This window comes from Falco rusticolus, chromosome Z (assembly GCF_015220075.1).
Source record: "Falco rusticolus isolate bFalRus1 chromosome Z, bFalRus1.pri, whole genome shotgun sequence".
Taxonomy (NCBI): domain Eukaryota; kingdom Metazoa; phylum Chordata; class Aves; order Falconiformes; family Falconidae; genus Falco; species Falco rusticolus.
In genome coordinates, this window is record NC_051210.1 from 28,040,462 (window position 1) to 28,112,550 (window position 72,089).

The 72,089-nt window shown below is 39.8% G+C and overlaps 1 protein-coding gene across 1 annotated transcript; it reads left to right on the forward strand.

Moving 5' to 3' along the window:
- Positions 1-1,869: 1,869 nt before the first annotated feature.
- Positions 1,870-60,431, forward strand: ST8SIA4 (ST8 alpha-N-acetyl-neuraminide alpha-2,8-sialyltransferase 4). The gene is made up of 5 exons (XM_037373548.1): positions 1,870-2,325; positions 6,848-6,979; positions 16,668-16,925; positions 29,647-29,940; positions 55,634-60,431. Exons 1-5 carry the CDS (start codon positions 2,213-2,215, stop codon positions 55,914-55,916), a joined length of 1,080 nt encoding a protein of 359 aa, XP_037229445.1. The 5' UTR covers positions 1,870-2,212; the 3' UTR covers positions 55,917-60,431.
- Positions 60,432-72,089: the final 11,658 nt, after the last annotated feature.

Consider the following 72,089-nt stretch of genomic DNA (forward strand, 5'->3'; position numbering starts at 1 on the left):
ACAGAGAGAAAAATGCACTTCTGGGCAAGGTGCCTCCCATGAGGTAGTCCCTGTGAAGCAGCAGGGGAGTTGGGTTTTAAGTTTCAGTGGGAAGGAAGCGCGGCACGAAGTGGGGAAGAAGATGAAGGCACACTGCTTTCTGAACATGCACATGACCTGGCACGAAACCAAAAGCTGCTGTGGCTAACTGATACTGCAAGCTGCCGTTGGTAGTTGTGGGTAGAACCCAGTAAAACCACCACTGAAGGTGGGTGAATTAGGGACCCTCTGCACACATTTTCAGTATCTGTTGCTGATGACCCCATCTAACTATAAAAATAATCTAATATACAAAAGTAGTATAATGTATTAAAAAAGAGTACTACAGATGTTCAACAGGTCTAACAAGAAGAGTGAAGGAATCCTAACTTTGAAACTGAACAAGTGATGCATTTTTTACAATGGTAATTAATAGGGTTTTGCATTGAACCCACCTTTGTTCTAGAAGAGACTGTCTGACATGAACGTACCAAGTGAAATCTGAAGTTCACGCTCACAGATGGAACAGGGTTTCCTCCTGTTCCTGCTGCTGCTGTTTAGAGGTCACTTTCTAAGACTAGGTTATCAGAGCCACAGCAGAGAAGAGCACAGAAATCACAGCTTGAGCTGGCGTGTCTGGAAGGAAACTGCGGTTTCCATTCCATTGAGGCTGAATTAAATCTTTCCTATTAAACAAAATTGAGTTTTAGGACATAACTGTTACCAGCCCTGATATTCTCCAGGATTTCTCTAACCTTTCTTCACTTTTAATGCCTATGAGGGAATACTTTCTCAGGAGAGAAGTACGGTAAGTATGAAGCTTATCTGCAAATTTGCCTGCACCTTGCCGTGAAAGCTCTGTACCACGCGGCTGTGGAGCCTGCCTACCAGAGCAAACAGACGCAGGGAAGGTTCTGTCACCCACACTGCATTTGTCACACACACCCTAGTCCCCGTGGGAGCAGAGCGCTGCCGGGAGCCCGAGCTGCTCCGCACCTGCGAACCGACGGGCTGCGGGCGGGTCGCGGTCACGCGGGGTCAGGGTCGCCCGGGACCTCCTGGTCACTCCGGAGGGGACAAAGCAACACTGCGCGAAGCGGGTACGGCACTGTGCGTTACACGTTGTAAAGTTTCTGTTTTGCTTTGGGCTTCGGAGTTCTCTTTGTGCATTTCGGAGAAATGGTCGCAGCAGAAGCAGGCAAGTACCGACCATGCTGTGACCGTGTCGACTGACGGAAGAGGCGGCGTGGCGCGGCGGGGGGCCACGGGGGGGTGGGGCCACCCCCCCAGCCGTGGGGGCAGCGGCCCTGCCCCCCTCCTTCCCCCCGCCAGCATTCTCCCGCAGCAGGTCTCCCGACGGTGCTCTGAGGCTGGGGGAAACCTGCCGTGCCCCTTCCAAGTTCCAACCGCCCACCGACGGGGCGGGGGGGATAATAAAAAAGACCCCGAATTAACCAAATCAACCAAATTAACCAAATCCTTCTCTTCCCAGGAAGGGAGCGCGCCGTTTCCCTTCAGTGGCAGCGCGCTCGCGGGCTTTCCCCCAGACTTTGTGACACCCGGCAGGCGCCGGGGTACAGCGCGCCCCCGGGGGAGAAGGCGCCCCCCCCGAACACAGAGGGGCAGAGGGGGCGCCCCCAGCCTGGGCCCGGCGAGTGCCGCTCGCGCGCTGCGCGCCCCCACGCCGCCGGCTCTGCGCGCTGCCGGCGGTCGCGGCCCGGCGCCAGGTGCCGCCCCCGCGCGGCGCCCATTGGCCGCGCGCCGCCCGCCACCGCCCCGCCGCGAGGAGGGAGGTGCCAGCGTCGCCCCTGGGCCGTCGGCACCGCCACGATCGCAACGGGGCTGCAGCGGGGCCGGGGCCGGAGCGGAGCAGCGGCGGCAGGAGCGCGGCGCGGCGCGGCTGGGCTCGGCGGGCGCGCAGCGGCGGCGCCACGGACTTGCTCCCCCGGCCGAGGGGCAGGGCCGCCGCCTGCGAACCGAGCGGGCAGGGGCGGACAGGGTGAAAGACGGACAAACTCAACGACAAACAACCCCCGGCGTCTGCACCCGCCTGACTTTTTTTTTTTTTTTTTAATTATTTCGAAAGAAGAAATTTACAGTGTTTTTGGCAATTTGTGCCGCGTGTGGAGTTGTTTTCTGCACACCCCTGACAAACAAAGGAAAAGGGGGAGGGGGACCGCGTTTCGCAGAAGACATGCGTTCCGTCAGGAAGAGGTGGACTGTGTGCACGATCAGTCTCCTCCTCATCTTTTACAAGACGAAAGAAATAGCGCGGACGGAGGAGCGCCAGGAGGCACCTCTCGCCGGGTAATTGCGGGGAGGCGCGCCGGGAGGGCTTCTCGGGGTGGGGGGGGGCGGGGAGCGGCGGGGCGGTGTCGCTGCTCGAGGTCTTCTCCGCAGCCCCACCCGGGTCTTCGAGCCCCCCAGGCCGTGACCCCGCTCCCCTGCGGTGCTATCGCGGCTTGGCGCTCTCGGTGCTCGGCGGGGGGAGGGGTACCGCTGCGGGACGGGTTACGCGCGGGTTTCGGCTGGCGAAGCTCCGCGGCTGCGGGCGTGGGGCGAGGGGGACGGGGGCGGGCGGGGGGGTGCCCGGGGACTGGGTCGCGGCCGGTGCTGCTACCCCCCAGCGCCGGCAGCGGGGCGGGCGGGGGAGGTTGGGCCGCCCGCGGGCGGCGGGATGGTGCGTGCTGCAGCCGGTTTCCTTCTTTAGGAGCCCGGGGGAGGCCGGCCCGCCCGGGGTGCGCTGCCGCTGGCAGCTCCAGAGAGCCCTGCCTCCGTCCTCGAAGTTTGCCCGAGAGCTGCCCTTAACTTCGGTGCGCCTCGGGGATCCGAGAGTGTGCAGGGCATCCCCCTTCGCTCCAAGGCTCCTCCGCTGGGAACTCTTGTCCCTCGGCTGCGACCTCCCGTTACGTATTTTCCCGCTCCTGCCGGTCTTCGGTTGGAAATAAAAGGCAGAAAGCCCCTTGCCCTTCTTCTGTTTGCACCTTAGCTTTCTCTTTCTTGCACATTGTGTTTGTATACGTGCATGCCTGTATGCCTTATTTTTCTCCCAACTTGCAACTATCCCGTGAAGGTGTTGGGTTTTCAGCCAAGCCTATTTCTCCTTGGAGGAGTGTAATGTTTTGTTTTCACAGGAGGGATGCATAAATTCCGTGGTGGCGTAGTGAAATCAGCAGAGTCTGGGAGAGGGCTCAAACTTTCTGTGCTTGTGCAGATTGACTGGGGGCAGAGGCGTTCACAGCAGTTTCTCGTCCTGTGGTGTAAGCCCTTGCCTTAATTTGAGGAGGAGGCATAAGGAGGCCGTAAGTGCCTGGAGGAAGCTGGGGCAGTTACAACCTACTTAGACCGCAGTCCCCAGAGTTCAAGGCAGAAGGGGCATCCCCTCTTCCCCTGGCAGCTGGGTGCCGCTGGGCAGCGGTGGCCTCTCTCCTGCCTGTCTGCATGTTTAATGATGTGGTGTTTGTTTCCCTTGGTATTAAAGATTTTCCCAACTTGCTGGTAACTCTCCCTCTTGTTCAACCCTGGTGTAAGCCCAGTTTCTGCGAAGATGCTGTATGAGATGTACAGAAGTTTGCAATTTTTGGGTTGGAGGTGTGCAAAAATAAATGTGAAAACAGATGTGTGAGGGAGAGTCAGCATTAAGGATACCCATGTTTCTTATGTACTCCTTCCTGTCAGACTAGAGGTAGTTTCTAAAATGATTCGGAAGTTAGTCACTAGGTAGAGTCCATATATATTTGCAAAAAGAAAGCCCCCTCCAGCTTACGATACATTGTTTGACACTGTTTCAGAGGTGTTAAAATAAACTGATGATTTAATACTACATGAAGGAAAATAAGTGTATTTAGTAATAAATACTTATGTCCTTAATAACACTGTAAAATACAGCTGTGATGTATTTCTGCCAGGTCATTTAGTGATATCTCTACTTCTTTGGTATCAGTGAGACCTCTTGTGCAATATGGTGCTACTCACTTTGGCTGAGGATATTGGAATATTTTCTTTTTCCTGCCTGTCATCTCGTCCATTACTGTGTGAAGCAGTAATGAAAAAAAACAATGTGTACTACTAGTATCTGCTGTCACTATTCATGTTATGCTTGCCTTTCTCCTGGGCTCATGCCATTTGGTTATTTTTGACTGGCCATGTGAGCAAGCAAAGTCAGTTTTCCGTGGTTTACTTCCAGCAGTACCAGTAATATAGAACTGTGAACTTGCAAAGTGGCCCATTTTATGGCTGTTAGTGACACCGCAGGTAAATACCAGGCGTTCCAAAATGGAGTGTGTGCAGTTCTAAAGTATGTGATAAACCTTACATAGGCTGTGTTCTTATAACAAAGTTTGCTAGGACAGTAATTGCAAAAGCATGACCTTCTTTAGCTAGAGAGTAATGTCCTTTTAAAGGTTAAGCAAGTAATGAAACACACATGTGAAATGCAGTGTTTCTTAAACAGTGTTACTTTCTACTGATATGGAATATGCGTGAAGACAGTTATTTATACTTAATGAATTGTCTTCAGGAGAAGAGATGGTCTTACTAGCACCGCCTTGGTGACCAAACAGAGGAAGGTAATTCAGAGTGAGGCTTGACATTGTCAGCTACAAGTTGCTGTCACACTGTGGCAGTTGTTTCATTTACCTTGGATAGGATTTTCAGTGATTCTAGAAGATACAAAGTAGCCCATATCTATTTCACAGTTGGTTGCACAATGAAGAATTTTCTGGAGTAAATTTAGCTTTTTATGTCTTAGTTTATTTGATGTTACTTTAAGTGAAAATTAAATAAAACAATACCAATAAAGGGAAGAGGAGCATGTAAGTGAGCACGTCTGTGTTCATAACAGAACTTTAACACAAAGTGCCAAGGACTGTCTTTTTGCTCATGAGGACATGATTTAACATGTAGTGTTCCATCTCTGTACCTCGCTGCAGATGTAAATTGTGACCATGGAAGACAAGGACAATTCAAATGCTGCAGTGCTTTAGGTGTTGGCAACATATTTTGTTGCCAGGTTTTGTCAGCTGTGTCACTGTTAAATTGTCTACTGGATAATGTTTAACCTAGCATAAACTGGAGACATCTCTGAAGTACTTTTAGGCTGAGTACTTTACCTGGATGTATTTTGGTAATTTTCCTTTAGATGCATACACTCTATGCATCTAGAAAAGGTTTGCAGGAAAATGTGTAATACATAAATCTACAACCATCATGGAAAATTTGTAAGAATAAAACATTTTAAGATAGCAAAAAATATTAACTATATTCTGGTTATTGGATTTAGGGACTTAATGCAGCAAGCATCCTCCCGTGCCCTCACCTTAGTGTGATTTGGATAATTTGCATACAGGCGGTGCTCGATTGCTTGAGGTTGTAAGTTTTTCGGTAGGTGGCAGCCTTAGCTATTAGTCAGTGTGGAGTCGGTGCTGCAGTGTGTTGGGTGAGAAGGGATGAGGGAGGGAGAGCGTTGTTAGTAACGGTGGATTGTTTTTGATGAAGTGTATAATACTGGTGTATTAGTTACAGGGGCTTTTGCAATCATAGAGCTTTTTGCAAGTGACTACAGTTGCCAGTTTTGTTAATTTAGTGTAATCGGTGTCCCATTGCAGGTTAGTTTGAGTTTAGTCTGCTATATGATTTACCAAATAATAATACTTACCATACATATATATATACACACACATGTACACAGCACTAAGGTTGCTGGAGCTCTTGCTAAGGGCTGGGATACAATTGTTTTAAGAGCTTGCAGCCACAGGAAAACAAGCGAGTCCCTAGAACGCTTACAGTCTCACATCTTTTCCATTTTGTTGGTCGAATGACTAGTGGTCAAAAGTTCTGTTTGCAAGCTAAGTAAAGCTGTTGCTATTGGCAGTACTTCAGAGCATGCTTATTTAACAGATAAAGAGATTTCTATTTGTATGTACTCCTGGATACAAGACATGCAGCATGGTAGAATGTTACTATATCAACAATGTTGAAATAGTTATGATTAACAGCTATGTTTGAACGCAGCTGAACGTTTCTTTGGCACCTAAATGGAACATTATGGAAGATAATAAGAACATACAGAGATGAAACTAGATTTTAGACCTATCACCTTAAGTTGTGCTTGCAGTGTTATAGCTTCTCTGTCACATTTGTGTGACCCTGTTGGGTAATATCATTGTGACTGGTAACATTATGATACCTCATGAGATGTTCATTGGTCATCATTCACAGCATACTATATTTTTCTGTTTTTTAATGCTACCTTACCAAAACTTATGACTATGGTAAGATTGACAAGAAGGATAAGACAACTCGGGTTGTTCTGATATGTGCATACACAAGTTTCAGGAAGTCCTGAGCAAATTTCGTGTTCTGCGTGCTGTTAAAATATAGAATTCCTTTCATGAAAGTCCTGTGGTATCAATAGGAGGCAAAGGGAGTCTGTTGGGCCATTATGGTAGAACATGAGCAATTGCTGGGTGAGGGCTAGAAAGTTAACCCTTAATTCTTAGTTTAGTACTGGAAATTTGGAACATAGAAATGCAGAAACTGCCTTACAAACATACTGGACTTTGAACCAGGTTCAGAATTTGCAGTTTATTATAATTTTTTGTATGGTTGTTTCATTAGAAATATAAACATATTTAAGCTTTTAAATGGTGTATTCAAGTATCACATATAGGTGTGCCATAGATTCCTCACGGGTACAGTTTATTTGCTTTGGCAAGCAGAGACGTTTGCTTCTTTTTCTTTACAATAAAAGGATATATCACTGGTACTTGTGATTTAAATTACTTACGTAGCCTTGATATAATTGTGTGTTTTCTATATTGCATTGCAGAGATGGTGAACTGAGTTTGAGTAGATCAATGATCAATAGCTCTGATAAGATAATTCGAAAGGGTGGCTCCTCAATCTTCCAGCATGCTGTAGAAGGTTGGAAAATCAATACTTCTTTGGTACTGGAAATAAGGTAAGTGTCTTAAATAAAAAGCATTTAATTTCATATTACCTACAATTATTTTCATTTTGTGTTGCCTATAATTCCTCTGGTCTGGAAAAGATTAATTTGATTTACAGTTGCAGGTGGGTGTTTTATAACTGTACGTATTTAGGGTTCAGTGTTAAATGCAACTAAATTACATTAGACTCCAAAGTCAAATCATCCTTCATCAGAATAAATAAAATACTTTCATCTGGCTGTGTCAGTCAGACCCAAGCAGTCAGTGTCTACAGTATGCAAGTCTACATTTGAGCTGGTTGCCTAGAACTCTCTTGCAGTCAGTGGTAAGAAACTGGCAGTTTTAGAACATGATTTTCTCTTGTCCTAAAGGTCTGAAATAGAACAGGTGGAAGTACCCTGAACATACCAATTTTTCTCCTTTAACTACAAAGGGAGCTCAGGCAGACAGCTTAGATGTAGGAGTCGAGAGCTAGGATGTCAGGTGCTGCATATCCAACCCTCTCTGTGGCTGGTCCAAGTCGCAAGGTCAGACACTGACAATACCCTTATCTTACGCAGTTTTCTTTCCTGAAGTCAGAGGGGCCAAAAAGAACCTTAGGCTCATGTTGAGGGGGAAAACACAGCAGTAGAGTTAAAATGAGTGATAGTTCTAATGTGTTTTAGTAGTTACTGTGGGTCTACTCGCCTTGGGGCCTGAGAGAGGAGGAAGTAGAATCTTCTTAGTGTGTTGTAATGTCATCGTATCTTCCCTGTCTTGATCAGGAGGGTGGCCAGTGGGAGATGTGTGTGGACTGTGGGCTGGCAGTGTGGAGGGCTTAGGAGTGTCACATTCTGTGAAAAATGATAGAAAATAACTGGTTTTAGGAGCGATTGCATAGCAGAGCAGACTATTTTCTGAATTTTAAGATTTTGAATAAGGATTTGATTTAAATCAAATGTGGTTTCTATGTCATTTCCCTTTCTACTTTTTTCCTTTTATTAAAGGACAGCTTACAAAACCCTGGAACAGGCAATGTTTCCATGTATGAAAGCATGTCCTCTCTGAATGAGGAACCTTAGGGTTGTTTTTTTTAAATGACTGCTGGGTTATATCCCCAATTCTAAAATATGCAGAAGGTACGAGTAGCTCAGAAATGGTACAGAGCTGTAGTAAAGGATTGGTCTTCTGGAAGTCTTGTGCTATGATGGCTGTAGCACAGCCCTGCTGCAAAAGCCAAGCAACAGTGTCAGGGATGGAAAGCGTGGCAGGGTTTGGGCAGGCAGCAAATTAATACTCTGAAGCCTCTATCTGTATCTCAGCTGCCTGGCAAACGCTCTGTGGAGTCCCCACTTCCTGACTGCCTGGACTAAGGGACCCTTGGGCACTTGGCTGCTCCCCAGGTGCCTGGGTTTCCTGCTGGCGAAGACCTGGTGATCACCCTAAAATGCAGCTGAGGTGCACTTCTGGAATGGAGTTTCTTCCAGGACCAGCTATTCACATGCAGTCTGTTTGACCAGTATGGTTCTTCCGTAAAGGCTAAGTTCTGCTCCAAGTTACTCTAGGAAAGATAAGCAGATTTTTCTTTCTCAGTAACAGTATTTAAAATGTGTATGCATATAACTGACTACTTTTAAGTTGGAGAAGTACTGAATAACTTCAGAAGAGTACTGTTGAAATTTCAAATCATAGCTTATAGTTCTGACAATTAGAGAAAATAGTATGCTGTTCTGCTTGTGAAGTAAACTGTTTTGGAAGCCACTGAGTGACTACAAGTAGAGGCAGGTAACTCTTTTCAGTCATTTTGTTGAAAAACTGTTGTATTTCAGAACCACTTAAATTCAATACACCTTGATGTTCAAGCCAAACAGTAAACAAATACAATTACTAAAATGAGTTTCTGATTAAAACTGAGAGGAAAATAAAGCTTGGGTTATGCTCATCTTTCACCCATTTCAAAAGCAAAATACATCATTCAGACAAAGAGGTAGAAGAGTAGAGGATGCTTTTAGTTTTTATTTTTAAGCCTGTTACTACATGTGTATCATCTCAGTGTACTAAGATAATGAGTTTCAAAATCAGGTTTTTCCTTACTGTTGACTGGGGGGGGAAGTTCTTTCATTTTGTAAATTACTAATGGACACTTAAGAAGCATCATGATATGGTGTTTTAAAAAAAATTGTACAGTGAAGCATTTTTTTTGATCTCACTAGTACAGTGAAGAAAATAATGTACCTTACACACTGGTTTGAGCAGTAAGGGTTCCACTTTATCAGTGTATTTTCTGTACAGTAGAGAGCATGAAGTTGAGGTCATTTAGATGCCCACATTATTAGTCTTGTTTTAAGATAAAATAGATACTATCATGGACACTAGAGCAGAGAGCAGGTGTTTTCACTAAACTATTGATTTAGATTAATGTGACTGAGGGCTAAAACATGACATAAAGTACATGAAAGGAATCGGCACTACGCCAGTCTTACTCTTTTCAGAAATCCTCTTTGCTAACATACCTTGCATATTCAGTTACGATACTCTGCAGTGAGGGAGGGAGTTCGGCATGCTTTTCCCTGTGTAAGCCACATGCAGCCCCTTGTAATAAGTGTTCCAGTCTGATGCTGATTAAACAATGTGCATTCTTCTTTCATTTTTACAGGCAGTTTGCTATATACACCTTTCTTCCCTGTCACAGCAGTAAGAAGCATCTTAGCCGTAAATATTTTTACATTTACAGACCTATCAGGACTAACTTCAAATATGTCTAGCAATGTCCTAGAATGTTTTCGTGGTTAAACTAACTGCTCAGCTCTCCGAAGTACGTTACATGCACTGTGTAGACCATGAAGATGATTCATACTCTAATTATTGCAACTGTTAACAAGAGCAAGGGGGGGTCTTGCGGTGTGAGGTGGACCATAGCAGGTAATGGTTAGAGGGAAACAAAAAGACAGCTGAATAATGTATAAAAAGTTATCAGTTCTTAGCAGTGGAAAAATAATTTGTGAAACCATTACTGTACAGTATAAAGATGTTTCATAAAACTTAACCACCCATAAATGGCAGCTACTTTTGTGTCTTAACGTTGGCTTGACACCCACGTTAGCAATTTTAAAACACAGAAAATATTTCATAGTCAGTTTTCCTTTGTGTGAGGACTGTTGATCAGTGGTATGCCTGGACCTGTTTGCCTTGCAGCTAGAATATTATGCTTTGCTATGTGCCTTGTTGACCATGGGCATTGTCTCTGGCTGTCTAATTTTTGCTCAGGTTAGTGATCAGTCCATCAGCCTTGAAGGTCCTATGAATTCTCCACAAGGCAAGGCTCAGATAGGAGTCAGTGAGAGAAAAAGCTCCTTTATCATGACCCCATGGGAGGATGAAAAGCTTCCACTGGGTTTGCGGTGTCACAAGATGCTCTGTAGGACTTTGCAGCCAGAAGAGGCAGTCTTGGGAGTGTAGAAGCTCCTTGGTAGGTCAGCAGCCCTTTGGAGATGTTAAGCAGGCATTAGAAGAAAGAGCTAGTTTTTCTGTGACTGAGGTGGAAATGATGGATATTGTTAATTATTTGAGACTGTAGCAAATTTTCTGCCTTGCCAGTCATGACTGGTCTAGTGGAAGAATGATTTTTTTCCTGTCTGATACCACCTTCTGATTGCTGACAACTTTTTTTAAGGATAATTGGTAATTTCTGTGCCTAAGGGAAGAAGACTGTTTGCTTGGCTCCCTTTCTGTGTGAATTATTTCAGTCATGAAGAGAGAGAATCCACTGTTTGCAAGGTTTTATGTCTTAAGTCCTTTCTACTCTCTGTAGCAATGTGAAGGTTTTCCAGTTGTGAATATTAAGAAATTTCAGTTTTTCATACTTGCAGAAATAAGAGATGTGGCTGAGGTGGCACAAATCTGTCTCAGGAAGCCTTTTGCATAGGACTGGTGCCAGCGCATCTGTGACCTGTGTGAAATGAACTACAGTCTGATGTCTCAGTGTGTGACTTCTTCCACTTATTTTTAATTAAATGTGGAGGTTTACATTGGAAGGAGCAGATGAAGATTTTGTATTGCAAGAAGGCAAAATGGGAAGAAAAAAAAGGTCTTGAGGATGTATTTATCTGTTTGCAGTGTGACAGAGAACTTGATGAGTGGGAATTTCCTGTCAGAAAAGTATGAGAACTTGTAAGATATTAACAGCCTAATAATGAAAAAAAATTCAACTTCCTTTCTAGAAAGGTTCAGATTGTTATCATTCTTCTGTCTTTCAAGTTAACATGAAATAGCTCCAAGACCATGAAATGCAATCAGTAAATACCAAACTGACAATGTAGCAGTAGAATTGCTCTGAAGCATTTGGAGCAACATTTTGGGGTCAGTTACCTGGTTTCCTTCAGAAGTTATGTGTCTCTAAGACATGCAAACTGCTGCTTTTTAGTCTGGTTTAGTCATAATAAACCTTGAGGGTTTTTGCCTCCTGAGACCCTTGCCTCAACTGAAAAGTCAGCTTCAGTTGGGATGATTAACTTCTTTGACTCCTTTCTTTGGACTCCAACTTGCTTAACTTCGTGAAAGCTGACATCTGGCCAGCCTTCATACTTAAACAGTAGTTGAGTCACAGACTATTTAAAAGGCTTCTTTCCCTTTTGCATCCCCACTGAAGGTTTGTGCCTGATTAGTACTGCTTCACCTACTGATACTGCTCCAGCTGCTGAGGTGACCTTTCTGGTCAAGGGGGAGTGGAGTGAGGAGCACGAGGAGGGGTGGAATGGGGAGAGAGCCAGAGAACAACCTCCATAATGTGGCACTTCTGTTTTTGTGGTCCTCCGTGGGCTGGGGAATGCCAGGAACCTTTCTGTGGTTAGTTGCAGTTAAGTGTGTTTTTAACAAATCTGAGTCAGGGCTGGACTAGATGACCTCTAAAATCCCCTTCCAACCCAGACTGTTCTAAGATTCTAAAAGCTGCTTTCCTTGAAGATGCGTTCTTAAAACTCCCTTTCAGCCAAACCCAGCACAGGTGCAAACACTCGTGGTTCCCCGGGGCAGCCCCAGGCGGCCAGCAGCAGCAGGGGCTGTAGCCCTCCGCAAGGGCAGGCTGTGACCTTGTGTTACCACACTGCTCCTGTTCCGTTTTGCTTTTTAATTGTAGTTTAGCTGGCAAAATGCTTTGCCTGGGTTGTAGCCCTTGGTGATTTCAAAGGCTGAGAGCTGCCTTCTGCCTTCCAGCTGGGCTGTGCGAAGCAGTGCCAGGCCTTGCTAGGGTTGGAAAATCGAGTGGTGTAAAGACCTGTGTGAATAGAGAAGGCCTGCAGGAGAGGAGCGAGAGAGGCCAGAGATCTGCAACACATGACCTGTCCAATTAAAAACCAGAAGTTTATAACAAAGGTGGATGACTTCTTAGCCGCAGGTGAACAAAGGCTGTTGGCAAGACTAAGGAATATTCTGCCTTGTACAGGCAGGGTACAAGGAACAAGAACAGGCTTCACTTGCTGTGGGGAAGATCTGAGCTGGCGTGAGCAATGCTGTGCTGCCGCTGAGGCTAGGGAAGCACCAGTGTGGATGGCGTGGGGTGTTTGCTGAGCCCCCACCAAGGGAGGCTATAAGCAATATATTAGCTAAACGTGGGCTGAAGGTGGTGTAGGTGAAGGCACACCTTCAGTGGGGGCAGACTGTGGATGAGGTAATCGCTTTGTCTCTGTTTCCATAATGTGGTGGCTGGTGAGCTAGCCCAGCTTCCTGGGTACTGAGAATGCCCTTCAAGGACTTCCCCTCGCAGGGGGTCCGGACAAGTCCAGGTGCTCCAGCAGTGAGGATTTCTGCCACTGCCTTGCTCAAAAGGAGTGATTTTCCCAGGTGAAATTGTTGGAGGCCATATTTCAGTGATCCTGACGATGTCTAAAAATATGTCTACTTGTGTTCTTAAAAGTCAAATGTTCAAGCAATTTATTTCTTCCCTTAATCCACACAGTTTTGGGGCAGATGAAGGAGAGTTTGCCATTAGAGAATAGTTGTGTAGTACAGAGACTATGGTACAAAATAAAACCAGAAAATGTACATATGTAGAAAAATGTCACCGTGTTGCCCCAGAGCAATACATATTTCTGTCACCTGGAAAGCTGTTCAGAAACAGTGATGTCTGTAACATGTACTTATCAGGTAACCAGGAGTTGTAGTTGGTACTTAACCACAACCAGATGTTCATAATATTTATCAAAGAAAAAACCTAGGTCAGCCACAATTTGGACACCATATTTCTGCAAGTCATGTAAACATGTTGCAAGCAGCTGCTTGGCTTCGGATAAGTGAGACACATCTGCCCCACCTGCCCACAAAGGGCTCAGGCCACATCCCGGTTTTATTCATCAAAACAAAACCTGAAGATCCCCTCAAATAAAAGTTTCTTTACACATTTTAGCTTAAGGTTGCAGAACACCTTTGCTTTAAGGTTTACAAAAAATTATTCTGTTTTTTTCCTTTCTCTAACTGACCTTACTTTTGAATTTTATATGTAGCTGAGTGTGGTTTGGCACTTTCTTTAAATTATTTTGTCATGTCTGTTTAATCAGAATAACCTTGTGCTATTTTCAGTGCTCTTTGTGGCACAGAACAGAGGTTTAAACAAGTTCTTATTATTAACCAGCATCAAGACTGAGACACTCATGTATGTTCTTTCAGTTTTTGTCATATCCCCTAATATATTTTTTTTTTCTCTCAGCACTTATGTGAAAGTGGGAAGTACCACTATCCCCATGGTACAGATGAGTCAGTAGCACAGAGGAACTTAAAACTGTAGCATGAACTCTGCATTCTTTATCGTATTTCTTTCAGTATTAAAAGATCTCTGGAGAGTCAGATGAATTGATTAAAATACTTTAATGTTAGCATTATTACACGTCTTATACAAGGATTCTTATGTGTACTGTAATACCTGTGCATACATTTAATTGGATATGCTACTGACAACTGCAGATAAGAAAACATTTTTAAATAATGTGAGAAGATACTATGATTCAGTGACTTTTGTCCATCTCAAAATTTTATTGAAAATTAAATTCCTTAGATATTTGGATTTTTCAGCTCTGTTAAATAAGTGGTTGATTATCTGAATCTCATTCAGGTCCACTTAACCCTTTGGAGGACTTCTGTGAGGGTATGTAAGCACATAGTGTGATAAATGAAATTTGACTGTAAGTACCAAATTAATAATGGAAGCCAAGGCACTTATACTTTATTGGCACTGTTTGTATACCTTCACTGTCTTCCTTTTATGTTTTAAAATAATACACAAGATGTTCTATTCACACACAGATATTGCTATTTGCTAACAGAAACAGTATTGGGCCCATTCATTCTAGTTATCAGGGATGGGTACTTTAAACTACTAAAGCGAATCTTCTGGTGATCACATATGACTTTTTAGTCAGAGACCTAGGTTTCTGTATGTTTCACATAATTACTTTTGCTTCTTGAGACGACTTTGTGGTCAATCATTCTCACGTTACGAGCGCATGTGAAATGAGTCTTTAGATAGCTTGTCTGATGCTACTGGTAACTTGATGCATTCATCTTGTCCTTTATAGCCACAGCTCTGGTAGCTCTGTTCTTAGGTAATGAAGAATTTTAGTAATTTTTAATACTCCTTTGGAAAGTCCTCCTTTCTTCCTCTTTCTCCTTTTGTAGTGATTTACTATCTGTTGCAGAGTACCTACAAAAAGAACTTATCAAACTGATGGAGATTCTATGCCCATTCAGCTTGCAGGCTGAAGTAGAGTCTTCTTTCTTTTACAGAAATACCTTGCCTGGCCTTACCAAAAGCTTTAGACACTCAGGATTTTAACACTTTCTTGCTCTTTTATTCTGAGTCCCTCATATGCCTCAGCACAAGCTCTTTGCTCTGATGCTGCTCCATTCACACGTGACAGCTGTAACAGTCCAAAACATACTTTCATTTCTTTTTTTTTTGTTTATCCTAGTTTAAGAAATGACAGGAAACACTTGAATATTTCTATCATTTTTCACTTCCCCTATGGCTTTTAAGGTCAGTTCCAGGCTATTTTGTGTCACTGGTTGCAAGGTTTGGACATACTCTTCCCTGCTGAGGCAGTGACACAAGAGCTGGGTGGTGAGCATGGTTTTCCTGTAGTTCATCCCTTCTCACTTAGGAGCGATTATTTCCCCTTTATGTCTCTGAGTGCATGTTACAGCTGCTTGAGTGGCATCTCTAGTTACCTTTTCCTGTTTTGATCTACTCTAAGGAAGTTCTGCTCTAGAAACTTATTATGTAAAAATAGCATTCTCTTACTCAATGAAATGTCTGTTCTGTTTTAAATTCCACCTTACCTGCTGACAGCAGTGGAAAGTATTAAGTTACTGTTTTTCTTCTTGTCTTGCTAGAGTTGCAGAGGCAAAAGTTTGTATTCAAATTATAATGTAGTGAACACCCTGCCCCAGCTCGGCACTTGCCATCTGTTCCGTAAGTGTATTGTACTTAAGTATAGGCTTAGGTTCAGAGGTGATATTTATGCCTTTTCATGAAGGTATGTGCTTTGCAGAGTAGGGATGGACACAAGCTGGTAAGGCTTTGCTCAGCTGCAGTCCTGAGCTACTAGTGGTTCCTGCAGCTCTGGCCTGGAGTCCTTTCCAGCTTTTTATGCCAAGGATGAGTGTGTACAGAAAACTGCTCAGCACTGCCCAGTGCAGGTATTGGGCATTACATAGTGGCAGTCATTAGAAGCATTTTTTTTGAACTTATGTGCTGAAAGTGTCAGTTTTTAGATGCATGCCCCCACCCCTCTAAGGAGGTTCAATTACCATGACTTAATATCTTCAGCTGACGTTTAAACAGTCATTCTTCACCTGTTACTTGCTGTGCACTGAGAGTACACAACTGTTTAATTACCATAGTTCACTTGACCTGTGGTAGCTTGTTAAACCCTCATATCTTAGTCGTATGTGTCTGAACCTGGGTAATAGTTTAAACAATTAATTGCAAAGAAGCAAGATCGAATATTGCACTAACGTGATTTAAAGCAACGATGGAGTTCATAAGTGTTTCTATGAATTCAGCTAATAGCTTCATTAGCCCCTCAGCTGCAGTAATTTAATTTGCTGTATGTTTTAAAGCTGATTTTATTTAAATTGGTACAAAAGACTGTGTGGGTGTTCTTATTTCAAGTTAATTAGGATAACTTTGGCTGAACTTCAGTCAACTAGGAGCAAGTTAAACTTCTTATGTTATTCTTATGGTGAAATAAGAATCTATAAGAAAACACGCCCTTTCTGAAAAAAGCTGATCTGTGAGAGATGAGATTGTAGTGAAGCATTTATTTCCTAAATCATAAATATCTCATATATTTAACTATGTTTCTATAGAAACAAACTGCTCTGGTCCTTTTTCAAATATGTGTTTACTCCAAAATTTTGTAAAAATACTCAAAATAGGATGCCTTCTGATTTCCAAAGTTATCTTCCCTTGGTCTCTCAGTGCCTTTGTCTATAGGAAGTCATTAAGCTCTATCGCTGTAGTATTTACATATTCTATTGTAACCAAGATTTGAACTCAATCCTAACAGCTTTGCTTTAACTCCATCGTAGAGCATGGGAAACAACCTTAGCCTGTTTAACGCTATCTACCCTCTACTTTATGTCGTACTGTGCTCAGTCTGTGTTACTATTAGATAAACTCCACATGAGCAGTGAGTTGGGTTTTATCTCTGCATTTTTCCGTCAACCCAGAAAGAACATTCTTCGATTCTTGGATGCTGAACGAGATGTCTCAGTGGTCAAAAGCAGCTTCAAGCCAGGAGACGTAATCCATTATGTACTGGACAGACGTCGCACCCTAAACATTTCTCAGGATTTGCACAGCCTTCTCCCTGAAGTTTCCCCGATGAAGAATCGCCGATTTAAAACCTGTGCAGTTGTTGGGAATTCTGGCATCCTTCTGGACAGCGGATGTGGAAGAGAGATTGATAGCCATGACTTTGTTATAAGGTGAGTTTTCATCTGCTGTTGAAGATACAGCCTGCTATGTCTCTTGGAGGAAAGATGGGAGAAATATTTTAATCTGAGATATGTATTTCGGGCATTATCTGAAATTAATCTGAAACGGTATCTTGCATTGTGTGATTCCCCAAATTTAAATACATGCCCTTATTGTTGACATGAAAACTATTTTTACAGTGAAAGTAAAACAAGGGCCAGAGGAGAGAGGTTTGTGCTACTTATTCTTGCTGTTTGTTGTTTTCATGCCAGACAAAATAAATATTCTTATGGAGGCCCTGGTAGAATAAATGCACAATGTTTTCTCTGTCAAAACAATTCTTTCTTGATTCTTGGCCAAGAAATATGGCCTATTGTAAATTACTGCATTCCTTGTAGGGTAAAAATTCAGTGTCATGTGTTGATGTTGAGCCCAGATGGCTGCCATTAAGGTAATTGGAAGTCACACATCTAAATCCCTTCAGATTGCATTGAAAAGTTTTAGGCAAAAATGTTGATATGCTTCACTTTTTATTCAGTCTTCAAACAGGCACAATAGAATATTTTTTGTTCACATATCAATGTGAAATAAAGAGGAATAGCGGGCTTCATTTGACAGCCTGTCATTATATGGGTATAGAGAAGGCTGGGCAAGAGAGAGGTCCTTTTGCTTTTGAAGCAGAAGTTTCAATTGGTTTGGTTTGAGAAGAGTGAAAGGGCAGAAAACAGAAGGGCAGTGAGAGAAAACATTACAGAAATAGTCATAATTATGAGTTACTTGCTTTTTCTTTTCTCACCTTGAAGAAAGATGGTGACAAAAAATATCAAAAGGATATGGAAAAGAACAATTGCAGTTTTTCAGTACGTAAACTGAAACAAGATACAGACATAAAAGTTGTATTTTATTTGGAAGGTATACTAGGAAGTGGTAATGGAAACAATAACACACCACTCTCATTTTCCTTGTACCTCTTGTCTTCCAAATTAGCATCCTTATTGCAGAAAGAACCAAAAAAATCCATTGACATGCTTTTCTTATCTCTCAGAGTTTAAATGTGATTCATTTAACAGTACTACAGAAAAATTTAGAGACTGGATTTTCTGGATGAAAATTTTCTTTCAGAAGGCAAGCTACATACCTTTCTTAAATCATAGGCTGAATTTCTTTGAAGTCATCTTTATGCTCTTCCCTGTTTTTTAACTAGCCATGAAACTAAATGATGGTTTCAGATAGGAGATTTTAACTAATTAAAGTCACATGAAGTAAAGATAATATTATAAGGTTTGTTTATGAATGAAGAATGACGAAGCTTAATAGGAACATCAAGGAATTGATGTCGCTAATCAGTTATTTAGACTGGAGAAACATCTCTCATACCGTGTATGACTAAAGTGATCAGTGCAACAACTAGTTAGTCTGACAATATTGTGTATAATAATTTTTATAAGCTTCTGGGAATAGAATACTTGATCCTGCAGCCTATGGAGAGTTTTAATACAGTGAAATTTTTGGATTTAGAAATCAAAGTTAAAACATTTCAAAGTTCACAGATTATCTCATAGGTTAAACTACGGTAATCATTTATTTATATCTGGGTTGGTGCATAGGTACATAACATCTGTTCAAAGGAAATAGCAATGAATTCATTCGTATTTTGAGTTAAAAAGGCAAAGCATTTTTCAATTAGTTTCCTACATTCCTTCTCTTCCTCTTAAAAAAAAAATTGTATGCAACATGATACGTAATCATGTGATCTAATGGTACCAGCATAGTTGGCAATTGCTCATGTCTATTGCTGTTAGAATTCTTGTGCTAAAATGTACAGTGACACTCTTACTCTCTTTGCCTTCAGCTGATTTCTCTAAAAGTAAAATGCATTCATTCTACTCACCACCGGATCGTGTTCTGAAAAGCAGTTTATGTACTGTGTGCAGCTAGGTGTATAAGCTGATGAACATCTTTGTAGAATCTCCTGATGCTGAGTGCGTTATGCCTATGTGCTGTGACAAGTATGTCGTTCTATTTTGGTTGAATATATTATCCAGTTGATTTTGATAGTAGCATATGTTCTTTTTGAGATCTGAAAAGAAAGCGTGTGTTTTCAAGAACTGTGTCTTAGAGCAGCATTTCTAGTGTTATATCTAACACCAACAATACCATTTATTTAATGATAAAACTGATAGTGAAGATCTGTGAAAATGAAGAGGACACAGCAGACATAGAGCAGTATTTGCATTACTATAATATACTCAGTATCCTGAATTTTAGTGCTCCTATAAAGGTGGTATGAAGATGTTAGTAATAACTGATAAAGACACAGAATATATGCTTTAAGGATAAAGAAGAACAGAAATAACTACCAAACTTAAATTATTGAAGTGGTAGTTATCTGTCGTTGTCTTTGAAAGTCGTCCAAAGTTACTAATAACTTTCATCTTCCTTTGAGACATTGCAGCATATTCAGTGCCTTCTGTATAATAATGCCTCTCAAAGAACATTGATCCAACAGAGACACTGGATAATTAGAGTACTTCTATTATGGAAAATGTTTGAAAAAAGGTAGCTAAACTACAGTGAAATAATAAGCACGCCTGCAAGCCAACATACAATTCTGTCAGCAAACAATTCTTCTTTAGGCATCTCTGCAAGTGCATAAATAAGGGTCTTTTTTTACAAACACAGTGATATCTTGTCAGCATAAGCAGATTTACTGTATTTACTGAACATTTTAAAGTGGCTTGGTTTTAATGACTTGATCACATAAGGCCTTACTTTGTTCTCATGGCATCAGAAATCAGGAGTCTAGGGACATACCTTCTTCTAGGGTAAAATGGATTAGTTGCACAAGTTTAGTGAAGTCATGCCTGTTTTGACAGAAAATGTGACCCATCTAGTTGAAACGGGAAGCAAGGAGACTCTTTCCTATTAAAAATAACCCTATGCTGACTATAAACTATTTCCTGTTTCCCATATTCCTTTGCTTTTTAACTCTCATTTTTACACCCTGTTGAGTGACTATTGATCCTTGTACCTTTGCTGTATTTGTAGTGGTGAGCTAAACCATGCTACGTTTTGATACCATACTCAGAAAGGCTCTGAAGCTTTCAAAAATCTGATTCCATAAAATAAATAAGAATGAAAATATGAGATAATCAACCAGACTGCATTTAAAATGTATAAATGGCCAAGTGCTGTTGCAGAAGCTGGGTTTTGCATGGTAGTGATTTCAGCTGTTCCTCTAGTTGTTGGGTCAGATATATGATATTCACTGCCTGTGAAATTTAAATGCAGTAAGTCTTATTCCCCCATTTTCTACACTTTCTCATGCTGAAATTCTCATGCCAGGGCTGTGTTGGCTGTTAACATCTTACAGAACAGATGAACTTCTTGTATTAAGTGCTGCGTTTTAAAATGCATAGTTACATAGGACTTCCTGAAAAATACAACTGCATTTTGGGTGAATGTAAAACAACAAAACTAAACATTCCAAGTAACAACTTTCACGTTCCTGGAATTACTTCCCGGCAGCCAATAACTACCAAAAAGAATTCAGTTTGGCTTTGGGCTCAGAGTTTGAGCAATGCTAAAGATCAGAAGAAACATTTTCTGGGGTTTTTTTTTTCAAATTAATGGAATTCAGCATTCATGATGGGAGCTATTCAAAAGCAGAGGCCAAGCAGAGTTTTGGAGTTATTTGGTTAAAAAACAACCAGCCAAAAAAACCCCCAAACCAGTAAATAATCTTGTGGGTTTTCTCATGGTGACACTACTCCTGGAAAAGTCCTTTTCGTTTCAGTGGGACCATATGAAGAACAGGCCTGTTCAGTGAAGCTGTTTGACTAGCTTAGGGCTTCCCTGGCAAGGAGCAGCCGTGAGAGGATATTAATTGCTTCTTTCTTTGAAGTGTCTAGTTTATATGTTACAATGCTTATTTCTCCCATTGGAGTGTTTTTCTGCTAACTCTGTCAGCATGTAGGAGTCAAGATGAATATTTTTGCCATCATTGGTGATTAAATTTTGGTGGGCAAATGCAACTCTTATTTTTCCAGTGTCCTTTGACTTTCATTTTTTGACTTGGCAATTCTTGGGGTTAGTGACGTTGACATGGAAAAAACTCACAGTCCTTTCATAAATTTGTTTTATCCTCTTTTATCCTATGCAAAAAGGAGGATAAACTGTTTGACTTCCTCCCTGACATCTTGGTTTTGTGGGCAGGCAATTGTGATATGAGCAGAAGACAGTGTATCTGTTCAGGAAGAAAAAAAGGACAGACTTCCTGACCTCCACATGGAGGTGTGGTTACTTATTTCAGAAGAACAATTTAAATTTATCTGCTAATATTAATATGTAAACAAGAAGTGATGGAGTAGCTTCTTTCTTCTGTATTGTTCCTTCATCTTTGATGTGGAAAGACAATCATTTGCTTGAATGAAAAAAATTAAGATATTAATGTACTTATGTTCTAATTTTTTTTTGTAGTAATTTGTATAAGCTTTTCTATTCAATTATTTATTCAGTACACCTTGCTTGGAGCATAACCATTGTGCCAGTAAAACTGGATGCTCAGAGCAAGCACATCTGTTGAAAGTGAAGTTGCTAATTTAACGGACTTATTTTAAACATCATTCTTCCCTTAAAAATAGCATTTGAATACATTATGACTAGCTCATTAGATATTTTTCAGCTCTCAGATGTGGCAGCTCTATTTTTGCCCTCTGTCTCTTCCTACAAGTTGTTACACTACATTCAAACATTAAATGAAAGCAGAAGAAAGAGAAAGCCATCATCTTCAGCTGTTCTTGCTCAGTGATTTGGGCGCCTGACAAAGGGGGAGTGCCAGTGTATCTGTTTTGTGTTTCCAGTCAAGTTAGACATGAGTAGCCTCCACCTCAGGACGATCTTGGAGAAGGCCTGGCTTCTTGTGGCCACGTTTTCCCTTTTTGGCTTCACTTCGTGATGTCTTCAGCTGCTGGAAGGTTCCTTGTATGACCACTACTCCAGGCACAGCCTGTCATGGGGCGTGAGCTGATACAGAGATGTCTTCTTATGAAGCTGAATCTCGTGCTCAGTCAGTACATAGCACCTGGTGATACCTACGCTGGTGAGCCACAGTATTGGGAATGCTTCATAGCCATTTATAAGTCCCACTTCGGTGCAGCTTCCAAAGCTAATTCTCAGGTAGATGATAGGGGAGATTTAAAGACCTAAGTTTACAAGGCTTAGGAAACATCAATAAGGAGTGACTTCTGTAAACCCATATAGAAATAGTCAAAAGATTCCAGTGTTTTCTTAAATAGTTGCCTGTCAGCATCCAAATGTCAAGCATATAGGGTTAGCCTGACTCTTTATATAATTACCCTGAGGTAAAAGAATAAAATTATTTCAAAGTTGCTTGCTCTTATTGTTGATAATAAGAGCTTTTAATTTAGTAGTTTTCTGAACAGTTTCAAATTCAGGAAGGCTCAACTAATCCATTTGTTCATTGACTGAGCATTTTGATTAAGTAGTGTGATGATGACCAGAACAGTCTTAGGCTAAACATTGCCTTTTTTCCTGTTCTCTGGTTTTGAGTGCTCAAGCTACAGCTTTTTTTCTACATTCCAAACTCATGACCCAAAAGTGCTTCTCCAAAACAATAAAAACAGTGATTTTGCCTGAATTTTTTGAAATGATAATGCAACTTTTTTAACCCTTTCTATCCTCATGGTGTTGCAGAACTAACTGTTTCAAAGTTTTCTATACCAGAATAGTAACACTTCTGTAGCATTTTGGTAATTGCCCTGTAGAATATGCTGTTTACAGACAGTAATGTTTAAAGGTATTTTCATGTGAAAAGGCAAAGATGTAGATCCATTTCTCAGGTTTTCTTACATTAAGATATTCTCAGTATTTCACTGCTGTAAAGTTTTTTGGTTTTGTTTGGTTTTTTACAAACTTTCAGTGATAGAAATTGTTTTGGTGTGAAAGTAATAGTATTGGAAAGAGCAGTGAAACTCTTAATTCATGGGTAATGTTGCGGCAAGGAGTCACAATAAAGAGGTAGATAATGTGTTTTGCCACTGTTTCTAAAATAACGTAACTTTTCTGTCACTTCATTGTGCTGTGTCAGTTGAGGATAACTTGCATTTCAGTCACTGGTGTTAAGGAAGATGCTAGGAAGAATGAATTTAATAATTATCAGTACAGATTGTCGATTGGGCAACAAGAAGTAATGAAGTTTATTAGCAGGTCATGATACAAAAATCCCATCTTCAAACTAAAGTTAAATCAATCATAAATTCAGGATTCTTGTAGACGTGTTATAAAAGGGGTATCAGGTCAATAATGGTATATTTTACATGGCACATTTTAAAAGACAGTTGTGATGCTTGTGTGTGAATAGAATACATAATTATTTTGTACCTGAGCCTCTACACAGCTTGCAGCTGTCATGAGACATTCTTCATTGTGCCATGCAGAGGATAAGGACCTGGGGTGAAGTGGGATATGTCAGAGGATTCCCTGCTAATCCAGATCCCTACAGTTAATTTGAAGCAATTTTAGTTTTATCTTCAGCCAAACAAGTATACAGAACATGAGAGAATCCATACATTTTGCTAATCATTAGATTTGGCAGGGGAAGATATGAGGTTTGTGCATGGGTTTTTTTATACATATGCCTTTTTTGGGTGTATGCATATGTGAAAGTTATGACAGTGGTGCAGCACACCTTCGTTTGAACTTCGGGATGAAATGATGTGCTTGGTATACACAGGCACTACTAGGGTGATGTGCTTCCTGCAAGTTGACTAGGTAGAGAATACTCCAACTGTTAGGTTGTCTGCTGCCTTGAACTCAACTTTTTTTTTTTTTTTCTTCCTCCTAAGTCCTTAAGCCTTGAATTTTACTTTAATATCCAAGTGTTTCTTAAAATGACAAGAATCATTGAATTCAAGATTGCAGTTTTGATTCTTACAGGAATCTGCATAGAAACCTGAATATAAAAGCTTTCAGGCAATTGAGGAAAGAGTGCGCGTTATTGCTACTAGTTTAGATAATGCCTTATATTTCAGAGAGGTTTAATATTACGTCTTCCAACAACAATCTAATTTTCATTTTTGGCTTATCAGAGTGCATGTTGGTAATATTGTGTGGTGGATATTTTTGGCTTTGCTCTACAAGGAGAAGATATAAATGAAACAAAGCATGTCTTTACGGCACTTTTGTGCAGCTTAGGCTTTGGAGTGGTTTCTAAATATTTATTCTAACCTGTAAACCTTAAGTGCGTAGATTGTTAAAGGATTAACAATTATACAGATTCATGGCCAATTCTTGTATTGTTACTGTATGAGGAATATTCTTTCAGTTCTTAGTGTCAAATAAAGTGGAAACAGTACTCGCTTTTACTCAAGCAAATTTTTATGGCTTTTAAATAAAATTAACGTGAAAATACCGATATATGGCCTATGCATATTATGTATTGGACATTTACATGCATATACATGAGCTGTAAACTTATTAGTGACCAAACATGTTCAACTGAAGCTCTGTGGAATAACTGACTTCTCATTTGAGTCTATTTTGTGAATATGATATCATTATTTTCTTTGTTAAGCTCTGCTCTCTAAAAGACTAAGCATGTTATGGATGTGTTTGGGCCATAAAGGTGTCACAGCAGACCCAGTATTGGTTACTTTGGTGTAAATGTGATATAAAAGTGCTTACTCCATTCTTCAGTTTTTTCTCATGGCATGCAAGCCCAGCCTTTGGCTGTCTGGTTCTTTTTTCCTCACACTTTTTCTGAATATATCCCACTGTAACTCACATATGCAACACATGGTTGTGGAAGAAGCAGGATTGCAGTCACTGAGATTTTTTAGTCTGTGTCTTAGCATCTCGGTTATTTCTACAGATACCCAAATATTATGTGGTATTTCAGATGTGAACTAATTTTTTCCATTTACAGCAGATCTCTTTAGTGATAGCATTGTGGTGCATGTTCCTGTTAAATCTGTTGCTGTCACACTGCAAGCTTGTGTGTGGGAACCTCTGCATTTTTCCTGTGAATATTTTCTCTATATATATTTGCAATTGAGTATCATGAATATATATCAATAGTATGTAAATTACGTGGCCCTGTAAACTTACTGATTATCTAAATGGTGTAATTGATGCCTGATAGTAAGTTTAGACTAACTACCCTGTTGAAATGGCTGTGCTGGGATTTTGGATGTTGTCTGGGCTGATGTCATGGGAAAAACGAGGTCTGCAGCAGTAGAAACACCTTATATATTGTTGCATATGATACATTCATAATCTGTGATTGGTAGTATCCCACTTACATAGTTTTGGGTTTTTTTCCTAAACCCCTCTCCCAGACGTACCAGGCTTTGTCTCATTAGAACAGTTCCTGAACACTTCTGCTGTAGATCGTGCTTAGAAATAAGGGAGCAAATAAAGACTCTTGTTATTCGCTAGCTTAGTGCAAGGGAAAAAGAGAAGGAGCTAGAGCTTCTGATTAAACAAAAATACATAGAATAGCCACTAGCTTGTTAGTTTCAAAGAATACACTTATAGTGAATTTTTATGGGGGGAAAAAAAAAAGAAAAAAGAGGAACTAATGGAAACCATTATTTTGCAAAACTTTTTGCTAGGGCAAGCTGCATTTCATCATTTTTTCTGGAAGCAGTCAATAGCTTAGGCTCAGCAGAAAGAGGTTTACAGACCTTGGTGAATGTGATGTATATTCTCAGTGCTTATATTTACAGCTGTTTGCTTAATTGGTCATCAATCTTCAGTGCTGTCTGTGACTGTTAATTACAAAGTGTTCATATATCCTCAGCGTTAGTCACCTCATAGTAAGTTTGTCCTCAGCTTTGACCATCAGCCTGCTTACTTGCAGGTTAACTAACTTGCAGGTGACACTGAAGTTTTTATAGAATGAATGGAAGATGATGGTACGTTACAGAAAAATATGTTTTGGAGTGATATTTTAAGCATTCGTATAGTCGCAATGTATCAGTAATGTGGCATGTGAGAGAGAGGAAGCTCACTAAATTAGTCTTCTTCCTGCTGGATCTGATATAGCAATAACAACTTAAAAGCATGGTTTCATTTGTTGTGTACAGATTCCTAGGTAAAGCTAGTGGTGCAGTCCCCTGCCCCTCCTGATCACTGTTAAGGGTATATTTAGCATTCCGTGCCTTGCGACAAATGAGCTAGAACTAAAGACTATAACAAGGGCATTGCTATTTCAAAGCTGTTCAGATAACAGGCTTCTTAATTTGACTTAAAATAAGTACTTGTTTATGTGTGTCTCTGAATATGAAGTTTTCTTGAAAGAGCCCCTCAAATTGATAGGAGATTATTGACATTGGCTAATAAAACAGACTTAAAAATTCCAACTGTATGAAACTGTGGCCATAGCATAAAGATGCATAAGATGTTAAGACAAAAACTCTGAAACAGGTAACAAAAATTATTTACACATAGTCAGGTCTATATGCAAATATGCCATAGCTAGTTTTACTAGCCCTGAAACATGTAAGAAAGATTGAGACAAATATTTTAGCGGGACCTTTGTGATAGGACAAGGGGTAACGGTTTTAAACTAAAAGCGGGTAGATTTAAACTAGGTACAGAGAAGAAATTTTTTGCAACGAGAGTGGTGAAACACAACAATAGGGTGCCCAGAGAGGTGGTAGATGCCCTGTCCCTGGAAACATTCAAGGTCAGGTTGGACAGGGCTCTGAGCAACCTGATCTAGTTGGAGATGTCTCTGCTCATTGCAGGGGGTTGGACTAGATGACCTTTAAAGGTCCCTTCCAACCCAAACTATCCTATGATTAATTCTGTGATACCTTTGTATAAAATTTTCTTGAACTCAAACTGGAAATAATTAGCTGTTACTAGCAGTTTAGGCTAAGTATTACCGTTTGTCACTAGCACAAACTCTTGAACTCATGGAGAAACACTCCTGACATAAGTGCTCGATTTACTCCCTACTGAAGAATATGCTGATTTTAATTGATGGGTTTTGGCAGGTGTGTTTAATTTTCCATTTCTGTGAATACATAAATACTCAGTGTTAACACTTCCAATTTAACAAGCACTAGAATAATTTCTTTGAAGGAAGTAACCTCTAAAGAAAATGAGAAGGGGCTTAGTAAGGTAATATGTTTATAACTTGGTCAACTACAGCTACTTTAGCAATGTTTATTTTCTTAACAGAGCTAGAAATATGTGCAGAGTGGGTCTTGTATTCATGTTCTACTAAAATAACAATCTTACTGCTAACAGCATCTAGTTACTTCTTTGAAAACAGAGCCTTTCAAAGTGCACATGTACTTACCACATTATTTCAAACCAGCACAGCTACTAATCCATATTTATGTAATTGAGTTTTTAAAAGATGAAAGGTTAAGAGGTGCTTACTGTTTGGAAAGCAAAATGCCTTACCTGCCTTTAATGTTATAATTAGGTGTCTGATTTGAGACACTAAAGGTTTAAAAATGTGGCTAATATTCTAAAGTAACTGTTCATAGATAACCTTACTGTTACTGTGTGCATTTGGATTACTCATAACTCTCTGAAGTTACACTTGAAAAATCTGAATATGCAGTGTGTTAAGAATTTATATTGCATACGCTGTATACCTTTATAAAATACTGTATTTGATATGAAGTATATTACTAGTGAAGCAGTAATGGCATGTAAGGTACGCATAACTTGTATTTGGTATGCCTGTGGTGATTTTTTTCAGTATTTGGGTGAAATTACATTTATATGCTAGTTTCAAACTATATACACTTTTAAGATTCAGGCGCTGATGCTTTTGGTAGATTAGAAAGGCGCTGTCAAAAGACATGTAATCATGTTAGGACCATAGGGCCTATGTTATATGTGCACATTTTGCATGTGGCTTACAGCTTTTCCAACAAGGTGGTGTTGGTACATCGGTGCTTCTCAAAGTTGGACATGGCAGGATTTGCAATGTCAAGCTCTATCTTATGTTTGTAAGTAATAGATGTTTTCATGCGCATGTGTGTGACTGCCAAAAAAAACACTGCTGTGCAATACTCCTTCATACTTTCAGTCTGTCCCTGAAAGAGGTATTTTCAAGAGCAGTGGTAATTAATTTAGTGAATTTGTTTGGTTAATTTTACGTCCTTGGTTGGATACTTTTTTTCTAGATTGTATGTGACAGACTTTTGACAGTTCCAGGTGACAGGTTCATGCATTAAGATTTTTAGAAACAATTTTCAAGGCCAATATTGAAATCAGTGTGTTTTTCTTGTGCCCTAACTACCATTTTCTAAAAGATATTACTCTTAGCATCCTGTAATACATGCAGATGGTTTGTGGAATAGATGTGTAAAGACAGTGAAGAATGTAAATCTGTTCCCTAAGAACACTTACAGCTGCCCACATATTGGAAACTTGGGCAGCTTTATCTCTGAAGAATGTATAGGCTTTACAGTCTTCAGAACATTTCTTTCTGGAGAAGATAGGACCGTTTCTTTAGTTGATAATTACAGAATGAAAATGTTCTGAAGAACTTAGGACTAGGTCATGTCATCCGTTGGTGTTAATCTATATTGCCTTGCTGACTTCAGTTAATTTTATACGACATTGGAGATCTGGCCATTAGAAGATGCTAAAGGATAAGCTTAAGTAAAAAGTTTACTGTAACAGAAAAAATTGCAGAACTAATAGAATACTGTTTATATTAGGAATATAATAACATGCAAATGTTTTGAAGGACCCAATTCTGACATTGCTTCTTAGCATCCTTCACCTCAACAGAGCAGTTTAATAAACTGTGAAAATACTGTTGTGACAGGATACTTATTTGGGGGCATACCAGCTACAGGCTAAATCACTGAGGATGTTGTAGAGGTTATTTGTTTCAGTCAGACCATACTGATGACTGAAGTCCTAATTAATTTCTGAACTGTGTTTTGTCATCTGCATCCAGTGCTGCCCGTGGAGAACACTGCCCCTCTGTGATTTTTTTATAGATAGATATATACATATGTATGTATTTATATAACTGAGGTAGAAAACTGCTGAAGAGAGGCCTGATGAGACCTTTTTGTCAAGCCTAGGAAAAAGGCACAAAGTTGTTGCAAAATTAAACAGACGTTGAGGAAAGTTTAATACTTTTTTCCCAAAATTTCATTTCTAAATGAAATGAAAATACTAAATTTCAAGACATCCAATCAGCTGTAGTGCTAATATAAAAAAAAAATCATTTAGTATGGAGTAAAGTTTTTTTGTCAATGATATTTCAATCCTCTATTGTAAAAAAAATAAATAATGCAATGACCTGTATAAATTATACCTTAATTGACTGGCATGGCTTCCTTTAAGAGTGTGAACTGTTGGTAACATGTTGACAAACGAACGCAGATGAAAGGTAACAGGTCTTAGGAAGCATACTCTTCTTCCTAAGTGCTACTTTAGCTGTCAGTGCATTTTAAAGCATGATGACATGGTTTTCAAATGTACAAAGAACTTTTTTTTTCTCACAGCATTGTGTACATTTAATGCTTTTTGAAAATGTGTCTAATGAGTGCCTTAAGTTGGGTAAAATGCTATGTCTAATCACACCTATTACCACTAGTATTTATTTCTCATGTTAAATTGAAAAAAGCTTGCATGTTCATTTTCAGCTTTCCCTTCATGCACACATTTTTCTGAGTTAATGTTTCATATTTATTTTCATTTTTCCATTAATTTTTTCCTCTTCAGGTGCAATCTAGCTCCTGTGGTGGAGTTTGCTGCCGATGTGGGAACTAAATCTGATTTTATTACCATGAACCCATCAGTTGTACAAAGAGCATTTGGAGGCTTTCGGAATGAGAGTGACAGAGAAAAATTTGTGCATAGACTATCCATGCTGAATGACAGTGTCCTTTGGATCCCTGCTTTCATGGTCAAAGGTGGAGAGAAGCATGTGGAGTGGGTTAATGCATTAATCCTTAAGAATAAATTGAGAGTGCGAACCGCCTATCCATCACTGAGACTTATTCATGCTGTCAGAGGGTAAGTGTCTGGAAAAGACTGGTCTGTCCTTGGCACAATGAAGCTCATAACTAGAACTCTTGGCAGACAGAAAAAAGCTAATGTTAAACATTGAAAGGAGTGTGGTGTTTCCATTATTGTTCTAATGGATTGCATTTATGATAAAGTGAGTTTGTTTGGTAATCAATGTCATCTACTTATTTAGCCTGCTGTAGTACAAAAAACTGAAATGCATTAGCACAACAACTTTTCACTTTTAATACAATTTTTTAAAATATCATTATAGTGATAAATTAATGAAAAAGTAGTCTGAATTCAGAGGATATCTGTTGAGTCATCAAATCAGAGGACATTGAAAGTGCTACATGTCTTCTTTTAGGGAAGACTGTGGAGATAGATATAATTTAAATAGCATAGGCGCTAAAGTAACAACCATGTAAATAATGAAGTCTGGCAGATGTGAAAATAATGAGCTTCTTCCTAAAACGTCTAGGATTTTGTAGCAATCTTTTGAATTTGGCCAGATGCTTGGGCAATTAAAAAACATTGATCAGAATCACTTCAAACATTAATGTAACCAGGTGTTAAATAAAATGCATCCATGATTTGTGCAGACTTTTTTTAATCCCATACTAAACGAGACTCTCAGGTGAAGGCTCCAATTTCTTTGTCACTACAAGTAAGGATATATAGGGCTATACGTAAAAAACATTCAGAAGATGATGGCAATGCAGTATCTGTGCAGTGATTTATGACAGTATGATAATATTCTGCTTGCGTTCCTTAACTATGGTATCTGTTTGTGGGGTTTGGGGAGATGCCTTTTAAAGTATTGGAATAGGCTTGTACACCAGTTTGTACACAGATTGTGTATCTGCCTGAAGAGTTGTTACTGTTACAGCAGCAGAGATAAGCTTAGAGGGGATGTTTGAAATGTTACCCCAGTCTGGCATGAGCGTATGAGAGCAAAACCTAGAATATGTTGTTCTTCAGGACAGTGGGACTTCTGAATGTGCTTTTCTCCTTCTGCCATGTTTCAAATAGATTAATGGCTGTATCATGTGGTATGCTTCTGGCACTGGAAAAAAAACTGGTATGTTCCCTTTTGGAATTTGGAAATCCTTTAAATTTTTAGGAGTTGCTCAGTTTCCGCAGTTGTTCAGATGGTTGTTTTGTTATACAGTTACAATTTAGCTATTTATGGGCCCTGATTGTTTTGCATTTTCAAGTGTTCAAAATGCCTATAACACTTAGATGGGTGTGGTGGTTTACAAACCAGTTTACAAACAGCTGTTCTCATTTCCATCTGCTAAATCTGGGCAAAATTATCAGTTGTGAATGGTAATTCAGAATGTGCAGTCTTTCAGTTGGCTGACTTGAAGGTCCTTTAGGCAGCTTTGTCTTAAAAAAAGAATTAGCACCTACATTGTCTCTCTGAAAGAAAGGCAACAAAAGCTCCACCATCAGAATTGGTTTTGAAAATTAGACTAATACTGTATTTCAGATTGTACCTAGCAAGGGTCATCTGATATGACTGCACAGACTTGTCAGGTTATTGAATCTGTGCTCTAAACTTTAGGTCATCCACTTAAAATCTTGTTTAATCACCTTTCTTTCTTTTTTTTTTTTTTGTTCTTATGGGAATTAGCCAAATATCATGATGTCTTTACTGTTCCTTTTTGTAATTTGAGTAAGAACAAAACAAGAATTTATCTTGTTAGACCAAAGATAAATTTTTATCTTTGGTCTAACTCTTGACTTTACAAAGTGAGGTGCCTGAGGTGAATATGTCTTTGTGAGTCAAGTTTGGAAATTATAAAGTTAGCAGTAATACATTTGGAACAAACATTCTTTAGGTTTCTTAGATGGCAGTCTTAAAACACCAGGCCATAATAATGAAGTTGTATTATAGCAGCATTAAATCTAGGGAAAAAGTGTCTTCTCTTCACAGGTTGAATTGCATCTCTCAAGATCTGTTAGGTTTATATGTTAAATGGAATACCATGGTAGTATGAGAAATTAATAAGAAAAAATTGTGATTAAATTAAAATGTACCTGAGCTAAAAATTAGTATCTTCTACAAATAAGTAAGTAACTTAAAAAATAAAGTAAATTTTAAAGCTGCATAACCTGATTATCAAATCAGTCCATTTTGAACAGTAAGACCTGGGGAAGTTCAAGCAAGTTAAAACTGCTAACTTCAGTTTGAAACTAATGGACAGCTCAGTCAGCTGCCACTTAAAATTGTGTGTGCTACTTACATATTTAGTTGTAAGGAAAATCTTCATAATTCTGTATTCTATCTATTGTGCTCATGTTTATTTCAAATTCAGTGTAAACCAGTGATTTATGACCTCTGAAGGGACTGCCTAAAAGGAACTGCTATAAAATTCTCCTTGTTTTATGAATCTGAACTATTTTTGTGTATTTGTTTTGATATATATATTTGTTTGTATATTTGATGCTTTTGCAAGCTCTCTGCTTGCAAGTATGTCTTTGTGACTATGTTAATTGATGACCTAGTGGAGGCCTGTGGTGCTGCAAAACAGAAAGGGTAAAATAAACAGAATGATTGCTGTTGAATGTCAAGCAAAAAACAGGAAATCCACCCACAAAACCTGCACCTTAAAACACATAGTAAGACCCATGCAGAGCACCTAATCTTCTTTATAGGTGCCTAAACATATGTGCAAGACTGTGAGAATGCAAGGCTTATGCTGCTTCTTTCAGCCTCTTAAGCTGTAGCAGGGAGATGGAGTTTGATTTATTGATGAAAACGTGATAATGAAAGCTGAACTGCAAGAAGGTGGGTTTTGTAGGCTGTCTGACTTTACACAAGGAAGCTACTTGCATCTGCAACTTTCGTATATTGTGAGCATTCTCAGGTAGTTGCATCTTTGTGCTTGAATGTAACTCAATGATTTTCATTAAAAGCTACGAAAGTTTAGAGCAGGCACATGGGAATGTAGCATTTACAGTCACTGTGCTGTATTAATACTTCTCACATCCCCAAACTCCTCTTAAACTCCATACAAGTAAGTACTCACTACTTTTGATTCTGGTTTTTGGTTGGTAATTCCAAAGCATTCTGTCTTTACTCTTTATTTGAATACGCATAATTTTGCATTAAATAATAATTTATATGAAGGTAGTTACAGCTGGTTTAAGTTAGACTTTAATGATAAGAGAATCAGTCAAGAAAGTCAGTGTGGGTCTTATGTTGCTTTTTGTATCTTGAAACCCTCCCAAATTCATAACGACTTAAACACAGTGAGATTTTTGTTAGACCATGCCAAACGCATAAATACCAGGAGGGTCTACTAAAGAACTATCCTCAATTTGAAAGCATATTCTTATGGAGACAAATAAAAGGTGCAATTTTATGTTTAATAAGCTGAAAAATTCCATTAAGTTGTTTTGGAAGACTTATGCACCCGTGCTGTTTTTCCTATACCACCTGTAGATGTGGTATACCACAGGGCTATACCATATCCATATCATTCAGCTGGTTGAAATGAGGCTTTTATTTGAAACTTCAACATACTATATTGCAACTACATGACTTCATAATCTAAAAATATAAAACGCTCTGCTAAGGCCTGAAAACTGCATAGAAAGAGAAGTGTCTATCCTAAAAAGTTACATTTATAAAGTCATCTTTTTTTGAAGAATAAACAAATTCCCATTTTTTTAAATTGGTATCAGGAGTTCTTTGAATTAATCCACCTAAAATTTTAGTAAAAATGTAGAAATGTGGTATATTATGGGCTAAATCAATTAGTAACTAGTCATCAATAAAGTAAAGTTCATAATTCTAACCTGACATATTAAGTACTAATAGAGATATTTAATGCTGAAGGGTGCAGGCTCATGGCCACAAAGTTTGCAAAGTATTGTCTCAGTTCCTTTTTGTGTGTATCACACTGCTAAATTGTTCAGGCAAAATTGGCTTTTCCTTCATCAGTTTTTAAAGCAGAAGGCATAGGCAGTTTCTAAAGACAGAAAATTAACCTTCTTAGACTTCTTTTCTGATCTAGTGAGGCCAGATTCTGTATTACTATGTACTGTTTTATGTAAAAACAGGGCAGTTTTGCTGCAATCACATATGGTGCTGAAATTCTCACTCCTATTTTTCCTCTTTTAATGAAAGACACTTTCTGAGCAGCACATAGTATTTGGGAGTTGATTTTGGTCAGACAGCAGCATAATGACTATATTCTGAGATCATTTTGAAAAACTACTTTTTTGGGGGTCATAAAAAAGGTAATGTGGTATTGAAAATAAATCTCTCTTACGCAGATTTGATGCCTTATTTAACCTCTGTGAGTGATGGCCACTTCTCTAGAATCTCAGGCATTTGAAGTTTCAGGAACAGATTTTGTAAATACTAAGTCCAACATGGTAACTACTCTTATAATCAGTACTACATTGTAAGTGGCTGTTGGAGTCAAATGTTTTACTTCAGTAGGATTAGATTTTTTCATTTTCTTTATTTTGCTTTTGTACTTCTTGATCAGTGAGTTTGTATTTCAAGTTAGAATATGGGATTTGGAAAGTAATTTGGGGGCAGCTGCATGATTGTTTTCACAAAGTGTTTCTAAAGGCTGGTTTATGGAACTTTTTATATAATTGTGCACTTACTACTGACAAAATAATTGAGGTAATCAATACATATAACAAAGCTCAAGATGGAACTAAAATCTATAAATGAAGAGCTTAATTGATTAAAGGATGTATTTGTTTTCTAATGCCACTGTCAGGAAGGTTAATTATAAAGTCATTATAATAAGCAAACCACACAACTATTTTTCTCCCCGCCCCCAATTGAATTTAACAACAAATTTCAGAAACTTTGATTTATTAATGGGCTTGAGGTTTAATACTGAATTATTTCATTAGGATTACTTTAAAAAATATTTTCAAAGTGAGATGATAAGCCTTGATGTGTGGACAGTGTCTGCACAGAGACCCTCAGCAGCAGCATGCTAGTGGGAAGTGGGTGGAAAGGCAGGCAAACAGGAACTGAGCCTGCTGGGATCAGAGTCCGCATCTTGGTGTGTGCTTCCACTGGTGGCAAACAACCAGACCTGAAAGTAGCATCAGCAGATGCTTTCTGCTATGGGTCCTGCCTTGCAGTTCCCTGGAGGGAGTAGATAGGGCTCCTGAGACTTAAGCATGTTTTTGGTACTTTAGGTGGAGGCCAGAGTTAACTCCGAGAGCCTTGCACAGCTGCTGCTCTCCCGCTTCTCTGGCGAGTATCTGTAGGTAGCTGCTGAAGAGGCAGAACACCATCTCCCCGCACTGCCAAGCAATGCGGTCTTTCACAATACAGTAGTTTTCTGAGAATTTTTTCTCATGTTTCCTCTCCCAACACCACAAAACAAAATTCTCACGCTCATCTTTGTGTGTAGGAATGTTTTCTTGGCTGTCTTTCCTGTTGGAGCCATCTCATGAACTACTAGTCACTCAGCAAAAATATAAATCACTTCACATGATTCCTTCCTGTCTTCTGGGTATGGAACAGTCATGTGGACATCCTGTGGGATTTGCCTGTGCTCAGCTTGTTTCCTCCTTGATACTGCCTGCAAAAAGAGCAGTATTAGAGTTGATCCTGCATTAAACATGGCAGAATTCCCACTGAAATCTGTTTTCCCTGTGTAAAGAGTATGCTGTGCCTATTTATGGTCGCTTTTCAGTGCAGTCTTTTTATTAGTGAAAGCAAACAGCTGTTGTTTGCATGTAGTGACCTTTTACACAACTTCACCATGGCTCCAGAGTCCTTTGCTAAGGGAATTACAGAAAAAATACTTGGAGAAACTCAAACATGCAGAAATCAAATAGTTCTTCAGCAGCTCTGTGCTAATAAAGAAACAATTGCTGGGAGCAATCTACATTGTAAACACTTCTGTTTCTTTTCCTTACTGCTAACAGACTTTTCTCCTTATGCTAAAATACATTTCTGCAGAAAAGACATTTTGGAGTGCATGGATGAATAAATAATTACTGTAGAAAGCAACGTAAAAAGTGGCCATTAAGCTAAAAATATAATACTATACTTAATATAAAATGATCATGTATTTTGCATCATGTCATATAAATATGCAAAGTATTAGGAGAAAAAAGAATCATGTTTCCCTACTTTTCAGTGGAGTACAGTCCCATTCTTCATATATGTGGATCTTAAAACAGGAGTTCTGTATTACTGTATCCTTGTGCTCCTGCATAACATCAGTAGAGCTGGCCTTGTTTGGTAAGTTATACAAACAAATGGGATGCCACTTTTTTTTGTTCAGAACTTAATCTGTTGTGTGAACCTGTTCAGATCTCAGGATCCTGTCCTAATAGGAGAGCAGGAGGTGGTTCTTCCATTCCTGAAGTGGCTACACTCCACAGTTGATCTTCCGGCCTAGCCGCTAATTACTGGGGCTGCAGGATCTGTGCACCTCATGAGTGTGCCTCCTCATCTGTTTCTCAGGATGAGCTTTTATTTCCTCTGCACAGTATCTCCTATTTTATTGTGTTTCAGGAAGATTTAGCAAGGTCTGTCACAAGATACGTCACTTTTTGGTAGAAAGGAGAGCATTTGTGATGGGAGCAAATGGTTGGAGTAGAGGAGGACACAAGGAGGAAACTGAATATGCACTAAACTGCTTTTGATATTTTACATTGCCTGGTCCATTCTGCAAGTAGGCCATGAAAACCTGGTCATGATTGTAGGGAAAGAACCTTACCTTTTGATAATAAAATTCTTTGGTTTGGGTGGGTGTTTTTTCTGTTTCTTTTCCTGTGGCATCTCCTTTGTTCCTGATTGTCAGCAACATATATACTTAAGAATTGTAAAACTTACTCTTCTAAGTTTGGATTTCAGGTTTCAACTAGATGAGAGCAAACAGAACTAATCATAAGAAAAACAGTAATGAAATCACCCATTTTCAAGCTTTGCTGCTTAGTTTATCTGCCATGAGCAACAGCACTGTACCTAAAGCTAATGACTGTTAGCAGCTAAGCAGGGAATAAATAACATGTAGTAAATACAAAAAGTGTATTTGCGACACATTTATTTTGAAAACTGTGTTGCTACTATTATTTTTCAATGTTAGGGTTTTTATTTATTTTATATTCCCTTACATAAAATCTGTTAATTTCTGTGTTTCTGAAAACTATAAAAATGTGCAAAATTAATTCTCATTTTACTGTATGTAACTTCTTGTAATGAAGATTCGAGCTGTGCAGTTGAGAAGCAAACCAGAAACTGTTTTTATAGTCTTTCTTTGACAACCAAAGTACAGAGGGGACTAAAGTCCATAGAGTCATGTTGGGCAGATAGTACCAATAGGATGAAATGTAGCTTCTCAATTTGTTTAGACCTGTGAGGTGAGCTGTCTGTTGATTCAGTGTGATACATGTACATGAGGAATTTGCCTGATTTCCTTCGTTTTTTAAAGTTATGTTTCTAAAGTAAACCTTACAATAATTTTGATTCTTCTATTTTTTGTTCTGATTGTAAGAGCTTCCAAAGACATGTCCATTTAGCTTTGATCTCGTTGAACTATTGTGATGAGGAGCAGTTGTATTGAGCATCCAGCCAGTAACAGATTTCTTCAAATGCTTAATTAGTTACTGAGGTGACATGGAAATAAGCAAACAAAGCTACAGCTTTATATGCTGTATGGTATGACATTTCCTTTTGGTCAGTTCAGGTCAGCTGTCTTGACTGTGTCCCTTCCTAGCTTTTTGCTCACTACCATCTGGCTAAAAATGCCTTTGGATCTGAAACTTTCAGTGGAGAATCATTATGATACCATGTTATATGAAAAATTCTATTAGTTCTAAATGTATTTGTTAAACGTTTTTTCCAAATTGATTCCTTCATCTGGAAAAAATAATAAAAATAGAGAGGAAAAGAGAAAAGTTAGAAAAATAAAATCTGAGACTGAGGTTTTCTCTTTTGCTCTTTTGTTATGTCTTTGGGGGATGTGGTGGTAGGACAAAACAAAAAGCCTAAACCAAGAGAGAAGACACAAATGGATTCCTGTGATTGTTCCTTTTGTTTATCTTCTGTTTCTAGCTGCTACATTGGTGTTAGCAGAGTTAGATCAGGAAGAGAGTATGGCATTGTTTTCTGCACAGGTGATCATAACAGATGAAAGGTGGTGCTACCAGGTGCTGTCAGTTACCTTATACTCCAGGTCGCTGGGTTAGTTTTGAAAATGAATAAACAGTCCAGTCCTTCAGTGAAATAATACACTGAGACAATCCTTACAGTGGTGCCAGTATAGGAATGAGCAGTTTGTCCTAGTATCTTCTGTAGCCTCACTTTTTCTTGCACACAAGCTTCTTCCAAAAATGCTTTAATGGGTTTGTTTGAAGTCCCTGTGTTTTTGTTCATATATGGAGAAAGGCTTAAGTGCTTTGGTCAGAAGCACTGAGTAGCATTTGGGCATTTTATGCCAAGGCTAATGGCTACCTTCCTCCCAAATGCTGCCTATGGGGAAGGAGTCTGTCTCTTCCTTTTACACAAGGAGCCCAGGATTTAGAGTATTTCTCTGCTGTGCAGGAGAAAAGCTCCTGTTCATTTCTCTTTCTGAGGTGTACTGGTTCTGGCTGGGATGGAGTGAACTTTCTTCGTAACAGTCCTGTGCCAAAATGCAGGTGCTGTGTTTTAGACTTGTGGGTAAAACTGTTATTAACATGCCAATGTTTTGGCTGTTGCTGAAAAAGTGCTTGCACAGCCTCAAAGTGTTCTCCATGTCTCACTCGTCTCCACCAGTGAGTAGGTTGGTAGTGGGTAAAAAGCTGTGAGGGCACAGAGCCAGGACAGCTGACCTGGCCCGACCGAAGCAAAATGCCATACTTTACAGCATCATGCTCAGCCAGTAATAGGACTGCGGTAGCAGAAGAACCTAGGGGAATGTCTTCCAGGGTGGCTGCTGCTGTGAGATGAGGTGGGCCTTGGTTTGCTTGTGGGTGGTGGTGAGCAATTGGTTCCTCCCCCCTGCCTTTTTATTCACCTAGTAAGCTGCCAGTTATCTTCATCCGTTAGGTTTCTTGCTTTTGTTCTTCCTGTTCTCTCGACTGTCCCACCCAAGAGGGAGCAAGGACTGAGAGCGCAGCTTTGTGGGTGCTCAGCTGCTGGCCAGTGTCATCCCACCATGTGAGAGGGAAGGAATTTTTGTGAGTATTCGCTACATCAGCCGAGTACAAGCTTTTCAGAGACTAAGGAGAGCCTACTAGCCTGTTCCAGTTTGCATCAGAGAATTAAGAGACTTGAGTTAGAAGGCAGGAAAAGGGGTGAGCATTACTGTATTTCAGATACTTGCAAGATAAAAGAGGCCTTGTGGTTAGGTCAGTGCTGTCATACCTGGTGATGTTTTAAGCACAGAACATGTTTTGAAAGAAAACAACTGATTCATCAGGCAATGGGTCTGGATTCTGCCTCTGTGATGCTGGAAGGGGTACCATAGCTGAGTTAGCTGCTAGGTGTCTGCATTTTGGATGGAATGACATTTAAATCTCTCACCAGTCCTCATTTCCTTACCAGGCTAGTCTGAAATCTCTGCCCTTCTGTGCATTCTGTTTTATACATCTCTTTGAGCAGAGATTCTCCTGTGAATCCTGTTCTTAGGTGTCCTGCTGTTCTTACGCTCATGTATAGGCTCAAGGGCATGTCTATACATGTGTGGGAGATTAATGTTGTGTATGGATTCACATTGTGATTTTAATAAAGTGAGATTGCTGTATTTAAGTCCTTTTTTGAGATTTTTCCTTCAGTTTTCAACAAGTGAACTAATGAGCCACAGGAAAAATTAAGAAAATAACCACTACTTCTAAAGTGTAAAAAGTCATTACTTTTACTTCAACCTTTTTTTAAACAATATTTCTGTATTGAAAGAATAGTTGATATACCTCATGAGCGCTGTGGAAGCAGCTTATTTACATTTTTCATTCTGTATTTAGTGGGAACAAGAGTAATCATTTGCATTTTTGAAGCATATTTTTAGTAAATTAGTCAAAGAAGGTTGACTTAGAAAAAGTTATTGCTAGAACTTGCCGCTTCATTTTAAACATAGTTGTACTGTAATTGGCAAACAGTGGGATATAGGAGAATTTCCAACCAGAATGAGACATCATTTTCTTTTACAAGTTGCAAGCAAGGACGACCTATGAAAGGATCTGACATAAGACCCTTCTGAGAACAAGTGCAGCTGCTGGTGTCAGAACATTTTGAAAGCTCGTGAGGGTTATTTTATGTTTTATTTTTCAGTATAAATGTGGGCATACTCACCAGAAGTGTTGGCAGAGAGGAGGTAATGTGTGTATTAGTCATATTGAAACCAACAGGTGGCACAACTTATGCTTCTATCAAAATCTTTAGCTTCAGGTGAAATGTAACGTACAGGAGGGCTAAGAGGGCAGTATCCAGTTTGTTCCAGGCTGCTCCTATAATGTATGATCTATCTTGTGGGCTTTGCAAACTGTTTGAAAAACTCATGTTTGTCATGAACATTCCTTTCTCACCTTTAATCTGTAAGATTAGAGTATAGAAGAAGATGCAACAGTGAGAAGTGAGGCTACAGACTATAGCTCTCGATGACAAAAAGCTTTCAGAAAATAGTGTGTTTCTTTTTCTCTTCCTTTCAAGAGCTAGCAGTCATTTTAAAATCACTAAAGCAAAATCCTGAGGGCTGACAAAGACAGGATCAAGGAGGGAACCCCTCCCTCAGTGCAGCAGTGTGTTCTCTCTGAACAGTGAGGTACGCATGCCTGCACGAGCTGGGAAGCTGCATGGCTGGATGAAATCTCACAAGTGTAGCTGTGCGCTGTGCTGTAGAGACTGTGCCAAGGAGATGGTGCAGTGTGGCCAGCTGTAGGGGACTGCTGTAAGCTGGCACTGGAAACAGATGCAGGGCTTAACCTGCAGACTGCTGATGGCACTTGGGATTTCTGTTACCTGCAAGGGGGTTGTCATGGGTTTTCATACAGGAATTGATTTTCAGTAGTTTGTGGGTGTCTCTGAGTCCCCAGGGACTTTTCACAATGGGAATAGATCCACACAAAAGATGCTGGCTGGCTGTGGAGTCAATTAGAAGGTGAACTGAACGAATTCTGGGGAGTGAGAAGGATGGGTTTGAGAGGATTTGAGTAGAGAAAGATTTGGCTCATGCATTTGGAAATCTGAGCTCTCTGAAGTTGTTAGTAGCGAACATCTGTCCTTTTTCTACTGAATCCATTCAGAGAACAGTAGGCTCGTCAATGACGAGGGTAATGCAGAAGGGCTGTTGTAGAGTGCAAAATTTGCCTGAGAACTCCTGGTGGGATTGCTAAGCCATTGTTGTTATTTTGGTATGATGATTATCCTCTGAAACAGATCAAAGAGAAGAGGAAATCTGTCTTTCTGGTTTTGTTTTCAATTTCTATAAACTTGTTTGTAACATGCAAAGCAAGTTCCGGGCACAAAATATCTGGGAAATGTGCCAATGTGTAAACATACTTCATTTCTATAACATTGATGACTTGAAGTTGAGTAGCTTGAATTTAGACTGAAGATCTCACTTCAAATTACTGTTAATTACATGGCTGATGGTAACTTAGTAAAGCCACTGGCAATGTACCATGACTTTTAGCATAATAAGTAATGGTAAGACAGTTCAGTTTTTGCTTAAAGGCTTTAATCAAGGAAGTGACAAGTATTTCTTTTCCTTTAAAAATAATTTTTAATATGCATTCACACAACCTTTTTTCTTTTATTATTTCTTTATTGTAATTTTACAATTTAGTGAACTGGCTAGCTGATTTATTTTGGGATTGTCATAATTCCTCTTTTCTTTATAATGGTGGTCAGCTACCTGCTGTATGCCTCTATTGATACATTTTAAAGTGCATAAAACTCACAGAAATAAAATAAGTTACACAATGGAGAGGACACATCTCTAAATTTTTTGGCAAATACTAGCCAATCCTAGCAAAGCCTTTTGTCATATTTCTCTGTAGTCCTTTCTGAAATATGTAGTAGAAGGGAGAAATTGATGCAGAAGGCTGTCATATCAGCAAATCTTGGAGGCAAGCAAGCTAAAGACAGGAAATCTTTCTGGAGAAAAAACAGCCATTAATCTCTTTACTTGAAAACCACAGTAATTTCTGTTAGGAAGTTACTGCTTGTAAAATCAGTAGTGGGATCTGCAGCTTCTCGCATAAGGATCATATATTTGTTTCTGACCAAATGCAGCACTGACCGAAAGCAGTTTTTTTTCTTGGTGTGTTGCATGTCGTGTGTCCTTGTGAAACCAGTTGGTGGGCTTGGCAGAACTCCAAACACATTTCATTGCTACTAATTGGCATTTTGGTTGGCGTTGTTTGCACTGAAGCTAGGGCTTAATGGGATGTGAAAAGTGAGCAATAGTCATTCTTTAAAGGTGCTGGTCCTTGGTGTGGCAGGGCGTGCTTTTCATACTTAATAGCCTTTGTAAGGCAATCTCTCACTTTTGAGCTCCACATTAAGTTGTGATGCAGCAAATTGCTTCTGTTCAGTCAGGTTCTTCAACACATGCTTGCAAATGCTTCAGTGAATGCTTTTTAACTGTTAAAGATTTTATGTAATCTTTATCCTAAGGAGTAACTTCTGCCCGCTTACTCTACTGAAGTAGTTTACTTTTATTTGTATGATGTCTGGTTCTTATAGTTGGTTAATTCAGTGACTGCTGTGGGATTTATTATGGTAAAATCAATAGCTTTTATATCTGATTAATCTGCTCTAGTTCATTGCATTGACCAAATTTAAGGGCCTTTAATGGACATTTTATATAATAATCTCTAAAAGGGAGACTTCAGATTGCACTGAATAAATCAAAAGGGGTCAGATTTTCTTCTGTATAATTGAAGTTAGTCTAATGAGTAATAGCATCGAACATGTTGTTTTACTGTATCTATCCAGAGCTGATGTTAGACATTATTGACTTCAGCTGTCAAGGGAAGTGGGGCACAAGCTGAAAGCAGTTTTAACCTGTTTATCCATCAACCGAGCAAAGAACATGCTGAACATATTCTTAAGTTCACAAGGTACATTTTAGGCTACATTTTTCGATGTCAGTTTCAGTACCAGTGCCATTAATGAAATGCTCCATGGTACAGGGCATAGTCCTTATCCTGGGATCATCTTTATACATAACCCCCTAGTCAAGAAACACAGAATATACTCCACAGCAGAATGTCCCATAGTTGTGTCTTTTTCTCATTTTTAGGGTGGAGTTAACAGCTGATGTAAGGTGTTAGAAAATGGCATCTCAAGAATACATACCTCTGTAATAGATGTTCTGGGGAGCAGATAACTTCTTCCAGGGTTTTCTGAAGTGACAAAGACAGAATTTAACAGTTCAAGTAGGGAATTCCATTACTGTGTTTCTAGTTCCTTAATATACATAGTGGGATCACTGTTTTCTTCTTATTCCTCGTATATTTTTTCTTTCTTTTTTTACTGAACATGACAGCATTTGCATTGCTTTGAAAAGAGAGAAAATTAGTTAGGATTTTTTCTGTCACAGAAATACATTTACAAGCAGCTGGGAGAAGTCTCAAGATTGCTAGCCCTTGTTCTTGTGGGGGACATCAACCTACCAGATGTCCGCTAGAAATACAACACAGCAGAGAGGAAACAGTTTAGGAGGTTTCTGGAGTGTGTGGAAGATAACCAGCCCCGATGTTTACACCTGATGTTTGCAAACAGGGAAAGGCTTCTGGGTGATGTGGTGGCTGGAGGATATCTTGGGCATAGCAATCACAAAGTGATCTCAGAGAAGTAAGGAGGAGTGTCAGCAGAACTGCTGCCTTGGACTTCTGGAGGGCCGACTTTGGCCTGTTTAAGAGCCTGATTGACAGTGGCTTGGGAGACACTTCTGAAGGGCCAAAGGTCCAGGAAGGCTGGACATTCTTCAAGAAGGCAGTGTTAAAGGTGCAGAAGCAGGCAGTCCCCATGTGTCAAAAGATGAGCCAGTGGGAGACAAGACTGGCCTGGCTGAACAGAGAGCTTTGGCTGGAACTCAGGATAAAAAGGAGTGTTTCCCACCTTTGGAAGAAGGGACTGGCAGCTCTGAAGGACCACAAGGATGTCACAAGGTTATGCAGGGCGAAGATTAGAGAGACGAAAGTCAAGCTAGAACTCAGGCTGCCACTGACATAAAAGATAATAAAATATGTTTTTAAAAATGCATAAGAAACAGAAGGAGGACCAAGGATAATAGTCAACCTTTATTGGATGCAGTGAGGAACATTACCACAAAGGGTGAGGAAAAGGCTGAGGTACTTCATGCTTCCTTTGCCTCTGTCTTTAATAACAAAACCAGCTTCCCTCTGGGTACTCAGCCCCCTGAGCTGGAAGACAGGGACAAGGAGCAGAAAAGGACCTGGGAGTGTTTGTTGACAGCCGGCTGAACATGAGCCCGCAGTGTGCCCAGGTGGCCAAGAAGGCCAGTAGCATCCTGGCTCATATCTGAAATAATGTGGCCAGCAGGACCAGGGAAGTGATAGCCTGTACGTGGCCCTGGTGAAGCCACACCTCGAATCCTGTGCTCAGTTTTGGGCTCCTCACATCAAGAGGGACGTAGAGGTGCTGCAGCATGTCCAGAGAAGGGCAGCAAAGCTGGTGAAGGGTCTGGAGCACAGGTCTTAAGAGGAGCAGCTGAGGGAACTGGGGTTGTTTAGTCTGGAGGATACTCAGGGGAGACCTTACTGATTTCCACAACGACCTGAGAGGAGGCTGCAGGCAGGTGGGGATTGGTCTCTTCTCCCAGTTAACAAACAGCAGGATGAGAGGAAACAGCCTCGAGTTATGCCAAGGGAGGTGTAGATTGGATATTAGGAAAAAATTCTTTACTGAAAGGATGGTGAAGCAGTGGAACAGGCTGCTCAGGGAAGTGGTGGGATCACCATCCCTGAAGGTGTTTAAAGAAATGCGTAGATGCAGTGCCTAGGTGCTTGACAAAGCATGTAAGTTCAAGATTAACATGAACATGTAGTTATGTTGTTTTACATATTATTCCAATTACATGGGTGTGTATTTTTTCAACTGAAACTAAAATTCAAAATTACTTATATTTCAGATATAACAGAAGTTAATCTGTACAATTTGCATCATATAATAGATATTTAATAGTCATGCAGTGGGAAAATTATCATTTTCTATTTATTAGAGGATTTGTTGTTACTATGCAGGACTTGAGTCAAATTTATTTTATGGCTGTGTATCTTTGCTGACTGAAGCCATTATGAAGGTTTACTGTCAAGAGCCTACTTCAGTAGCCTTTCAGAGGCTTGAATAGCTACTCTAAGACATAAATAAAGGCTCTTTCAGGAACAAATATGGCTGGTAGAAAGCAGACTGCTTATTTATCCCTGCCCGGCCTCTGCCTGTTAATACTGCCCCTGTGGGCCAGGTGAGATCAGACACTCTTGGGTTCTGATTTCTCAGGTTTAGCTCCAGCAGTAGTAGGTGAGGTCCCAGTGTAGGCTTGTGTCTCCACCCTTCAGCTGGAGTCTGACCTCTGGTATCAACCCTGCTGATGCCACAGACCAAATTTCTGCTTAGGAAACCAGCCTGCCATCACAGTTGGTCTGGATCAGCCACTCCGTCCATGAAATGTGCCAGCAGCAGGGAGCTGCCGTGCTGTCTCATGCCACCTTTGAAAGGGAAAGGAGCCCCAGAAGATGAACGGAGAGGATAGGATGGTTTCCCAGCAATTATCACTGCTCGGGGCAGAGCTTTTCCATTAGCAGAGGGACAGAGTTCTGCTTCAAAAACAGGCACAGCATGATTGTGAGTCAAAATACAAGTTTAGCTTGCATCTTGAAACTGAACATCTCAGTGAAGTAAAATACCTGTCTTCTATGACTTGTCTTCTCATTTTGCAGTTAGGAAATGCCGTTTTTTCTATACACTACACATTTTCTTTTGTCTGTCATTTTTCCATACTTTCACTCTCTCTTTTGCCTTATTTCTCCCACCTGTACATATGTTTCTGTGTGTGAAAGAGTTTGGTAGGTTGTCTTATTTTACTGAATAGAAAATCAGTTGTGAAGGCAAAGGTAGTTAAAACCCATAAAATATTCTTGTGCCATTTCCAATCTGATGGTGATTTCTATCTTCCTCCAATCCATCTCCTTGCTTCCTTGCTTCAAAATCTTTATGTATGAAAAAAGAGTTCATAGGCTTAGCTGGTCTTAACTTTAGCAAGTTGTGTTTCCTAATTCGCTGTTAATAGAAGGGCAATGTTATGCTATATTTTGATACTTCTTTATCTTTAGCAGATCTTCTTCCTATTGAGGTGATTTTCCAAAAGTTTATTAAAGCAGCTTTTGGAGCAGATCATGCTAGAGCAATGGTGCAAAGCAGAATAGTCTCCTACAGCAGGGAAACTGAACCGTTTTATTTTAAGATAGGCGAAAGTGAGCTATAACATATTCTAAATTATTTTGCCATAGCCGGTAAGGACTGTGCTTACACTGGTTAAAATTCTCTGTGGTAGCACTGACACTGAATTACAGCCTGCTGGCCATGCTTTGATTTAGCTGTGGTAGTGCAAGGTATGTAACGTGACTCTGTTCACCGCTGGTATCACTGATCTTTTCTTTCTCTTTCTAAGGAAGATTGCCAGGCAGAGTCCAGTCTCTTTGAGTGGTCCTTGAAATGTGCTTTTTAAGCAAGCATTTGAATTTACTTGACGGTGTAATTTACAGGGTAAAGGAAGGAAACCCCAAACAAACAAAAAAACCCACAACCCTTAACACTGAAGTAGTGAATTAAGTTTGCTAAAAAGCAAATGACAATTTTGAGGAGTTTCAGCTCTTCGTAAAGTACATTATTCCTTTTAAGTCAATGGATTTTGTGTATGCCATTTCAAAATATTGTACATTGAAAACTGTGAAGTAGATCTTAGTGCAAATACTCAACAGTGTTTCTGTGCTGGCTGTCACACTCTGTTATTGTTCCTTCTTTAATACTTTCACACTCTAGATTCCTTGTGCAGCCTCCTGCCCAAGGCATATCTCAGTAAGAAAAGGATGAGTATTGCATGTTTAATTAATACATTTACATAAATTGAGGGGGCCAGTTGAAGGGTTGTTCATATCGTTAATGTGATTAATCCCACTGAAGACACAAAAGCACAAGCAAATTCTTTATTCTCTCTGAGTTTGAGTAAGGTATTTGAGCTAACACCTTCTTGAGAAAGCAGATGCTGACTCAGAAGGTGGAAGTGGCTAGTTTAAGTAGATTCCTGTCTAGGCTGTGGTCTTATGTGTGCCAGGTACCAGCACAGAGGCTTAGAAGAAAAGTTAGAAACAGAGGAAATGTCAAGTGTTTACCCTGTGATATGTGCTCCCATGGCCAGCTGCTTATCAAACCCAAGAGAAGGAGCTTCATCTGCACCGCTGTGTTTGTGAACTTCAACAATTTGTATCTTTTTATTCAGTTGGCTGTTGTCATCGTAAACCTCCTGTTGCAAGTAGTTCCACTGTTCAATGGTGTGTTGTATAATAAAGTACTTTCATCTGTTTATTTTAGACCTGCCACTGAGTAACTCCAATAGGTCCATAGTTTTTATGTTACAGTGCTTCTGTTAAAGTAGTTATTAAGTCCCTGTTTGCTTTCTTTACACACTACATAATTTTGGAGCTTTCTGGCATACACGCTCTTAGTTGTCTTTTGCAAGCTATGAATTTACTCTGTCCTCATACAGAAGGTACTTCATTCTTCTGATAGCCAATGTTGCTTTACTCTGTGTCTTATCCTGTATTTTTTTGAATGTAGTCAAGACAGTATACATCCTCTAGCTTCTCCCACTGACACACTCTTGAGTAACACTGAAATGTTTTGTCTTTGTTCTCATAATCTTTTCCCCCTATCTTCTTATTAATGCTAATACTTCAACCTTTCAAATACCATATAGGATTTAACAGAAAGCTCTTTCAAAAAATACTCTTGCCTTGTAATAGCTGTTGAAGGAACAGATTTTCAGTGACTGGCAAATGTGTATGAGTGGGTTTACTTTGAGATCAGCTTGCCACTCAGTTCTTGGTATATAATCTTCTGGAGCTGTTCAGGATTATAACTTAAATGTTTCTTCAGAGTCAGGCCTGTTGAAGAGATGTGAGTTAAAACTCCATTGAAATATACACAACCAGATTCTAATCTCATTTATACTTGGAAATTCTATGGAATTTGTAGATACAGCAAATAAAGAAGTTAGGTATGCTAAATTATCTGATATTTTAATGTAGCTCATCATAGAAGGTTTTCCTTGTCTGAGACGACACATAAGATTTTGAGTACAGCCTTGGGAAAGCACATCTCTGTTTTAATCTGGTGAGAAGTCATCTATTCCACAGTAGCAGAGCAGATGACTGTCACTGGAATTCCCCAGTATCCATTTAATGTAATAATGATCAGCATCCATTGTTGCATTAGTCATTGTAATAGAGTCCTGTCAGAAGATCATTTTAACATCAACTATTTTAAAAACAGATGTCTATGTTTTTATATGTTTATTTTAATTTAATTTTTGTCAGTTCAGCTGCAAGAAGTCATTATCTGGTAGCAACTTTCTATTCAATTAACATTTCTTCTGCAATCATGTTGATAGTACATTCAAATTTTATAAATGTAAAGGTTTCCTGCTAGATATAGGTGAAAGTCTTGTTATTTTGATTGTAGGTTAAACCATAGGTGATATTTTGACCTGGGAGGAACAGGTTCAGTATTTTTTAAAGGCCAAAATACTGAGGTTTTGTAAACAGTAAGACAAATGTAAATATCAAAGCAATCTTTTAACAGTGATTGTGGATGCAAAAAAGTTGGTATATCTCATATTCATCAGAGCAGACTTTTACATCTTTAATTGCTTTTTGTACAGTTTTCAAGTATTGAAGGATAGGAGTATGAGTAGAAAAATACCTTCTTAGTTTCTTTAATTTTTCTAGATCTTTACAAATCACATCAATTTACTGCTGATAGTAGCCTTAAGACCAATGTACAGTACACCTGATTCATAACTTGTACTGCATTGTAACTGTTTCAGAACCCTGAAAGAATCTGTTGTAACTATTGAAGTGTTTTATTAGTGACTGGGAGCAGTCGTTTTGCTAGAAGGTTACTCCTGATGGAAGAAGGAATGTTTTATATTATATTCTGCTCACACTCTGTTCTTCATTCGGTTTCACTTTATTTCAGATTTCTTTCATGCAAGGTTGACTTAAATAGTTTGAGGTCAGGAGATGTTAAGAAAAGATGAACACCTGTGGGGACTGAAGGACACAATAAAATGTTAAAAAATCCCACCAGAAATATACTTAGATGTATATGTAGAAAGCTCAAGTAGACTGAGAGTTAGTTGCCATCAACAGAAACAAACTCTTTAATTCTTAGTCTCCCAATGTCATGCCATTGATTCTGATGGAGGTACAGCAAGTGTGGGACTGGAGGTTCCTGGCAAAGAACTTTTCCAGTTTCTCCATCAATTTACTTGGAGTGGAAAGCCTTCTTGCAGCTCCTGGGATGTCAAGAACTTGCATGCAAATACCTCAGATTAGAAACATGTTACAATAAAGGTATCTGTAGTTTGCCCTGTTGACTCATTTGCAGTTTGCAAACAGTTCTAACCTCCACATGCATCTCTGAAGAGTTTTTGCCAGCCTTTGCAGGCAATTTTCTGCATAACTTAGACTTCCTGATCGTTAGATTGTATCTTCCCCCATCTCAAATCAGTCAGGCTTATTTTGTATTTTCACTCTTACTCTCTACTTTCCACCTGTGGTATGTGCAGCTTTCTGTTGGTGGAGAACTACTAGTGGCTACTGATGATAGTTTTCAAACCAGTTTTTCTCCTAGATAGTAGGAAACTGAAATATTTTACAAAGACGCCATGGGTTTTAGCTTGCTTGTAGTGGTACAAAAATTAGCTTCCACCAGAAAATGTTACAATCTTTGTTTCTAACAGTAGCAATTAGAATCTGTTGTCGGTGTGAATAGGAACAGAACACGATTTTACCTGCCAAAGATAAGCTTCTTTTAAAATGGACTTGCTTTGTGAAGAGACAGTTGTACACTTCTACTAAGTTTAGCTGGTAAAATAACTGAGCATTTTATAAACATCCTAACACTTTGTGAGGAGAGAGCACAGGGTGGCATACACCTCAGCGGTAGCAAGGCTTTCAGCACTGTCTCCTACAGTATTCTTGTATCCAGGTTGGGATGTTGTCATCTGGATGACTGGACAACTAGAGGGGTCATAGTCTAGCTGGATGATTGGGTGGATGCATAGGCCAACAGAAGCCTGATGTAATTCAGCAAGGACACATGTGGAGTCCCACACCTGGAAAGGGTTGACCCTTGCAGCAGTGCAGGCTGGGGGCTGACTAAGGAGCTGGGGTCAGCTCTGTTGGATGGAACCTGGGCATCTTGGCAGGCAGCAAAAGCACAAGCCATCAGTGCTCCTTGGTAGCAAAAGGCCAAAAATATCTGGGGCTGTATTGACAAAAGCATAGCCGGTCACGTGAGGAAAGTGATTTCCGCACCAGTCCTGCCACCCCCTTTACTCAGCAGTTGTTAGACCACATCTGGAGTACTGTGCCCTGTTTTGGCCCCCCCAGTACAGGAAGGATCATGGCCAGCTGCAGCAAGTTGATCTGGGGGCTGCAGAGGTAGCTGGGTTGCAGTGTGGGCCCTGTCAGCAGTGGCTGAGGGAACCTGCTCTGAGAAGGAGGTTGGGCTACAGATCTGCTGATGTCCCTTTAAACTTGAATGATCCTGTGATTCTCATAAAACTCACCACTGAGTTGTATAGCTTTTATACCCATGTCTCAATTTAAAATAAAATTATTTTATCTAACAAAGAAGTCTTTCTCTTTTACCCTAGTTTTTATTATTATCTTGGTAAAAATAAAGACGATTGCATTTATACATACAGAATATTAAAACATTCAAGTCTTTTTACTTATGCTGTGGAACTACCTGTAAGCCTTACATTTCAGTAAGATAATACCATTAAAAAGGAAGGAAAAAACCATTTTCTTTATGCCTAAAACATCAAAAAGTATTAAAATAACACTGGCACAAATCCATTATGAACAGTACTTATCTCCAGTCTTAACAGAAATACTGAAATATGTCTTTGATTATTTTCACTTTTATATGTAACTTACGGTGAAACATGCACTGTTCCAAATTCTAAAATCACGTGAAATATCTTTGAAGTGTGTACGCCCAGTAAAAAAAGAAAGGATTGTGGAAAAGAGATCTATATTGGACTGGCTGAAAGAGAAGGTCTAAGGTGTGTGGCCATGACTTACTACATAATATGTCTGAGGCAGGTAAAAAGGTTTTGGGGACAAAAATGCTTGGATTTGGGATGAGGAGCTGACGTGAAAATAGACAGGATGATATCAGAAGAAAGGAGTAGCAGCAGAAGGGCATCATTAGAAGAACCAGTACCTGCTTGAGCATACCTTCTTTTCATGAAAGAGAGAGTTTTAGTGGCCCCTTGCTATCAGCAGGGTGTCTTTTAGTCTTACAGTGCATTGTGCTGGTTTTGGTTACCTGTTACAAACCTGAGAATTAAATGTAATTTTATAAAAATTGCATACATGAACCTGTCTACATTAACTAAGTACTGTACTGGCCTTCCTTTCATTTCAGATAGTTCAACATACTCTGTTTTTGCATGCTTTTTTTTCATGTTTAGTGATGCTGAATTTTTTCCTTACCACTGGAGGATTTTTGCCTTCTGAGTATTAAGCTGAAGGTAATATATTACCAGTGTCTTCACTAAGTTACCATCAGTCATGTAATTAAAAGTAATATGAAGTGAGATTTCAAGCCACGCAACTTCAAGTTACCAACGTTACGGAAATGAATTGTGTTAACATGTTGGCACATTGGGTAAATCCAGTGGTCTGTTTCGCAGCGTGGCCCCACAAGAGTTGGTTTAGCACTGCTGCCAAGAGAACAAGTGACTGAAGCACTGTACTGGTCCACTGTGTGGCCACAGCCTTCCACTTAAGGGCTTAATAGTCATGCTTATTAAGTAGCAGACTTCATTTTCTAACACGGCAAGATGCACCTATTCCTTTGTCAGTTAAACTTACTTCTCTATCCAGTCTGAAAATCAGGAATTGGTATGGGTGAAGATCTAGAGATTAGTTATGAGAAACCAGAGATTCCCTTTTAGATGTCTGTGAAGTTGCTTCCCTCACATTGTAATCTTAGACAGAAAATGAGCGCATCCCAGACAAACAGGTAAGAATGGTATCTTTAGGCTTAAAACTGAAGCTATAACAAAACTTCAGAAACTGAAAGCAGGTGCAAAAATGGTCATTGGTTGCAACATTTACAGCATCAGTCTATCTAAAAATCAGCCTTAGCTAAGTTTCATATTAGAGTAGCTACTTGAGTGATTAAGAAGATCATGTATGTGTTTTAGCCCAAATCACAAAGACTTGTTACACCACACAAAGAGGACTATCAATTCAATCAGAGGCTAGGAGCCAGAGATTTGCAGAGATCAGATGGTCTGCAGGAAGCTTCAGCCTGGAGCACTGAATGTGTCTTAACTGTTTCATTCATTGCATTACTTGTGTTTTTTCATCTGAAATAGAATTGATCCCAAGTTGCAAAAATTTTATAGGAAGCACAGCAAGTACTATATTTTGAGTACAGAATTTGGATATTTTTTTCATCTTTAAGAGAAACCAAACAGTTAAACTTCTGTTTTGTGTGATATCTGAATATGACAAGCAGAAGAAAAGATTTGTGTTTATGTTCTGAAATTGTGAGACTCTTCATTACATCTTGCTCGTTCATTACATACTTAATCTTCTATAGAAACTCTTACGTAAGAAGATGTAGTGTCCTTTTCAGATATTTTAGAGCTGCTTATTTACTATTCATTTCACTCTGTGCCTTGATCATCCTATCCCCGGAATGATAAAATTCAGCTGGGATGGTAGTTGTGTCCTGTCCCTGTAGTACCAGATGCATTAGGTTTGGTTGCTGTTTGGCTAGAGACGCTCATGTAGATGACTGACTGTGTGTGATTATAGCCAGTACCAACTTTTGAAGAGACAAATACCAGTTTCTAGAAAAAAAAATTAGCTTTCATGTTTAATCTGTTTCGCTGTATCTATGTTATGAAGTACTAAAAGTGGTCAGGTTTGTTTCTTCAGTAACTTCTTTATAAGCAAACATTTTTTAAAAAATCTTCTGGAATTGGAGTCTCTCCTTTGGCTTGTCTTGTTTTAAAATGTTGTAGTTTCTCAGAGTAGGAAGCAGACTACTTAGAAACTTATCTCGGAAACCTCTGTCTGAAAACTCAGGTTTATGAAAACAATGAAAAAGTTATATGAAATACGTTTGCCATTTGTACATGTAACCATTCCTGATTGCATTTGCTTCTTAAATATGCTTTTTACCATGCTATTTTTACAGCCAAACAAAAATCTGAGTCATTCCCTTGGTTGGCTTTGGAGAAGCAATCACCCAGCCTAGAACTCCTTCCTGTTTGCAGAGTCCTTCAGCTTTCAAAAAGGAAACTGAGTACAATGCAAAAAAAAAAAAAAAAAAATCTTTCACATGCATATATCTGTGATTCAAAAACATGAGCCTTTAGGCCCTGTAGTTTTGGCAAGGAGTGAAACTGTGTCATGGTTTAACCCTGGCCAGCAACCCAGCACCACGCAGCCAGTTGCCCACTCCCCCTCATTCAGAGGGATGGGGAGGAGAATTGGAAAGGAATGTAAAACTCAAGGGTTCAGATAAGAACAATTTAATAATTTAAACAGAATAAAGAGGTAAAGACCAACAATAATAACAATAATAATATACTAACAATAATAACAATAACAAAATGGAAAGGTGGGGAAAAAAGGGTAAAGCAAAAGCCGCGCATGCAAGCAAAGCAAAACAAGGAATTCATTCACCGCTTCCCATGGGCAGGCAGGTGCTCAGCCATCCCCAGGGAACAGGACTCCATCACGCATAATGGCTATTTGGGAAGACAAAAGCTATAATGCCAAATGTCTCCCCCCTTCCCCCTTCTTCCCCCAGTTTATATACTCAGCATGATGTCATATGGTATGGAATACCTCTTTGGCTAGCTTGTGTCACCTGTCCTGGCTGCGTCTCCTCCCAATTTTCTGTGCCCCCCCAGCCCTCTTGCTGGCAGGGCCCAAGGAACTGAAAAGTCCTTGATTTAGTATAAACATCACCCAGCAACAACTAAAACATCAGTGTCCTACCAACACTGTTCTCACATCCGAGCCAAAACACAACACAGCACTAGCTACTAAGAAGAAAATTGACTCTCTCCCGGCTGAAACCAAGACAAACTGAAAAGGCCAGTTTCAATGGGATGCTCATGTTTAATGTTGCACAGCATCTGACGCTTTTAAGATGTTTTAAGTTTTAAAAGACGTGGGTTTGCTATCCTGCCTCATAGTGAGGGGTGGGGTTTTCCTTCTGGTACACCACTAAATGCCATTGAAGAAATCTGGTTTTATTGTAACTCTGTTTAACACAAGGCTAACTCTGATCTGATGAGGCTTACCTGCCTTGACTTCATGTCTAGGCTATGGTAGAAACAATTCACAGACTATCACGGACAAAGAATATAGTAGTACAGTGCAGTGATTTGGGTTTGTGTGGTAACGCTATGTAATGATTTGCTTACCTCCCTTACTTGCCAGCCACCTCTTCCCCCAGTTTGACCAGTAGAATGACTAGGTTTAAGTTTCTAAATACCCCTTTTTATTTCTATAAAGTACTAACAATCTTTCCGTTGAATCAGGCTTGGCAGAAGTGTTTTACCAGTAACAGGCTCACACCGTTTTAATGAAATTTTGATTTTAAGGAATGACTATGCAAAACAATGTTGTTGGCAGATTTTGAAGGTACCAATGTGAGCTATGTGCTGGAATTCAGTTCCCATGTTCCTTCTGCACCTATCCACCATTTGCCTCTTTGAAAAAAACCTCTGCAGCTTCTAAACCCAACTGATTCAGGAAAACTGTCCCATAGCTTCAGTTGGATTTGTGAACTGTTGAGTACAAAGCAAAACCTTTCTAAAATTATTAACGTAAGATTTTGCTTGTGTGGAGACTGCTGTTAGCAACCAGGAAGCTTTAAGTACTTAATCACAAGCAAAGTAATTAAATCTTCACTTCTGTTTACTTCTGAAAATTACATTCTTAATGTGTTGTGTTTATTACTTATATTTACTTTCTCTTTAGACAAGCAAACTGTGAAGTAATCACTAGGCCAATCAAGTATTCAGTGCAGGGCTGACTTGAGGTGAATTGGATACTGCAAGAGGTCAAAGTTTATGGCAGAAGTCTGTTCCGTGATCTGGCTGAGGAGGTTAACTGCAGTTTTCTAGCATTAGCAGGCATCGTGACTTCTTGTTAGGGTTAAAGCCTGATCTAAGAACGTTAGTTGGCCAGCTTTTCTTCACTACTGTGTGTGTTTCACTTTTCTTCTAGGTGGAATAAAGGTGTGTTAAAACAGTTCATATTTTTACTGTATTTAAACATAATTTATTACCTTAGTTTAGAAGGAAGAAGGAAATTTTCCTTTTTTATAGTGTTAAAATGAATGGCATAATAGATAAAATTAAGTTTCAGGATTTATTTGCATCAAGTTGTATGAGAGTTTCTTAATGTATTTTTTCTTTCTTTGCAGCTATTGGCTGACAAACAAGGTTCACATTAAACGACCCAGCACTGGTCTCCTTATGTATACACTTGCCACCAGATTTTGTGATGAAATTCACCTGTATGGATTTTGGCCATTCCCAAAGGATTTACATGGAAAGCCAGTGAAGTATCATTATTATGATGATCTGAAGTATCGGTACTTTTCTAATGCCAGTCCTCATAGGATGCCATTAGAGTTTAAAACGTTGTATGTATTACATAACAGGGGAGCACTTAAACTAACAACAGGGAAATGCGTACAGCAATAAAGCACATGTAAAGTACAATAAGAAGTACAGAACACACACTTCATCATAAAGATGTTGTGGAATGGCAATGGGATCCCAGTGAGGATATGTTTCGATACCCACTAAGCCATCGGAAAAAGGAATTTTATTAGAAGTACATAACCAGCTATTATACCTGTAAAGTGCTATATAACAAGAGATCTTGACTGCAAGGGTTCAAGTAAGTGCCACTTTCACTAAGAACAAAGCTTGAATGTATACTCAGTAGTGTTTACAGGATCCAGTGACACATTCATCATGAATTAAAGAAGAAAAATACAGCCTGCTTACTGCTGACTTGCCAATGTGGTCTGACAGCCCACAGAAGTCCCCAGTGGATGGAACATTTTCTTGAGCAAATAAACCAGGCTTTGGCAGAAAAGGTCATGATGCAATTGAGTAGAGAAAGTGAAGTCCATAAGATCAAACAAATCAGTAAATGCCTTCAGTCAGAGGACCGTTTCTGATCTTGTATTATAACCTCAGCTTTTGTTGCTGTTTTTCTTATTGCTGTTCGTTGGGTTTTGTTGCTTTTAAGTGTTGGAGCCCTTAAAGGATTTTGAGGATGTTATGAGTAATTAATAGTGTATATCTTACGGAATTGTCTTAGGAAAAAAAATCATAAGGGTGGGAGGGTGAAGGGAAACATCAAATATTTCATCAATTATTATTGTGTTGTGTCCTGCTGTCACACAACCCTTAATGACCCAATCATTTTTCTAGCTACCACTGTTAATACCACTACATGGAACCACTCAGACATCATTTTGATGCATTTTTGAAGAATTTTTTTTTTTTTCTATAGAGTTCAGATTTGAAGACGTACAAGAAGGTGCCCTTATTTTTGGTACCAAAGATTACTCTTGCACACATTTTTTCCTTCCCTTGAAGAAATGGTGTAGATTTAGTATGATGTTTCTTTGCTGCTGAAGGGAACATATTCTTTATGTTATTTAAATCTTTGAATTAAGCATCTCAAAACAAAACTTCTTTACTGACTTTGCATATAGAATTTAATTCTTCAGAAAAATCTGCAGGAGTAAAGAAACTTTCATACATTCAAATACATATAGATACAATTTTTATTCCTGATTGAAAGGAAAACACAAAGTCTAAAAGAGCTCAGGTGGCATTGGAACACATCTAAAGAAAAAGAAAAAGAAAAAAAAGAAAAGACCTAGCCAATTAAATGGAAAATAAAATAACTGTAGATCAAACAGTTCTTTTAAAACTTAAATTTCTAATGGTGTTGGATGATATCTCTCTAATATACCTCTTTTGTATCAGCTGACGCGTAATTGACGGAAATAACAGATCTGCATTGTCTCACAGTGATTTCTCTAAGCATCATTCTTGTTTATCCATGAAACCAAGAATTCTTTCACTCTCTTTTTTCAGAAAAGAGAACAAGAAATTACTGGAAGGTAGGAGAGGGTGGACTGTCAATGCAGCATATACAAAGATACAAAACCTGTCTGCACATGGTATGTTCTAGTGCTGTTGGAGCAAGTGAATGAAGAACAGCACTACCATGGTTCCATCATTTTCCTGCCAGGCTAGGCTAAGGAGGAAGCATGCAGATACAATATATTGGTATTTTTGTTTTCAGCTCTACGTTAGGTCCTCATCTCTGAATATGGTATTTAGTGTTTCTATTGAATTCTGAACTAACTTAAGCAATTTCATATGTAGCACAGCACTCAAACATTTACTAGCTCAAAGTGCCATTTATTACCAATTTTTCCTCTTAAGTTCACATGTATTTCATCTGTGATTATGCAAATTTAGTAGCTAAATCACTGCCTTGCAGACAGTTTTGCCAAAACTTAATGAGAAATAGAAAGTCATTCTGCTATATCTAAGACACTGCTGTCTTCCCTTATTCACCACTCTCTCCTGCCCGGTACAGTTTACTTTGGCTTTATGCTAAGGTGTGGGGTGTGGTCCTAACATGATCACCACTGAAACCAAGGAATCACGAGGAACTAAACAGCAATACAGACTGGTATATATTTATTTTATTGTTGCTAAGCCAGAGGGTGTTATATGTGTGCTGTGTGAACTTGCAGTTTAATACAAGGTTATTTCCTTGATGAAAGGTGGGCATATTCCTATTCTTTTTGTCAGGGTTTTGCTGCTGTTGATCTTTTAAAACTTATTTCATATACATTAACAGAATGTCTGTTGAGATAAAGAATTCACATTTGCCAGTCTCACAGAAGCTCAGAGAAGCATTTGTTTAGCTTTATCTTTTCTTCTGGGAATGTCTTTTCATCCATTTAGTGTCAGGCCATCAACAAAAAGGGAATTCAAGTAGACTAAAATGTTAACTGACAGATGATTTTTTTCACTTCAAGGAAGGTTTTAATATACCAATTGATTATTTCACTCAGAGCAAAATAGACAGAGACACTCTTTGCTGTAGTAAACAAAAAAAATTACTTGTATAATTGAAAAAGTTAAAATAATGAGATGTAAATAGGAAAATAGATGAGAAAGTTTGTGTTTAGAAGTCAGCAGATGAAGAAAAATTTGCCTGAGCCTCTTTTGCAAGCTTCACATTTGATTCTCTGCAAGTGAAGTTAGCTTTAGTACACAAGCCATGGAGTCCAAATTTTTACCATATTGTGAAATCTGACAGAACGGAGTGATGCAGGGCAAGGTTTGTCTGACTTCCTTTGGCATAAAACATGACAGTAGCACCTACTTCCATGACAACAGTGTTTGGCAATACCTTCTCAAAACTGGGCCTTAACCTCATCTCCTGCAGGCTTTCTGCTTTCAGTACTGCATACTGGCACCATGAGCCATGGTCTCATGGCTTTTTATGGTCAGGATTCCTCACTAACCCATCTACCGCCTCACCTGCCTCAGCCTTATTCTGAACTGAACTGTGATGTAGTAGCGAGTGGTAGGTTTTAAACCATCCTCTGAGGCAAGTAGCAGTTGTAGTGTTTGACACTACAGGTTTTCACAAGCACTAGGAGTCATTTTACTCTGTTGCTCTTGTGTAGTATCTGTGTGCCCTAAAGCTTATGTCTGTTTTGAGTTGCTGGTTACTTTAGGGTGATCTGAGGTGGGACATACCCAGAGGTTTTCCTGTTAGTCTACATGGCCTTCGTTGTTAGCCCTCTCACTGCTGGGAAGCTATAGCAGTGGACTTACTGCAGACACCCTGACTTACCTTTCCTTTCTGCCTCCTGGCTCTGTATTACCCTGGGGCTCTTTGTGCGTTTCCATTGAGGCACCCTAGCTCCTGAATTAAAAAAACGCATCTTTTTCCCTAAGGGTGACTGGGGGCATAGCACCAAAGTCATAGTTGCTGTATAGGAATTTTATAGTGGAAAAAATTTCACCTCGTGGTCTTCACTGGGCAGGAGTCAACAGCTCAAGCCTCCGTAGCTGCCTTGGATGATTTCTGCTGTTTTATGTACATTCATACCTCCTGTCCTGCCTACGGCATAGGTCAGATAAACAGGCTTTATTATACTTACCACTTTTATCATCCAACACTATCAACAACTAATGTGAAGTAGATTGCATAAAAAGAAAAAGGATCCCTGATATTGTAATGATATCTGCCCTGGTGAGGAACAACTGAGGAATGGCCATCAGTTTAGCATTTCTCAAATTTATCCTCATATCAGTCATATCAATTGACGGCTATGGTTCCTAAATGTATGTTAAAAATAAGAACTGGGAAAGACAGCAGTGTGTATTTTTCTGAATCTTATGGCAGCTTTACATTGAACAACTTGATTTCATTCAATAATTTTATTGTAAAATGTTTATTAATGTACATGTTAATGTTTCTGAAGCAGAGAGTCCTTCATATTTCATAAAAATAATAGATAAATATATTTGATTGTTAAGTTTTCAGCTTTGGGGACAGTTTTCTCCCACAGCTCTGAGCTACTCTCCAGGTACAAGATCTACTGAACCTTTCAAACCTTGGCTGGTTTACACAATCTGATGTGTAAAAAAGACTGTACAATTCTTTTGTTAAACAATATAAGCAACCTGTGCTTGAGGTCAGCACCTTTTACCTAATTGACTGCAATTTGAAGAAAAGCAGGTGTGCATTCAGTAACTTTTTTAGTGTTTGATCCAGCAAAGTGCTGAGCACTCTTTACAGTGACTTTCCTGGGAGAGGTATGTCCAGGATTCAGATGGGGATCTAGATTAGCATATTTCAGGATATAACTCTGAAATTGCACATTATTTATTTTTAAGAGCACTGTTACTTTGTGTAGGGTAAAGCACAATTGTTCTAAATGTAGATAAAACAAAGAGCGTTTACAGAAAGCTTCATTCCTGCACAGTACTATTGCTACTGAGCATATGTAATACAATTTCTGTGGTTTAAAGTATTGATATGTATTCTGTCAGGATTGTCATGTTTGACACTGTTAATTTTATTTCAAGTACAGCTATGGGGATTGTTTCTTATTTGTATAAGTGTAAAATAAAGAAATTTTTTTTGTTTTTTTTCTGCTATATTCTGTTCCATATTCCTTTGTAACACAGTTATGATAATATTTTTCAATTGTGCGCTAGTTGTAAGGCTATGTGGAAGAGGAGTGTCTGCCTCTTTAAGGTGTCCGGTCAAGGACTTTCTCAACACAAAAGGGGGATATTAAAAAAAGGAGGAAGCCATAAACAAGAACACAAAGAAAGACACAAACCTGACGGACAAATTGTACGGGAGGCCGCGGTAAGAACCAAAACTGATGGGTCGCACTAAATGTGGAGTGCAGGTGTGTTTATTCAAATGGGGTACTAAGGAAAAGGGGGAAGCAATGAAGTATACAGAGACACAAGCCTGACAGGCAAATAATAATGGAGGCAAAGACAGGAAGCCAACCTTGTTAGTCACAGTAATTGAACAGCTATCAAGCAACTGCAGGCCAAGGGGACTTTGAACTGATGAGGATGCACACCTGAGGGTCCAGGATGGTGACAGGGAGTGGGTGGGAATGTGCAAACTGACAGGCAATGTGCAGGGGAGGAAGAACAGAGGAACAGACAGAAAAGGGGCTGGTCGTGTGTAAGTTGTGGCAGGTCAGTATGCTTGCCTGGCTGAGCCCTGCGCCCCATGGCCGCAGTCTCTCCTAACTCCCCATTAAATCTTTTCTCAGCCACCTCTCTGCTTCACCTTTCTGTCCCGTGCGTGTGGCGCTGCGAGGCCTCCGTGCCAGCGGCGGGCCTGGCGCCGGGGCAGCGGGTGCCGGCTGCTGGGCTCAGCCCGGGCCGTGGGCAGCCCTGGCCCTGGCGGGTGCTGGAACAGGCCGGGGCGCCCAGTCACCCGCTGCGAGCACCTGCAACGGGGCTGGGGGGGGGGTACAAGTGACAGGACAAGTTGCCCACGGGAGGTTTGGGTCGGATGAGGAAATACTGCCTTGCTGAAGGGTTGTCAAGCCCCGGACCAGGCTGCCCAGGGAAGGGGCCGCGTCACCACACCTGGAGGTTTTAAGAGCGCACGTGTGGCACTTCGGGACGCTGAGGGGTGGCCTTGGCAGGTTGGCAGCTGGACTTGGTCTTCAAGGTCTTCTGCAGCCTGAAGGGCTCCGTGATCCGGTGCCCGTGGCTGGAGCCGGCGGGGGCTTCAACCCGCGGCCGTGGGGCAGGAGCGGCGCGTGTCCCCACGCCGGCTGCTGGGGGTCCCCGGCGCGAGCGAGGCAGGCGAGGGGCTCGGGCCGGTGCCCGGGGCAGGACGGCGGGTCCCAGCCCGTTGGGGGAGGGGGGGGGCGTGTGTGCGCGTGTGTGCGTGTGTGCGTGAGCCCCTGCAGGCTGGGGCTGGGCCGGGGGCGCTGCCCTCCGTGCGGGGGGGTGTGGGGGGGTGCCCTGTGTGTGCACCCCCGGGGGGTGGGGGTGGGGGTGTGCGTGTGCACCCCTGGAGTGTGGGTGCGTGTGTGCCCCCGGGGTGTGGGTGTGTATGTGTGCCCCCAGTGTGTGTGTGCCCCCGGGGTGTGTGTGCCCCCGGGGTGTGTGTGCCCCCGGGGTGTCACCGCGACGTCACTCGGCGCCACTCCTGGCTGCCCTGCCAGCGGGGTGACGCCACCCGCGTCCCTCGGCCTGGGCAGGAGCCGCCCCGGACGGGATCGGGAGCTGCTTGTAATGCCCGTTTGATACAATATTGCAAAACTTACCCAGTGAGGGCCAGCATTAGTTTCTGTAGACACTTCAGAATTAAAAAAAAAAAAAAAAAAAAAGAAATATTAGATCATACATAATAATGCAAAAAACATACACTATGCTTTAATGCCTATTAATCAGTATCATATTTCAATCAACAACAGCTTTCTAAACCTTTACCAGCCATACTGCAAAAGCAAATACACAACTCCACCCTGATGATAGAAACTATAAAAAATTACCAACTTTTCCCCTAATGAATTTGATGTTTTTATTTGATAGTTGTACATTCAGTCTTCACACACTGTTGAAACATGTGTATTTGGAAATGCTGTGGCAGTCCATACTTTGCTGAGCTGTGTTCTTTTTTCATGGCAATGCACAAGAGACCATGTTTTGCTGAATCCTACTTATACCTATGTAGTATCAATTAGATTATTTTAAATTGCCATCCATTTTTATTGGGAAAGCACTGTCTTTTGATTACTTACTACAGCATATAAAAATATCATTGATAATCAGTAACTGTGCCATGAAAAATTCTTGCACTGTAATGAAGATCTGCTTACAGCAGCAATATTCAGCTGTGCTTTCTCCTGCAGCCTTTACAAGCAGCCTTGTGAGCCCACCTTTATGTATTCTATTATTTATGCCTTCTTACCTTCTGTTTGATTTTTATGCCCCAAAATAAGTACATGTATAAATCAAGGAGATAATTTCACCATTTCTTATTGCAAAACTTTAAAGATATTTGATATGATTCGAGTGCTGCTTCTAAGCATTAAGAAACCTGATCAACAATATGAAAGACTGCTTCTCAAAGGAGTACTGCCAGAGGTAGTGTAATTTAGTTGTCCCTTTATGGCACTCAGGTGATAACAGGGCCAGCCAAACTGCACAGGTAGCTAGTCAGCACAGTAGTGAGGCTGTGGTCTCAAAGAAAAATACTTCTTTTTCTGTAGACTAAAAGGTATTCCAAGGGAAGTGCAGTGAGAAAGATGGAATGAGAATGGTCCACCCTAAAGGAGACATCATTGCCTGAATCTCAATGCTCTTCCATTGTTTTAGAGCACAGGAAACATCTCCCATTAAAAGGCTGATTACAGGTCAGCCTTAGTGTCCTCACGGTCATTTCATGTTCTCTAGACTGTTGTATACATATACTCTGGGTATTCTCACCTTTTTCCACTCATTTTACATTGCCATAATTTGAGTGGAAATAGTGGAGCTGATTCTGTTCAGCACAGAGTGTCTTTAAAATAAAATGGGATTTAGTCTTTTGAAAGAAAGAGAAAAAACAGGTCTATAGACATGTCAGATATTACCTGCACATCAAGAACTCAGAATAAAACCACAGCCTTCACTTTGTTGCTATTAAAATTACAGTCTAGAATTAGATGGGATTTTTTGTCCTCTTTCTTCTCTATGGACTAGGGTGTCCTGCGGTGCACCAAGGAGCAGCCTCTGTTGAAAAGCCAGGGGGCATCTCATGACTTCTCCGTTATGACAGGCAGTGTGAAGACTGCCTTTCTATCCCAGAGTGGAAAATGCAGACACTGGCCCAAAATACAACTTCTATAAAGCTCAGGCAAATATTACAAACCAAAACATTTCCAGGCAAGAATGGCAAGCTGCTGTGCTAGGACTCAAAATATCAAAACTACATGTATGGATATTTCTAAATATAATGTAAACATTTTTCAGTCTCTCTGCTCTTTATTTGCTCAATAGAAAAATAAATATCAAAATAGTATATTTTGACTAAGTGATAGCATTTTGGATTGTGTATCTGAGGATGAATGCAGATTTTTATGTTTCATAAAAGAATCCTTCCAGTTCTTCCAGAACAGCTTACGTGGGACCGTTGTATTTCTCATCAGGACAAGACCATTTTGTAGGTCTTTATTATTAATTTATTATTAATAATCTTCTGTTACTCAGCTCTGAGTGTTACTATCATGTCAGTGTGTGGATAACTACAGGGAACAATTGTGAGCCTTACTGAAGTAAAGTTCAACTCCTGTCTTTAAATATAGTCCCCTTCTAATGGACACTGAAAGGCATTCCTGGAAATCCTCCCGCCTTAAGAAAGCTTATTAACACACTGGGATGCAATCCAGGAGTTAAACCACAGACCAAAGTAAAGCTGGGAAAGTAATTCATCCCAGCATCAGAATGGGCATGGAGAGTCAGCCAAAGCCCTCACTGTCTGAAAATTTGCTCTATATACAGAAGGAATCCTTCCAAATAGTCACCATTATCCTGAACGTGTATCTGTAACATTCTTTAAGGACATATATGCTTTTTCTAGTGGTTTTCTTGTCTCAAGTTAAGTAATCATTTGATCTCTGAAATCCTGGCAAAGGGAATTCAGTCTCACAAAGTGTTTTGCTAATACAGAAGGGCTGTCTCCCCGGATGGTAGCTGGTAGGCAGATGTAAGTTCTCTGTTTACTGGTGCATACCTTTCAAACAGTACCTTAACAAAAAAAAAGCCCAACAACAACAACAAAAAAACCCCAAACACCTTGATGAGCTAGCTGTGCTGTCCAGATAGTGTTCTGCTTCCCTATTACCTCATGAACATTACTCTCAGTAGCTGTTCCTTTCAGAGACTGACAGATGCTATTTAATGCAACTAATCTGCTAGGTTTTACTATCAAGTTTCTCAGACCCACCTTGATGACTCAGAAGCATCAGAATGTTCTGGAGCATTCAAATCCTTGTCTCATCCATTGCTTCATGGCACTAATGATAAACAGCTTCAGGTTCAGTAAGTTCAAGAACAGTGCTGAGCAGCCAGTTCTCACATTGTTTTCCTATATAATCCTCTGACTGCAGGAAAGCAAAATGAAGGTTAATGATGCTATGACACAGGAAGATACCAAGAAAAAAAATAGTAATAAAATAACAGCAGATGCTTTCAAATGCCCCTCTCCTGAATGCTCAACTGCATGGCATTCACCATTTCCTCTCCAGAGTTGTCCATTTGCTCTCCAACCTCTCTGTTCTTAACTCCTGCTGAACCATTGGCAAGTTTAAGCACACTCCTAAATCTATGTATTGAGACAGACTATTAGAAGCCTGAGGAAGTGTTATGCAGGACTACACCAGTTTGGAAGAAGAATAGCTATTGCAGTATGGTACTCCATGTGGATGAATTGCTTTTTTTATGAGAAGGTTGGAGTAGCCTAAGCAGTGCATCATGGTAATGCTCTCTGGTCTGCTTTCACAGTGCATAGAAGAGTGCTGAGTGATACACAAACAGCATTCAGTGCTGTAGTAGGTCTAAGTCTGTTCATCAGAGAAGCCACCCTTATGAGTAGTACAACATGTAAAGCCTGATTGTACACAAAGTTATGTCCTCAAGTAACCTTAGCTACTCCCATGCCAGCTGCATCCCTGCTTTTCCACCTTCCACCTTTCCACTTCCAGGGTCTTCCAGACTCCTGTCACTGTCCTCTTCCAATAATCTCACATCCCTCCCATTACAGCATGGGACAGAGGACCTGTCTTGCAAAGGTGGGAGAAGCTCACAAGCCAGGCAAGTAAAGGTGCCTGTGATGCCAGTTTGCAGCTATGCAACTAATATGCCCATGCTCACAAACCCGCGTCCCATTCAGGGAGTGGACTGTTGCTGCTGAGGGAGTGCAGAGTGCTACTTGTCTTTGCTGCAGCAGCAGTGTTCACTCTCTTTGTAAGTACTTTATTTCCCAAATGTTTTAGGAATTTTAGATGTCTAAGACAGCTACTTTCCTAGTGAATGTGGCTGAATTTGATCAAGGCATTAGTACAGAATCAGAGAAGCTTGGAAGGGGCCTCTTGAGATCATTCAGTCCAAATCCTGCTGCTCAAGCTGGGTCAGCTAGATCAGCTTGTTCAGGACCATGTTGGGTTTTGAAAGCCTCCAAAGATGGAGAGTCCTCAACCACTCTGGTCAGCCTGGTCCTGTATTTGACCACCCTCACAGTAAAAAAAGCATTTTCTTGTCTTCAAATGGATTTTCCAGCTTTTAATTTGTGCTCATTGCCTCTTGTCCTGTCAGTGTGCACTACCGAGAAGAGTCTGGCTCCCTTTTCTTCATTCCCAGCCATCAGGTATTTATACACATTGATGAGACCTCCCTGAGCCTTCTTCAGACTGAACAGTCCCAGCTGTTTCAGCTTTTCTTCATACGAAAGATGCTTTTGTCCCTTAATCTCCTCCATGAGCCTGTGCTGGACTCACTGGCTAAGTTATTAAGATGAACTGACAGGCAAGTGATGGCATCATATAAGCCTTACTGCCTTAGCAAACCAGGCTGAAATGAGCTGTAGGTAAAGACAGAGCTATGTGGCTGTAGATAGGACAGAAAAATACCTAAAGAAAATTTATTTTCTCAATAGAAGTAAATACTAGTTCCTAGTCTCTACTACTACTGCTAGTATTTGAAACCCCTTACTGGAGTATCAGTTATGACACAAAGGCAAGTAAGTAGAAATCCAGTGCATATTCTTTCCCTTTAATTTTAGTAGCTTCTTATCTGGTGTGTATGACAAAGTTTGGAAAGATGATGCACAATTCCTGATAGGGAGAGTAACTTGCTTTCCAAGTATGAGAGTTGTTTTGCAGTCCAGGAGAATTTTGTTCCTAGTTTCTTGTGCTTCACTAGACCAGATTATATTTGTATAGACTTAGCATGGCTTCCAGCTTTAGGTTATTATGATGAAGCAAGTGATTCTAAGTACACTTGTGTATTGGTTACTTTCATATTTTGGAAATGTGTCAATTCATGGAAAATCTATTAAAAACATATGACTTTGTTTTGATCTTTGTTTTCAGAGCTAAATAGACCAATAAGTCTGGCAGCCAGCTTGCAGGCAAAGACTTATGTCCAAAAAAGATGATGATTTGGATTTTCTCCAATTTTCTGTTGCAAGCAGTTATATGAAAAAGAGAACTTTGTGGTTTGATAACCAGTAGCGCTCTAAAGAAAGAAAGATTTTTCATCTCTGTATCCTGTTTATTTGTGGGGTTATATGAATAGCACATAGCAATAGAAAATTAGTTTGTAATTATTTGGCATAGAAATAGCTTGTATAAACTATTTTTTATAACTAGTTATTTTTTATAACTACTATACAGCAAAGTGTTGATAAATTTCAGTTTCAGATATTTGCTGCCATAGTGGAAGACAACAGAAAGACAGAAAAGCAGTAGCAAAAATGAATGCCCTTCTATTTTTTATAGTACACATCTAAATGGCATCTTGGTCACTAAGCAGAGGATCTAATCTGCTATAGCAATACTTCTAGTTAGTGAAAATTTATAATGGAAAGTTTGAAGATGGTGCTCTGACTTCATTGTATGGGGTATTTTGCTAAGAAAACACTGTACTGTTTTAATGAAGGTGTTTGGTTTTGGTTTTTCTGTTTGCTTGCTTCTTTGATAAATGTTACAGAACTTAGAAGGTCTATATCCTATACATAACCACAACCATTAAGAGGAATATTAGTGGAAACCTGGTAAACTGGGAAAAAAAACCAGTGTGCAGCCAATCTTTTGTCACAGGGCAATCACTCCATCCTCGCAAGGTCCTCAGTTCCACCTTGCTAGGCAGGAGAGCGTATCAATGTGAAAATTATGTAACATGGGGCAAGAAGTCAGTAACTCTGAGCAATCTACCATTAGTTACCATACAGACACAGTTTCCTACTTGAAGGTCGAAATTCTGGAAAGGAAGGTTAAACGTGCAGACAGTGTGAAAGAAACAGTAAAAGATCTATGGCAAATGATTCAGTTGTTATATCAGTCTTTGGACTTCACAGGAGGTGACAGTACCTTCTGGCAGGACACAGTATGCAGGACTGTGGCTCTGAAAAAAACTCTGGTTTGCAGTAGCACTGTTCTGCTTAGCTGTAGAAGAGAAGCATACAGGTGTTAATTTAAGCCAATTCTTCTTGAGTTGCCTTGACAAAAGTAGTAAATATTTCACAGGGTGGGATAGATAATACATGCAGATAGATATTTACTTGATTTATGAAGTATAGAAATATTGCTGACCATCCAAATCAGTTAAATGCATTTGAAGCAATAAAGCTGATCAGTAAAAATTTTGACCAAACTTCACATTGGCAGAAGGCAAAATTTGTTACTTTTGAATGCAGAATGCATTGTAAATCAGGAAAGAGCCATAATGTATGTGACTTCAGACTGAGCTCATGTGATATATCAGAACTGTGGATTATTCCCTCACTTGTTACTGATCTCACTGTTGCAGTGGTTGATGATGCAGCTGGCAAAGAACTCTCCTGAATGCTTCTCTTTTCCTTCTCTTATGATGGAGACAAAATCTAAAGTGAAAGAGAGGCCAGATAGAAAGTAGATGTATTATATTATGCAGACAACAGAGCAAAAAACCTCATTGGGTAGGTGTGATTACTTTAGACTATCCGCCTATGTATGTCGCCGGCTTACTTTCTGATAATGCTGTAGGCAGGATTGCTGTCCCCTGATTTTCTTATGCTCAGGTAATATGGAAGATGCTTACACTTCTGTTGCTTGATGACTGAGGTAAGTCCTCAGGGTCACCTGAGTCACGGTCTTGACTTATCCTACAGCATATAAAATATGCGCAGAGAAGTGGTTGAGATTTTAGATGTTTGCAAGTTTCTTGTGCTGGTGAAACCAGTTTTTCCTTAGAAAACCAGTAGCTGTCAGTGTATCATCTCACACACAAAACATCCAAACATTTAGTGTGGATATTTGAGAAACATACTTTGTTTTCTAATTTGATTTGGGCCAACAGTGTATTTGCAGCTTCTGTCTTGTGGTGTGTAGGATAAATTGAAATATTTCCTTCCAGCAGAAATGTATCATCTGGAGACAGTGAAATTAGAACATGTTGTGGCCACTGCATTGCAGTCAGCCTGGAGTGTGGATGGGAAGCAGATACAGCAAGAGCAAAGTGACCAAGATGTGATGTTTGGCAGATGTCACGAGTAGCTACTATTTGTGTGTATATATATATATATATATATATAATCAAACAATAGAGGTTTTGCTGCCTTAGGAAAGGCATTCTGAAATAAAGACTGAAAACAATGGCAAAAATAAGTACGTAAAAGGAAACTTTGTCCAGGAGAAGCAGTCAGTAATAATGAGTTAATGAAAAAATTATGAGGACTGTAAAGGCAACAAGAGGTAGAGGCAGTGTGTGCTTAGAAAGCTGATGTCAATAGTGTGACCCTGCTGCTGATGCTGTGTAAGTCAGAGTGCAGTCAGTTGTGCAAATGTCCCCTTCCAGCAGCTAGGACAGCCCTGCTGCAAGAACATCCTCATAGGTGTGAGGCAAGGGACAGGGTTGCAGCTGCTGGTGGTCAGTTTTGATCTGAGGAGATTTGGGGCTGGTGGAGGGGAGTGACAGAGGAGTGGCTTTTTAAAGTGCTTCTAGCATATACTGTCTGTGTGAGTATGTTTCACAGTAGCAGCAAAATAAAGCCATTACTGTTATTTAAGGTACTGAAGCTGTTTGAAAGTTAAGTTATTTAAATGAGGTTCATCAATGCAGAAGCTTTATAAACATCTCTGGTTTTACCTTCAGTTTACTGGTCCTTGAAGATTACGCTAGTTACAACTCACAATGTTACACCTGTCTATTGAAATGAAAAAGCAAGACAAAACACTTTTTTCTGAGCTTTAGCTAGCATTGACAAAGCACAATGGTGATTCTATTCATGTATTATATATATATATAACCATGTATTGTCAGTCATTCTTTCTTTTTTTTTTAAACAAAACCTACCTTTTAGTCTTAAGTAACAGCTAGGATTAAAAACTGAGTGAGCTCTGGAGCAGGACCTCTGTGTCACTGGTGATTGTTATCAGGCTCTCCTCTTACCTTAAAAGCTTTCCTGCAGCAAGCCAGGAATGAGGAGTTAGAGGCAGCTCATAGCTAGATTGTTTTCTGATGCTGTATGTGCTAAACAGCAAAAAAGCAAACGAATGTTCATTTTTTTTATCTACCAGTATGAAAACCCAGCAGGATGCAGAAATAATCAAGAGGAGATACTATATATATATAGTATATATAGATATACAGCAAAAGTGCTGGGAAGTAAAGGTAGAAAAAAGGGTTTGAAAGAAGTCAGTGGCCAGAACTGAAGCCAGACAGATTCTAGCATGAAAGAAGTAATATGATTTTAGCAGGGAGGGTGGTTAAGTAGTCTGGCGTATACACTAGGGATGGATAAGTGTCGTAGCTGGGAAGACCAGGACCTCTCTGGAAGAAATACTCTTCTGAATCTAGTAGGGAGATATGAATAACTAAAGGAGGATCTAAAGGCCTGAAGCAAGGAGTTTGCTTTTACTTTTTTCTTTTTACTTTTCAGAACTAGTCCAAAACTTCCTTATTTTAAAGAGCTAAGAAGTTTCTGGCTGGAGTGCTGTATGGACGTGTGGGCCGATTAAGGGATGCCTTATATAGCTTTAGTCCAGGGAAGAAGAAGCTTTGAAGTTGGAGTGAATGCTGGGAGCTTCCTCTTTGCAAGAGAACCAGGTAAGCATTCTGTGCTGCACCCACACTGGCTGGCACAGGCAGGACCTGTGTGAGAGCACCTGCAGACTGTGTCCAAGAGGAACAGCAGTCCAGTCAGCATTGCCCAGCAGTTCCCTGGTGATGGAAAGATGCTCCTGCAAGAGGCTAAAAGTGTGCAGCCGAGGAAGCTGGCAGCTGCCTCACCAAGGAAGTAGGCTCTAAAGGAAATGCAGGTTTGCTTTAGGATCATGGAACTGTGTGTTACCTGGAAATACCTGTTAGCCCCTTTACCTAACCTGAGTTATTTTTTGTCTTGTATTAAGACAATGGATGTATTTTTATTGGGAGAGGAAAATCAGCTTGTTCAGCACCAGTAATTTTTGTTCATTTACCAATGATTCTGGACAAAGAAGTAAGCAAAATTGAAACTTAAGAAAGAAAAATTCCTTTAAATTTGAGCACCATTGTCTTTGCCTCTGTAAAGTTCTAGCAAAAAGCTTAGGTAAGACAGTGATGGCTTTCTTGTGGTCTTTTCTGGGATATGGTTTTTAAATAATGAAGCATTATTGACCTCAGTATAGAAATAATTCAGAAAACCAGTAACCAAAAACCACTTCTAGTCTTGCGTGCTCTGTGAGACAGTTCACTGCCTATGGCACAAAGTTTCATACAGACTTGAAGTACAAGGGATGAAGCTGAAACTGTTTTACATTACTGCAGTACTACCAAAAGCTTTGAGGTGGAAAGGAGTTAAATGAATTTTTCTCTTGAGGACAGTTTGGATGTCTGTAGCAGTCTGACAGGAAATAAATGTGACAGAAAATCAGTCTTCCTTCTCTGGGTATTTTTTTAACAAATCTGAGATATTATGAAATACTGAGACTGGTAGGTGCAGTGACAAATATCTTTTGCCTGATGGCGATGGCATTTTTGGCTATAAGCACTGGGGAAAAGAAAAAAGAAAGAAAAAATAAAAAGAACTGAGTCAGTGGGCTGGAGATTTGAAAATACCTCAAAAGGGAGGAACATTTCCAAGCAATGATCCTTAGAGCATATTTCAGTTCACATTAACCTGCTTTAGATGCGAAGGTTACATCTCCCATTTATCAGCCAGGCCACTTACCAATGCTGTACAAAGTGCGCCAAGTTATATTGTGGTGACCGTTTGACCAGCTCTCTATTCTTCTGGTCTGTCTTTCACTCCTATAGAAAAAAAATGGCCTGTTTCAGTGCTCAAAGTAATCTTATGATCAGATCATGAGTGTGAGGAGAAAGCAAACCAAGGTTAGTGCTCATGACTGGAACATATGATAGACATAATTTTGATTTACCAGCTCTAAGAACGTCCCTTTTACACAATAACTCAGATTTCTCGATAGACGGTGTAAAAAAAGAATCGTGCAGTATCTATAGAAACAGGAAATTTTATGAAAAAATTAAGTCTCGACAACGGTTGGGGCTTCCCAAAAACATTTTTTTGCCTTCCTTTGCCTATGTAGTTCCCAT

Coding starts and splice junctions, on each gene's coding strand:
- ST8SIA4 (XM_037373548.1), top strand. CDS start 2,213: ATGCGTTCCGTCAGGAAGAGGTGGACTGTGTGCACGATCAGTCTCCTC. Junction 6,980..16,667: donor TCTTTGGTACTGGAAATAAG/GTAAGTGTCTTA, acceptor CCGTCAACCCAG/AAAGAACATTCTTCGATTCT. Junction 29,941..55,633: donor CTTATTCATGCTGTCAGAGG/GTAAGTGTCTGG, acceptor CTTTCTTTGCAG/CTATTGGCTGACAAACAAGG.